Genomic DNA, 72089 nt, shown 5'->3' on the forward strand with positions numbered 1-72089 from the left:
ACCATTGCCATCAATGCAGCAGCCTCACCATTGCCATCAATGCAGCAGCCTCACCATTACCTTCAATGCAGCAGCCTCACCATTGCCATCAATGCAGCAGCCTCACCATTACCTTCAATGCAGCAGCCTCACCATTGCCATCAATGCAGCAGCCTCACCATTACCTTCAATGCAGCAACCTCACCATTGCCATCAATGCAGCAGCCTCACCATTGTCATCAATGCAGCAGCCTCACTATTACCTTCAATGCAGCATCCTCCCCATTGCCATCAATGCAGCAGCCTCACTATTACCTTCAATGCAGCAGCCTCGCCATTACCTTCAATGCAGCAGCCTCACCATTACCTTCAATGCAGCAGCCTCTCCATTGCCATCAATGCAGCAGCCTCACTATTACCTTCAATGCAGCAGCCTCACCATTGCCATCAATGCAGCAGCCTCACTATTACCTTCAAAGCAGCAGCCTCACCATTGCCATAAATGCAGCAGCCTCGCTATTACCTTCAATGCAGCAGCCTCACCATTACCTTCAATGCAGCAGCCTCACCATTGCCATCAATGCAGCAGCCTCACCATTACCTTCAATGCAGCAGCCTCACTATTACCTTCAATGCAGCAGCCTCATTATTGCCATCAATGCAGCAGTCTCACCATTACCTTCAATGCAGCAGCCTCACCATTGCCATAAATGCAGCAGCCTCACCATTACCTTCAATGCAGCAGCCTCACCATTGCCGTCAATGCAGCAGCCTCACCATTACCTTCAATGCAGCAGCCTCACTATTGCCATAAATGCAGCAGCCTCACCATTACCTTCAATGCAGCAGCCTCACCATTGCCATCAATGCAGCAGCCTCACCATTGCCATCAATGCAGCAGCCTCACCATTGCCATAAATGCAGCAGCCTCACCATTACCTTCAATGCAGCAGCCTCACCATTGCCATCAATGCAGCAGCCTCACCATTGCCATAAATGCAGCAGCCTCACCATTACCTTCAATGCAGCAGCCTCACCATTGCCATCAATGCAGCAGCCTCACTATTACCATCAATGCAGCAGCCTCACCATTACCATCAATGCAGCAGCCTCACCATTACCTTCAATGCAGCAGCCTCACCATTACCTTCAATGCAGCAGCCTCACCATTGCCATCACTGCAGCAGCCTCACCATTGCCATCAATGCAGCAGCCTCACCATTACCATCAATGCAGCAACCTCACCATTGCCATCAATGCAGCAGCCTCACCATTGCCATCAATGCAGCAGCCTCACCATTGCCATTAATGCAGCAGCCTCACCATTGCCATCAATGCAGCAGCCTCACTATTACCTTCAATGCAGCAGCCTCGCCATTGCCATCAATGCAGCAGCCTCACTATTACCTTCAATGCAGCAGCCTCGCTATTACCTTCAATGCAGCAGCCTCACCATTATCTTCAATGCAGCAGCCTCACCATTGCCATCAATGCAGCAGCCTCACTATTACCTTCAATGCAGCAGCCTCACCATTGCCATAAATGCAGCAGCCTCACCATTACCTTCAATGCAGCAGCCTCACCATTGCCATCAATGCAGCAGCCTCACCATTGCCTTCAATGCAGCAGCCTCACCATTACCATCAATGCAGCAGCCTCACCATTACCTTCAATGCAGCAGCCTCACCATTACCTTCAATGCAGCAACCCTTACCATTGCCATCAATGCAGCAGCCTCGCTATTACCTTCAATGCAGCAGCCTCACCATTACCTTCAATGCAGCAGCCTCACCATTGCCATCAATGCAGTAGCCTCACCATTACCTTCAATGCAGCAGCCTCACCATTGCCATCAATGCAGCAGCCTCACTATTACCTTCAATGCAGCAGCCTCACCATTGCCATCAATACAGCAGCCTCACCATTGCCATCAATGCAGCAGCCTCACCATTACCTTCAATACAGCAGCCTCACCATTGCCATCAATGCAGCAGCCTCACCATTGCCATCAATACAGCAGCCTCACCATTGCCATCAATGCAGCAGCCTCACCATTGCCATCAATACAGCAGCCTCACCATTGCCATCAATGCAGCAGCCTCACCATTACCTTCAATGCAGCAGCCTCACCATTGCCATGACTGCAGCAGCCTCACCATTGCCATCAATGCAGCAGCCTCACCATTGCCATCAATGCAGCAGCCTCACCATTACCTTCAATGCAGCAGCCTCACCATTGCCATCAATGCAGCAGCCTCACCATTACCTTCAATGCAGCAGCCTCACCATTGCCATCAATGCAGCAGCCTCACCATTACCTTCAATGCAGCAACCTCACCATTGCCATCAATGCAGCAGCCTCACCATTGCCATCAATGCAGCAGCCTCACTATTACCTTCAATGCAGCATCCTCCCCATTGCCATCAATGCAGCAGCCTCACTATTACCTTCAATGCAGCAGCCTCGCCATTACCTTCAATGCAGCAGCCTCACCATTACCTTCAATGCAGCAACCTCACCATTGCCATCAATGCAGCAGCCTCACCATTGCCATCAATGCAGCAGCCTCACTATTACCTTCAATACAGCAGCCTCACCATTGCCATCAATGCAGCAGCCTCACCATTACCTTCAATGCAGCAGCCTCACCATTGCCATGACTGCAGCAGCCTCACCATTGCCATCAATGCAGCAGCCTCACCATTGCCATCAATGCAGCAGCCTCACCATTACCTTCAATGCAGCAGCCTCACCATTGCCATCAATGCAGCAGCCTCACCATTACCTTCAATGCAGCAGCCTCACCATTGCCATCAATGCAGCAGCCTCACCATTACCTTCAATGCAGCAACCTCACCATTGCCATCAATGCAGCAGCCTCACCATTGCCATCAATGCAGCAGCCTCACTATTACCTTCAATGCAGCATCCTCCCCATTGCCATCAATGCAGCAGCCTCACTATTACCTTCAATGCAGCAGCCTCACCATTACCATCACTGCAGCAGCCTCACCATTGCCATCAATACAGCAGCCTCACCATTGCCATCAATGCAGCAGCCTCACCATTGCCATCAATACAGCAGCCTCACCATTGCCATCAATGCAGCAGCCTCACCATTGCCATCAATACAGCAGCCTCACCATTGCCATCAATGCAGCAGCCTCACCATTACCTTCAATGCAGCAGCCTCACCATTGCCATGACTGCAGCAGCCTCACCATTGCCATCAATGCAGCAGCCTCACCATTGCCATCAATGCAGCAGCCTCCCCATTACCTTCAATGCAGCAGCCTCACCATTGCCATCAATGCAGCAGCCTCACCATTACCTTCAATGCAGCAGCCTCACCATTGCCATCAATGCAGCAGCCTCACCATTACCTTCAATGCAGCAACCTCACCATTGCCATCAATGCAGCAGCCTCACCATTGTCATCAATGCAGCAGCCTCACTATTACCTTCAATGCAGCATCCTCCCCATTGCCATCAATGCAGCAGCCTCACTATTACCTTCAATGCAGCAGCCTCGCCATTACCTTCAATGCAGCAGCCTCACCATTACCTTCAATGCAGCAGCCTCTCCATTGCCATCAATGCAGCAGCCTCACTATTACCTTCAATGCAGCAGCCTCACCATTGCCATCAATGCAGCAGCCTCACTATTACCTTCAAAGCAGCAGCCTCACCATTGCCATAAATGCAGCAGCCTCGCTATTACCTTCAATGCAGCAGCCTCACCATTACCTTCAATGCAGCAGCCTCACCATTGCCATCAATGCAGCAGCCTCACCATTACCTTCAATGCAGCAGCCTCACTATTACCTTCAATGAAGCAGCCTCATTATTGCCATCAATGCAGCAGTCTCACCATTACCTTCAATGCAGCAGCCTCACCATTGCCATAAATGCAGCAGCCTCACCATTACCTTCAATGCAGCAGCCTCACCATTGCCGTCAATGCAGCAGCCTCACCATTACCTTCAATGCAGCAGCCTCACTATTGCCATAAATGCAGCAGCCTCACCATTACCTTCAATGCAGCAGCCTCACCATTGCCATCAATGCAGCAGCCTCACCATTGCCATAAATGCAGCAGCCTCACCATTACCTTCAATGCAGCAGCCTCACCATTGCCATCAATGCAGCAGCCTCACCATTGCCATAAATGCAGCAGCCTCACCATTACCTTCAATGCAGCAGCCTCACCATTGCCATCAATGCAGCAGCCTCACTATTACCATCAATGCAGCAGCCTCACCATTACCATCAATGCAGCAGCCTCACCATTACCTTCAATGCAGCAGCCTCACCATTACCTTCAATGCAGCAGCCTCACCATTGCCATCACTGCAGCAGCCTCACCATTGCCATCAATGCAGCAGCCTCACCATTACCATCAATGCAGCAACCTCACCATTGCCATCAATGCAGCAGCCTCACCATTGCCATCAATGCAGCAGCCTCACCATTGCCATTAATGCAGCAGCCTCACCATTGCCATCAATGCAGCAGCCTCACTATTACCTTCAATGCAGCAGCCTCGCCATTGCCATCAATGCAGCAGCCTCACTATTACCTTCAATGCAGCAGCCTCGCTATTACCTTCAATGCAGCAGCCTCACCATTATCTTCAATGCAGCAGCCTCACCATTGCCATCAATGCAGCAGCCTCACTATTACCTTCAATGCAGCAGCCTCACCATTGCCATAAATGCAGCAGCCTCACCATTACCTTCAATGCAGCAGCCTCACCATTGCCATCAATGCAGCAGCCTCACCATTGCCTTCAATGCAGCAGCCTCACCATTACCATCAATGCAGCAGCCTCACCATTACCTTCAATGCAGCAGCCTCACCATTACCTTCAATGCAGCAACCTCACCATTGCCATCAATGCAGCAGCCTCGCTATTACCTTCAATGCAGCAGCCTCACCATTACCTTCAATGCAGCAGCCTCACCATTGCCATCAATGCAGTAGCCTCACCATTACCTTCAATGCAGCAGCCTCACCATTGCCATCAATGCAGCAGCCTCACTATTACCTTCAATGCAGCAGCCTCACCATTGCCATAAATGCAGCAGCCTCACTATTACCTTCAATGCAGCAGCCTCACCATTACCTTCAATGCAGCAGCCTCACCATTGCCATCAATGCAGCAGCCTCACTATTACCTTCAATGGAGCAGCCTCACCATTGCCATAAATGCAGCAGCCTCACCATTACCTTCAATGCAGCAGACTCACCATTTCCATCAATGCAGCAGCCTCACCATTGCCATCAATGCAGCAGCCTCACCATTACCTTCAATGCAGCAGCCTCACCATTACCTTCAATGCAGCAACCTCACCATTGCCATCAATGCAGCAGCCTCACCATTACCATCAATGCAGCAGCCGCACCATTGCCATAAATGCAGCAGCCTCACCATTACCTTCAATGCAGCAGCCTCATCATTGCCATCAATGCAGCAGCCTCACCATTGCCTTCAATGCAGCAGCCTCACCATTACCTTCAATACAGCAGCTTTACCATTACCATAAATGCAGCAGCCTCACCATTACCTTCAATGTAGCAGCCTCACCATTGCCATCAATGCAGCAGCCTCACCATTACCTTCAATGCAGCAGCCTCACCATTGCCATCATGCAGCAGCCTCACTATTACCTTCAATGCAGCAGCCTCACCATTGCCATCATGCAGCAACCTCACCATTACCTTCAATGCAGCAGCCTCACCATTTCCATCAATGCAGCAGCCTCACCATTGCCGTCAATGCAGCAGCCTCACTATTACCTTCAATGCAGCAGCCTCACCATTGCCATCAATGCAGCAGCCTCACCATTACCTTCAATGCAGCAGCCTCACCATTGCCATCATGCAGCAGCCTCACCATTACCTTCAATGCAGCAGCCTCACCATTACCATCAATGCAGCAGCCTCACCATTGCCATCAATGCAGCAGCCTCACCATTGCCATCAATGCAGCAGCCTCACCATTGCCTTCAATGCAGCAGCCTCACCATTACCTTTAATGCAGCAGCCTCGCCATTGCCATCAATGCAGCAGCCTCACTATTACCTTCAATGCAGCAGCCTCGCCATTGCCATCAATGCAGCAGCCTCACCATTACCTTTAATGCAGCAGCCTCACCATTGCCATCAATGCAGCAGCCTCACTATTACCTTCAATGCAGCAGCCTCACTATTACCTTCAATGCAGCAGCCTCACCATTGCCATCAATGCAGCAGCCTCACCGTTACCTTCAATGCAGCAGCCTCACCATTACCTTCAATGCAGCAGCCTCACCATTGCCATCAATGCAGCAGCCTCACCATTGCCATCAATGCAGCAGCCTCACCATTACCTTCAATGCAGCAGCCTCACCATTACCTTCAATGCAGCAGCCTCACCATTACCTTCAATGCAACAGCCTCACCATTGCCCTCTATTGACTTCCTATCACAGAGGCCGCCAAGTAAACAGGAGATTCTCACTGTATGTAATCTGACGACGCTCATCCCGCCCCCTCCATGTTCCCGCCGAGGCAGCATGGCGTATAACACGCACACACTATTTGCACATGATTTTCATGGTGAAAAAGTGAGTTATACACCAATAAATACAGTATAAGCCAAATGTGGCATGTTATGCCCTGTACACACGGTCGGACTTTCCGACGGAAAATGTGCGATCGGATCGTGGTGCCAGAAAATCCGATCGTGTGCGGGGCTCCATCTGGCTTTTTCCGTCAGAATTTCCGACACACGAAGCTTGAGATCAGGATCTAAAATTTTCCGAAAAACAAAATCCGATCGTTTAAATTCCGATCGCGTGTACACAATTTCCGACAGACAAAGTGCCGCGCATGCTCAGAATAAATTACGAGATGAAAGCTATTGGCTATTGGCCCGTTTATAGTCGCGTTCTACGTCACCGCGTTCTGAACGATCAGATTTTCCGACAACTTGGTTGCGACCGCGTGTATGCAACACAAGTTTGGGGCAAAATCCGTCGGGAAAAACAATCAGACGGATTTTGACGTTGGAAAGTCCCACCGTGTGTACCGGGCAAGGGGGCGAGGAGCGCTTAAAGCGGAAGTTCCACTTTCGGGTGGAACTCCGCTTTAACTATTCAATCGGGTTCCCAGGTTTTTGTTTTTTTGTCCGAGTTCACACTACTGCGACCACAGACATCGGTGCCGATCGCATTCGATGTCTGTGAGATGGGAGTTCAGCTATACAGTTGTATACAGTCGTATGGCTGAACTCGCATTCGATTCGCAGGAAAAAAAGTACAGGGACTCCCCCCCCCCCCCACACTGAAATCGGATCGCATGGGTGTTCTCACCAATGCGATCAGATTCCTGTTTGAGTTCGGTTTGCACTGCGATCTGTGAACCGATCTAGGGGGGTGTTTCATTAACAATGTATTGACACCCGCAGCGGTTCGCAGAGGGCTGAAGTGAGCTGCCTGCGGGAGAGATGCAATGCGGGAAGCTAGGCTCGATGACCACTTCCTTTGCCAACTTCTCTGAAACCACCCCCAGATGCTGCAGAGCAGATCGCAAATTCCCCGCCGTAGGCGGGACATTCAACCGGGCACATGGGATCCAGTGGCGGTGCGTCTATAAAGGGCGCCGCCCCCCCCTCTCCTGTCACTCTCTAATCACCATAGATAGATTCATGCATTGTATGAATCTATGGTTGCTGTTGACACCCCCTATTCAGGTGCCCGGCCCCTTTTTCGCTCACCGGGCACCTGAATTACAGCGGCGGGGGTGTTTTTTTGGAATCACCTGATTAGAGCTCTGATAATTGAGACTTGGCGCCCCATCAGCCTTCTTAATGCTGATAGAAAGGTGCTGGCAAAAATATTTTTCTGGCGCCTATCGTCAGTATCAGCAATGTTCGGTCCAGGGTAGAAGCACATTCACAGCGGTTTTAGCTGTCCGGGAGGCCTTGGAGCGGTGCAGGGCTGCATGCTGGGGAAAGTATTTGCTGACGTTGGATCAGGCAAAGGTTTTTGATCGTGTTAACCATGAGTACCTGTGGTTGCTCCTTAGTAAGTACGGTCTTGTCGATTGGTTAAAAGTCTAAGTATAAGGGGGCAGAAAGCTTTCCTCTTGTTAATGGTTGGGTTGGGCAGTCCTTTGAGGTTGGCGCCGGGGTGCGCCAGGGTTGTCCTCTGAGTCCCCTGCTCTATGTGTTTGCAATCGACCCCTTCATCAGGAGGCTAGAGAGCGGCATGTTGTGTGGGGTGCCAGTGGGGCTCCCGGGTGAGCCACCTTTGAGGGTTGTTGCCTATGGGGACGATGTGTCGGTGATTGTCACTGGGGCAGATGAAGCAGAGGAGGTGGTCTCTCTGACATCACGGTATTCTGAAGCATCAGGCTCCAAGATCAATCAGGAAAAGAGTGAAGTTTTCTGGATGGGAAAGGAAGGTGAGGGGTTTGATCTCCCGGACACCTTTCCAGTGCCCCAGGAAAGAATTAAGATTCTAGGCATTGCATTTAGACCCGGCAATTGTGGCCTCAAAAACTGGGAAGGCAGACTGGAAATTGCCAATACTAAGGTGGTCAGCTGGAAGAGAAGGAAGTTATCTCTGAGGGAAAGGGTTGATCTGATTAAGACTTACCTGATTCCAATCTTCTTGTATGTCAGCTTTGTCTGCATCTTGCCAGTGTCTCTCTATGCTAGGGTCAGTAGTGTGTTCTTCCAGATGCTGTGGGGGAACAGACTGAATCCCATCAAGAGGAATGTCACCTATCTATCCAGGAGGGAGGGCAGCTTAGGCAGGGCTGGTGCAAGGATTTTTGACACCCTAGGCGACATCTTATTTTGACGCCCCCCCCTTCCACTTTGCCCCTGTAACACATGTGACTTTACACATACACTGACCTACCTGACACATATACTTACCTACCTGATCAGGGTCAGTGATAGCCTATTTTGTGCCCTAGGCAAGACCAGCTAATTGGGGGGAGGGGAGAGAGGGGGCAGGAGGCAGGGCTGAGAGAGAGGGAGGCTGTGAGAGAAGGGGGGTAGGAGGGAGGCTGTGAGAGAAGGGAGGCTGTGAGAGAAGGGGGGTAGGAGGGAGGCTGTGAGAGAAGGGAGGCTGTGAGAGAAGGGGGGTTGAGAGAGTGGGGGCTAAGAGAGGAAGAGCTGGCTAATGGAGGGAAGGCTAAAGAAGGGGGCTGAGAGTGATAAGTTGGCTGAGAGGGAGGGGAGTTAAGAGAGTGGGGGCTGAGAGAATATGGAGGTCTGAGAGAGAAGAGAGGGGGCTTGGAGAAAGGGGGGCTGAGAGAATAGGGTGGGCTGAGAGAGGGGGCTGAGAGAAAAGGGAGGGCTAGGAGAGAAGGAAGGGGGCTTAGAGAGAGGGGGCTGAGATGGGGGGTGGCTGAGAGAGAGAGGGGGGCTGAGAGTATAGGGATGGCTAAGAGAGGGGGGATGGCTGAGAGAGAAGGGGGGGTGATCGAGGGAGGAGGGCTGAGGGGGGGCTGAGAGAGAAGGGAGGGGGGCTTGGAGAGAGAGGGGTGGAGAGAGAAGAGGGGGAGGGCTGGGAGAGAGGAGGGGGAGGGCTGAGAGAGAAAGGGGCTGAGGGCTTGGAGAGAGGGGGAGCTGAGAGAGAAGGGAGGGGGATTGAGAGAGGGGGAGGGCTGAGAGAGAGGGGGCTTGGAGAGAGAAGGGAGGGGGCAAAGAGAGAAGGGAGGGGGCAAAGAGAGAAGGGAGGGGGCATGGAGAGAGAAGGGGGGGCTTGGAGAGAGAAGGAGGCTGAGAGAGAGAGAGGGGGGCTGAGAGAGAAGGGAGGGGAATTGAGAGAGAGGGGAGCTGGGAGAGAGGGGAGGGGGCTTGGAGAATGGGGGAGCTGAGAGAGAAGGGAGGGGGGCTGAGAGAGAGGGGGGAGGGCTGAGAGAGGGGGAGGGCTGAGAGAAGGGGGAGGGCTGAGAGAAGGGGAGGGCTGAGTGAAGGGGAGGGCTGAGTGAAGGGGGAGGGGGCTTAGAGAGAGGGGGGAGCTGAGAGAGAAGGGGGAGGGCTGAGAGAGAGGGGAGGGCGGAGAGAGAGAGGGGAGGAGGGCTGAGAGAAGGGGAGGGCTGAGTGAAGGGGAGGGCTGAGTGGAGGGGGAGGGGGCTTAGAGAGAGGGGGGAGCTGAGAGAGAAGGGGGAGGGCTGAGAGAGAGGGGAGGGCGGAGAGAGAGGGGAGGAGGGCTGAGAGAGAGGGGAGGAGGGCTGAGAGAGGGGGGAGGAGGGCTGAGAGAGGGGGGAGGGGGCTTAGAGAGAGGGGGAGCTGAGAGAGAAGGGGGGGGGCTGAGAGAGAGGGGGGAGGGCTGAGAGAGAGGGGGGAGGGCTGAGAGAGAAGGGGAGGGCTGAGAGAGAGAAGGGGGAGGGCTGAGAGAGGGGGGGGCTTGGAGAGAGGGGGAGCTGAGAGAAAGGGGGGGCTGAGAGAGGGGGGGAGGGCTGAGAGAGAGAAGGGGGAGGGCTGAGAGAGAGGGGGGCTTGGAGAGAGGGGGAGCTGAGAGAAAGGGGGTGGGGCTGAGAGAGGGGGGAGGGGGCTGAGAGAGAAGAGAGGGGGCTGAGAGAGAAGGGGGGCTGAAAGAGAAGGGGGGCTGAGAGAGAAGGGGGGGCTGAGAGAGAAGGGGGGCTGAGAGAGAAGGGGGGGCTGAGAGAGGGGGGGAGGGCTGAGAGAGAGAAGGGGAGGGCTGAGAGAGAGAAGGGGGAGGGCTGAGAGAGGGGGGGCTTGGAGAGAGGGGGGGCTTGGAGAGAGGGGGAGCTGAGAGAAAGGGGGGGGGCTGAGAGAGGGGGGAGGGGGCTGAGAGAGAAGGGAGGGGGCTGAGAGAGAAGGGGAGGGGGCTGAGAGAGAGGGGGGGCTGAAAGAGAAGGGGAGGCTGAGAGAGAAGGGGGGCTGAGAGAGAAGGGGGGGCTGAGAGAGGGGGGGGCTGGGAGAGGGGGGGGGCTGAGAGAAAAGGGGGGGCTGAGAGAAAAGGGGGGGGCTTAGAGAGAAGGGGGGGGGCTGAGAGAGAAGGGGGAGGGCTGAGAGAGAAGGGAGGGGGGCTGAGAGAGAAGGGGGGCTGAGAGAGAAGGGAGGGGGGCTGAGATAGTGAGGGGGTGTTGGGGCGAGATGAGGGACCCCTAGCCCTGTTCCTGCAGTCCCACCTCTGTCCCAGTCTCTGTCTGCAGGTGTGTATGAGGACAGTACCTTCCATACCATGATGCCAGTCTCCTGCTTTGATCCGTCCATTTCCAGCGGCTCCCACAGCAGCCTGCGCCTCCTGCCCGTCCTCTGTGACAGCTCTGTGCCCCCAGCGAGCGGCGAGCCTGTCCTCCAGATTCGTGCGTACGGCGTGCCTCACATCAGAGTGTAGAGAGGAACTTTGAGCAGTCCATGCTCTGGAAGCATAGGGTACGCTGCTCCTGGGGGAGGCGGGGTCAGGGGGCGAGGTCAAAGAGGAGGCGGTGCCACGGTGGAGCTCTTCTCCCGAGTCCCGGGCTTAACTGCCCTCGGCCAGCCCCTTGCTTTTCACTGGCATGAGCGATGGATGCCCGGCCGCCCACACCTCCCCAACTTCACATGTGACGTCAGAGAGCGCCCTGGGGGTTGCTGGACATATGACATGGCTCTGTGGAGGACAGTGCGGAAATAAAATAGCCAGCGGCCGGCGCCCTAGGCGGCAGTGCGCCCTAGGCGGTTGCCTAATCCGCCTAGTGGTAGCGCCGGCCGCTGGGCTTAGGTATGGTCAACCCAGTTCTTTTCTTTTCACTGCTATTTTTCAAATGTAACATTGGTAATATGCTTGCAGTGGAACCTCCTGGATGGGTAGGCATATTTAGATCTTGGTTTAGGCCTTTTCTGCGACTTTGGGAAGAAGGTGGCCAAGTGAAGAATCTCAGGGGTCATCGTGGTCAGCTACCAGTCTATGTTGCTCCCTGCCTGAAGTTACTGCGGCAGTGGCGATTGTCGGCTGAAGATCTCAGATCGGTTCCGAGGAAAGTCCTTATGAGTCGAGTCTTGAGTGAAGTCTTTCATGACCCACTGGCCTTAAGGGATTGCCCAGGCCCAGTTTTGAGGGTGGGGTTAAGATTGGTTGTGCTTCCATGGGAGGCTCTATGTTCGGGGCAATTTGAAATTCCGCAGTGGGGTGGATGGTAGCTGTCCTCGGGAGGAGTGTGCAGGTGAGGAGGAGACTATGGACCATTTTCTGCTTCATTGCCCCTTTAACATAGAGGTGTACAAACAGGTGGGGCGGGCCCTCGGTGTCCCTTTCCTCTCCAGGCTGGGTTATGCTGAGTGGGGGTACGGAGCATTCAATACTGGGGGGGTTTTTTGTTTGGATACACTTTTTCTAGTTAGCCTGGTAGTCCGTTATTTCACCTGGAACGCACGGTGTCAGGTCAACATTCGGCATAAAATCCTTCCTGTTGAGGTGGTGGTGTATGACATTCTGCATGAGGTGGAGAAGATTCGGGTGCTTGAGAGAGACAAGCGGAGTCGGGGGGCTTGAGAGGGACAAGCGGAGTCGGGGGGCTTGAGAGAGACAAGTGGAGTCGGGGGGCTGGAGAGAGACAAGCGGAGTCGGGGGGCTGGAGAGAGACAAGCGGAGTCGGGGGGCTTGAGAGGGACAAGCGGAGTCGGGGGGCTGGAGAGAGACAAGCGGAGTCGGGGGGCTTGAGAGGGACAAGCGGAGTCGGGGGGCTTGAGAAAGACAAGCGGAGTCGGGGGGCTTGAGAAAGACAAGCGGAGTCGGGGGGCTTGAGACAAGCGGAGCCGGGGGGCTTGAGAGAGACAAGCGGAGTCGGGGGGCTTGAGAGAGACAAGCGGAGTCGGGGGGCTTGAGAGAGACAAGCGGAGTCGGGGGGCTTGAGAGAGACAAGCGGAGTCGGGGGGCCTGAGAGAGACAAGCGGAGTCGGGGGGCCTGAGAGAGACAAGCGGAGTCGGGGGGCCTGAGAGAGACAAGCGGAGTCGGGGGGCTTGAGAGAGACAAGCGCAGTCGGGGGGCTGGAGAGAGACAAGCGGAGTCGGGGGGCTGGAGAGAGACAAGCGGAGTCGGGGGGCTTGAGAGAGACAAGCGGAGTCGGGGGGCCTGAGAGAGACAAGCGGAGTCGGGGGGCCTGAGAGAGACAAGCGGAGTCGGGGGGCTTGAGAGAGACAAGCGGAGTCGGGGGGCTGGAGAGAGACAAGCGGAGTCGGGGGGCTGGAGAGAGACAAGCGGAGTCGGGGGCTGGAGAGAGACAAGCGGAGTCGGGGGGCTTGAGAGAGACAAGCGGAGTCGGGGGGCTTGAGAGAGACAAGCGGAGTCGGGGGGCTTGGGTGAAGGTGTGGAGGGGTTTCAAGCCTCCCTGACTGCCAGGAGTCTCTTTCCCGGGTGTGGCCGTCTGTCTCTTATCACCTGAGATTTTATCACTTATCATTCATGTTTGATAAATGGCTGTGTACATAGGTGATGGGTTGTGCCTCTCAGGCCCTCTCTGCTGCTTTATGTAAATAGTTTTCATGTTTTGCTAATGGACTATGTATATATTGTATATATTCTGGACGTTGATGTGTATTCCTTTGTTTTCTGTTGACGTTTTATAATATGGTTTTGGTTTTTACTTTTGTATAAAATTGGTCGCTTGATTCTTTTTAATAAAAGATCAATAGTGCCCCATCATTGGTGTCAGTGGGAGGAATAGTGCCCCATCATTGGTATCAGTGGGAGGAATAGTGCCCCATCATTGGTGTCAGTGGGAGGAATAGTGTCCCATCATTGGTATCAGTGGGAGGAATAGTGCCCCATCATTGGTATCAGTGGGAGGAATAGTGCCCCATCATTGGTGTCAGTGGGAGGAATAGTGTCCCATCATTGGTGTCAGTGGGAGGAATAGTGCCCCATCATTGGTGTCAGTGGGAGGAATAGTGCCCCATCATTGGTGTCAGTGGGAGGAATAGTGCCCCATCATTGGTGTCATTGGGAAGAATAGTGCCCCATCATTGGTGTCAGTGGGAGGAATAGTGCCCCATCATTGGTGTCAGTGGGAGGAATAGTGCCCCATCATTGGTGTCAGTGGGAGGAATAGTGCCCCATCATTGGTGTCAGTGGGAGGAATAGCGCCCCATCATTGGTGTCAGTGGGAGGAATAGCGCCCCATCATTGGTGTCAGTGGGAGGAATAGTTCCCCATCATTGGTGTCAGTGGGAGGAATAGTTCCCCATCATTGGTGTCATTGAGAGAAATTATGCCCCAAGGGCCAAGTAAAATCAAGCGATTGTGCTTCATTATACCCCCCCCCCCCCTCCCTCCAGTCAGCCTGTAAATGCTTCCTCCAGCACAGACACTGACCACATTCCCCTACATTCAGAGGGGCACACAGACCACTGTAATGATTTTTCATTAACAATTTTTATTGAAGGTGAACAGAAATAAACGATATATATATAAAAAAAGAAAGAAGCAAATGGTGCAGCATGGACCTCTGGAGGTGAGGACCAAGACCTAGGAGGTTGAACACCACACCTCCCCAGACACTTCCACCTTCACAGGAACTTCTGACCGCTATGTCCGCCATCTTCATAATTTAGCCTTCATGATCTGCAAGAAAAAGTAATTGTTACAGCAATTAGCTGATCGCCCACTTGATGGCCCTCAACCGATCTCCACCATGAGATGAAAGATCTCCACCATGAGATGAAAGATCTCCACCATGAGATGAAAGATCTCCACCATGAGGTGAAAGATCTCCACCATGAGGTGAAAGATCTCCACCATGAGATCTCCACCATGAGATAAAAGATCTCCACCATGAGATGAAAGATCTCCACCATGAGATGAAAGATCTCCACCATGAGATGAAAGATCTCCACCATGAGGTGAAAGATCTCCACCATGAGATGAAAGATCTCCACCATGAGATGAAAGATCTCCACCATGAGATGAAAGATCTCCACCATGAGATGAAAGATCTCCACCATGAGATGAAAGATCTCCACCATGAGGTGAAAGATCTCCACCATGAGGTGAAAGATACACCTCATGGTGAAAGATCTCCACCATGAGATGAAAGATCTCCACCATAAGATGAAAGATCTCCACCATGAGGTGAAAGATCTCCACCATGAGATGAAAGATCTCCACCATGAGGTGAAAGATCTCCACCATGAGATGAAAGATCTCCACCATGAGGTGAAAGATCTCCACCATGAGATGAAAGATCTCCACCATGAGATGAAAGATCTCCACCATGAGATGAAAGATCTCCACCATGAGGTGAAAGATCTCCACCATGAGGTGAAAGATCTCCACCATGAGGTGAAAGATACACCTCATGGTGAAAGATCTCCACCATGAGATGAAAGATCTCCACCATGAGATGAAAGATCTCCACCATGAGATGAAAGATCTCCACCATGAGGTGAAAGATCTCCACCATGAGATGAAAGATCTCCACCATGAGGTGAAAGATCTCCACCATGAGATGAAAGATCTCCACCATGAGATGAAAGATCTCCACCATGAGATGAAAGATCTCCACCATGAGGTGAAAGATCTCCACCATGAGATGAAAGATCTCCACCATGAGGTGAAAGATCTCCACCATGAGATGAAAGATCTCCACCATGAGGTGAAAGATCTCCACCATGAGATGAAAGATCTCCACCATGAGATGAAAGATCTCCACCATGAGATGAAAGATCTCCACCATGAGATGAAAGATCTCCACCATGAGGTGAAAGATCTCCACCATGAGGTGAAAGATCTCCACCATGAGGTGAAAGATACACCTCATGGTGAAAGATCTCCACCATGAGATGAAAGATCTCCACCATGAGATGAAAGATCTCCACCATGAGGTGAAAGATCTCCACCATGAGATGAAAGATCTCCACCATGAGGTGAAAGATCTCCACCATGAGATGAAAGATCTCCACCATGAGGTGAAAGATCTCCACCATGAGGTGAAAGATCTCCACCATGAGATGAAAGATCTCCACCATGAAGTGAAAGATCTCCACCATGAGGTGAAAGATCTCCACCATGAGGTGAAAGATCTCCACCATGAGGTGAAAGATCTCCACCATGAGATGAAAGATCTCCACCATGAGATGAAAGATCTCCACCATGAGATGAAAGATCTCCACCATGAGGTGAAAGATCTCCACCATGAGGTGAAAGATCTCCACCATGAGGTGAAAGATCTCCACCATGAGGTGAAAGATCTCCACCATGAGGTGAAAGATCTCCACCATGAGGTGAAAGATACACCTCATGGTGAAAGATACACCTCATGGTGAAAGATCTCCACCATGAGGTGAAAGATCTCCACCATGAGGTGAAAGATCTCCACCATGAGGTGAAAGATCTCCACCATGAGGTGAAAGATCTCCACCATGAGGTGAAAGATCTCCACCATGAGGTGAAAGATCTCCACCATGAGATGAAAGATCTCCACCATGAGGTGAAAGATCTCCACCATGAGGTGAAAGATCTCCACCATGAGATGAAAGATCTCCACCATGAGATGAAAGATCTCCACCATGAGGTGAAAGATCTCCACCATGAGATGAAAGATCTCCACCATGAGGTGAAAGATCTCCACCATGAGGTGAAAGATCTCCACCATGAGGTGAAAGATCTCCACCATGAGGTGAAAGATCTCCACCATGAGATGAAAGATCTCCACCATGAGGTGAAAGATCTCCACCATGAGGTGAAAGATCTCCACCATGAGGTGAAAGATCTCCACCATGAGATGAAAGATCTCCACCATGAGATCTCCACCATGAGGTGAAAGATCTCCACCATGAGGTGAAAGATACACCTCATGGTGAAAGATCTCCACCATGAGATGAAAGATCTCCACCCGTGAGATGAAAGATCTCCACCATGAGATGAAACTCAAGTCTCCTACAGATGTGGAAACTGGTTTCCCTTGAAGCACTGTCCTACGAACCGGGATAAATATCTTAAGCTGAGCCCAGGACTTGAGATGAGTAGCTGAGGCTGAACCCCAGAACCAGGAGAAGTATCTGAGGCTGAGCCTGGGAACCAGGATGAATATCTGAAACCTGACCCAGGAACTGGGATCAGTATCTGAGGTCAAGCCCAGGAACCAGCATTAGTATCCCAGGCAGAACCTGGGAACCGGGATCATTATCCAAGGCTGGGCCCAGGAACAAGATCACTATATGAGTCTGGGCTCCGGTACTGGGACCAGCATCCAAGGTTGGGCTGAGGAACCAGGATCCGTATACAAGGTAGGTTCATGTTCAGTTGTGCACATGGAGTATTGTATACAAAATTAACAGGTCACATGACTTTATCTATTCTTGATTTCATTTCAATGTTTTATCGCAGTATCATTTCATCTTTTTTATTGTATTTGGTTTCTTGCTATTACTCAGAAACTGACCCCAGGTCCTTGGTCTGGACTTGGATACTGATTCTGCTTCCTAGACCCAGCCTCAGATACTGATCCCCCTTTCTGGGCCCGGTCTTGGATACTGATCCTGCTTCTGGACCTGGCCTTGAATACTGATTCTACTTCCTGGGCCCAGTCTTGGATACTGATCCCCTTTCTGGGCCCTGTCATAGATACTGATCCCCCTTTCTGGGCCCTGTCATAGATACTGATCCCCCTTTCTGGGCCCTGTCATAGATACTGATCCCCCCTTTCTGGGCCCTGTCATAGATACTGATCCCCTTTCTGGGCCCTGTCATAAATACTGATCCCCCTTTGTGGGCCCGGCCTCGGATACTGATCCCCCTTTGTGGGCCCGGCCTCGGATACTGATCCCCCTTTGTGGGCCCGGCCTCGGATACTGATCCCCCTTTGTGGGCCTGGCCTCGGATAATGATCCCCCTTTCTGGGCCCGGTCTCTCGGATACTGATCCCCCTTTCTGGGCCCGGTCTCGGGTACTGATCCCCCTTTCTGACCCGGTCTCGGATACTGATCCCCCTTTCTGGGCCGGCCTCGGATACTGATCCCCCTTTCTGGGCCCGGTCTCGGATACTGATCCCCCTTTCTGGGCCGGCCTCGGATACTGATCCCCCTTTCTGGGCCCGGTCTCGGATACTGATCCCCCTTTCTGGGCCCGGTCTCGGATACTGATCCCCCTTTCTGGGCCGGCCTCGGATACTGATCCCCCTTTCTGGGCCCGGCCTCGGATACTGATCCTGCTTCCTTGGGCCAGTCTCGGATACTGATCCTGCTTCCTGGACCTGGCCTTGAATACTGATTCTACTTCCTGGGCCCAGCCTTGGGTACTGATCCACCTTTCTGGGCCCTGTCATGGATACTGATTATCGTTTTTGGCCCTGGCCTCAGATACTGATCCTCCCTTTCTGGCCCCGGCCTTGGATACTGATCCCCTTTTGTATAGAGAGTTGTATACAAGGTCTCCAGGGTTTGGGTCTCATTTACTTGTGTCTTGTAGAACCATCTGCTCCGATGACCCAACTAGAAGATCCAAGGTGGAAACGACAGAGGAGATGGAGGAGAAACATGACAGGCAAAACAAGACAAAGACACTTCACATCCCCTCACCTTCACCTGGGTCCGTCCTCTCAGCCTCTGAACTTTCTGCTAAGACCGATGTTGCCTCAGGTATGTTTTCGGATGTTTCAACAAAAGGAGGAGCCTCTTCGGATAGAGTTTCTGACTGATTGGTCAAGGTGATGGACTCTGGGTGTGCCTCGGAATCCTCTGCCACAGCCGGCTCTCCAACCACTGCAAGAAGAAGAAACATACTGAGAGATACGGGTCATCTCTGAGGTCAGGTGACTCGGGACCCCCTCCCACAGCCGGCTCTCCAACCACTGCAAGGAGAAGAGACATAGTGAGAGATATGGGTCCATCTCTGAGGTCAGGTGACTCGGGACCCCCTCCCACAGCGGCTCTCCAACCACTGCAAGGGAGAAGAGACATACTGAGAGATACGGGTCCATCTCTGAGGTCAGGTGACTCGGGACCCCCTCCCACAGCCGGCTCTCCAACCATTGGAAGGAGAAGAGACATACTGAGAGATACGGGTCATCTCTGAGGTCAGGTGACTCGGGACCCCCTCCCACAGCCGGCTCTCCTACCACTGCAAGGAGAAGAGACATACTGAGAGATACGGGTCCATCTCTGAGGTCAGGTGACTCGGGACCCCCTCCCACAGCCGGCTCTCCAACCACTGCAAGGAGAAGAGACATACTGAGAGATACGGGTCATCTCTGAGGTCAGGTGACTCGGGACCCCCTCCCACAGCCGGCTCTCCAACCACTGCAAGGAGAAGAGACATACTGAGAGATACGGGTCCATCTCTGAGGTCAGGTGACTCGGGGACCCCCTCCCACAGCCGGCTCTCCAACCACAGCAAGGAGAAGAGACATACTGAGAGATACGGGTCCATCTCTGAGGTCAGGTGACTCGGGACCCCCTCCCACAGCCGGCTCTCCAACCACTGCAAGGAGAAGAGACATAGTGAGAGATACGGGTCCATCTCTGAGGTCAGGTGACTCGGGACCCTCAGCTAAAGCCGGCTCTCCAACCATTGCAAGGAGAAGAGACATACTGAGAGATACGGGTCCATCTCTGAGGTCAGGTGACTCGGACCCCCTCCCACAGACGGCTCTCCAAGCACAGCAAGAAGAAGAGACATACTGAGAGATACGGGTCCATCTCTGAGGTCAGGTGACTCGGGACCCCCTCCCACAGCCGGCTCTCCAACCACTGCAAGGAGAAGAGACATAGTGAGAGATACGGGTCCATCTCTGAGGTCAGGTGACTCGGGACCCCCTCCCACAGACGGCTCTCCAACCATTGCAAGAAGAAGAGACATACTGAGAGATACGGGTCCATCTCTGAGGTCAGGTGACTCGGGACCCCCTCCCACAGACGGCTCTCCAAGCACAGCAAGAAGAAGAGACATACTGAGAGATACGGGTCCATCTCTGAGGTCAGGTGACTCGGGACCCTCAGCTAAAGCCGGCTCTCCAACCATTGCAAGGAGAAGAGACATACTGAGAGATACGGGTCCATCTCTGAGGTCAGGTGACTCGGGACCCCCTCCCACAGCCGGCTCTCCAACCATTGGAAGGAGAAGAGACATAGTGAGAGATACGGGTCCATCTCTGAGGTCAGGTGACTCGGGACCCCCTCCCACAGATGGCTCTCCTACCATTGCAAGGAGAAGAGACATACTGAGAGATACGGGTCATCTCTGAGGTCAGGTGACTCGGGACCCCCTCCCACAGTCGGCTCTCCAAGCACAGCAAGAAGAAGAGACATACTGAGAGATACGGGTCCATCTCTGAGGTCAGGTGACTCGGGACCCTCAGCTAAAGCCGGCTCTCCAACCACTGCAAGGAGAAGAGACATACTGAGAGATACGGGTCATCTCTGAGGTCAGGTGACTCGGGACCCCCTCCCACAGACGGCTCTCCAAGCACAGCAAGAAGAAGAGACATACTGAGAGATACGGGTCCATCTCTGAGGTCAGGTGACTCGGGACCCCCTCCCACAGCCGGCTCTCCAACCACTGCAAGGAGAAGAGACATACTGAGAGATACGGGTCATCTCTGAGGTCAGGTGACTCGGGACCCCCTCCCACAGCCGGCTCTCCAACCACTGCAAGGAGAAGAGACATACTGAGAGATACGGGTCCATCTCTGAGGTCAGGTGACTCGGGACCCCCTCCCACAGCCGGCTCTCCAACCATTGGAAGGAGAAGAGACATACTGAGAGATACGGGTCCATCTCTGAGGTCAGGTGACTCGGGACCCCCTCCCACAGCCGGCTCTCCAACCACAGCAAGGAGAAGAGACATACTGAGAGATACGGGTCCATCTCTGAGGTCAGGTGACTCGGGACCCTCAGCTAAAGCCGGCTCTCCAACCATTGCAAGGAGAAGAGACATACTGAGAGATACGGGTCCATCTCTGAGGTCAGGTGACTCGGGACCCCCTCCCACAGCCGGCTCTCCAACCATTGGAAGGAGAAGAGACATACTGAGAGATACGGGTCCATCTCTGAGGTCAGGTGACTCGGGACCCCCTCCCACAGCCGGCTCTCCAACCACTGCAAGGAGAAGAGACATACTGAGAGATACGGGTCATCTCTGAGGTCAGGTGACTCGGGACCCCCTCCCACAGCCGGCTCTCCAACCACTGCAAGGAGAAGAGACATAGTGAGAGATACGGGTCCATCTCTGAGGTCAGGTGACTCGGGACCCCCTCCCACAGCCGGCTCTCCAACCACAGCAAGGAGAAGAGACATACTGAGAGATATGGGTCCATCTCTGAGGTCAGGTGACTCGGGACCCCCTCCCACAGCCGGCTCTCCAACCACTGCAAGGAGAAGAGACATAGTGAGAGATACGGGTCCATCTCTGAGGTCAGGTGACTCGGGACCCCCTCCCACAGACGGCTCTCCAACCATTGCAAGAAGAAGAGACATACTGAGAGATACGGGTCCATCTCTGAGGTCAGGTGACTCGGGACCCCCTCCCACAGACGGCTCTCCAAGCACAGCAAGAAGAAGAGACATACTGAGAGATACGGGTCCATCTCTGAGGTCAGGTGACTCGGGACCCTCAGCTAAAGCCGGCTCTCCAACCATTGCAAGGAGAAGAGACATACTGAGAGATACGGGTCCATCTCTGAGGTCAGGTGACTCGGGACCCCCTCCCACAGCCGGCTCTCCAACCATTGGAAGGAGAAGAGACATACTGAGAGATACGGGTCCATCTCTGAGGTCAGGTGACTCGGGACCCCCTCCCACAGCCGGCTCTCCAACCACTGCAAGGAGAAGAGACATACTGAGAGATACAGGTCCATCTCTGAGGTCAGGTGACTCGGGACCCCCTCCCACAGCCGGCTCTCCAACCATTGGAAGGAGAAGAGACATACTGAGAGATACGGGTCCATCTCTGAGGTCAGGTGACTCGGGACCCCCTCCCACAGCCGGCTCTCCAACCACAGCAAGGAGAAGAGACATACTGAGAGATACGGGTCCATCTCTGAGGTCAGGTGACTCGGGACCCTCAGCTAAAGCCGGCTCTCCAACCATTGCAAGGAGAAGAGACATACTGAGAGATACGGGTCCATCTCTGAGGTCAGGTGACTCGGGACCCCCTCCCACAGCCGGCTCTCCAACCACTGCAAGGAGAAGAGACATAGTGAGAGATACGGGTCCATCTCTGAGGTCAGGTGACTCGGGACCCCCTCCCACAGCCGGCTCTCCAACCACTGCAAGGAGAAGAGACATACTGAGAGATACGGGTCCATCTCTGAGGTCAGGTGACTCGGGACCCCCTCCCACAGCCGGCTCTCCAACCATTGGAAGGAGAAGAGACATACTGAGAGATACGGGTCATCTCAGGACTAAGAAGCCCCAGCCGGCTCTCCTACCACTGCAAGAAAAAGACATACCGCCAAGGCCAAAAGAGACCCCTGAGCCTCCTAGAGAAGAATGTAAGGATGCAACCATCGCTCAGCCAATGAAAGCAATTCTAGTTCTGGGGGCGGAGCGCACCTTGGTTAGTGTTGGCAATGCACTGTGCCCGCCCCAGAACAAAGCCCCGCCTCCAGGAGTCGGGAAGCAAAAGCCTCGGCTGTGGCAGATAACATTTGGAGATGTGGTGACATCATACCTGGAGCTGGGGGCGGTACCACCTCTGCGGGGGACCAGGTGGTCAGGCCGGTGATCCTCTCGGCGTTCCATTGTGTTGCCGTCACTGCCAGGGGCTCCTCCTCTTCCTCCTCCTCCTTTTCCTGGTGCAAGAGAAATGAGATTTGTATCACTGAGCTCACTGACCCCTCCCCCTATCCTATTATACCGCAAGTACCGTCCAGTGTTAGGTTGTACCTACAGGGGGTGCACTGAGCGCCAATGTCCCCGGGCCCATGAGAGCAGAGGGTCCTACAGAATGCACCACCTGTCCCTGGGACTTCTGTCAGCTCTTGTGTGATTGGCTCACTACCCCTCCTGTAAGTCTGCACAGAGCTGCAATACCAATAATAAGCATCCCCTGAATTGTGTTCAGATTCACCATCACTGGGGTTCCCGTATTTACACCTCACACTGACCTGCACCAATCTCCTGATGAAGGGGGGGGGGGGGTAGGGTGGCATCACAGTCCTGCTGCACCAATCTCTGGAGGACCATTGCGAATAGAGCCTGATACTGGGCGGGACATGCAGCCTACGGGAATGGTAGGGGGAGGGGTTCACTGATCATGTGATCAAACCATTACACTCCAGGCAGAAGTTATCAAGATGCAAAAACACCTCAATATCTACGGAGCAGAAGCAGGCAACAATATCCACATTTTGGTGGAATCAGGGTATTGGTGCAGCACTGGACCCTTGTCTCAGTGGTGGTGGGGGGGGGGGGGGGGGAAATGGTGATCTCCTGATGAAGGGGGGGGGGGTGGTGAGCTGATGAAGGGGGGAATGGTGAGCTCCTGATGAAGGGGGGGGGGGATGATGAGCTCCTGATAAAGGGGGGGTGGTGGTGAGCTCCTGATGAAGGGGGGAGTGGTGAGCTCCTGATGAAAGGTGAGGGGGGAGAATGGTGAGCTCCTGATGAAGGGCGGGGGGGGGAGAATGGTGAGCTCCTGGTGAAGGGGGGGGGGGGGGAGAATGGTGAGCTCCTGGTGAAGGGGGGGGGAGAATAGTGAGCTCCTGATGAAGGGGGGGAGGAATGGTGAGCTCCTGATGAAGGGGGGGGGAATGGTGATCTCCTGATGAAGGGGGGGGGAGAATGGTGAGCTCCTGATGAAGGGGGGGGGAGAATGGTGAGCTCCTGATGAAGGGGGGGGAGAGAATGGTGAGCTCCTGATGAAGGGGGGGGGGAATGGTGAGCTCCTGATGAAGGGGGGGGGGAATGGTGAGCTCCTGATGAAGGGGGGGGGGAATGGTGATCTCCTGATGAAGGGGGGGGGGGAGAATGGTGAGCTCCTGGTGAAGGGGGGGGGGGGGAATGGTGAGCTCCCGATGAAGGGGGGGGGAGAGAATGGTGAGCTCCTGATGAAGGGGGGGGGGAGAATGGTGAGCTCCTGATGAAGGGGGGGAGGGGAATGGTTAGCTCCTGATGGGGGGGGGGGGTGAGCTCCTGATGAAAGGGGGGGGAGAATGGTGAGCTCCTGGTGAAGGGGGGGGGGGAATAGTGAGCTCCTGATGAAGGGGGGGGGGGGAATGGTGAGCTCCTGATGAAGGGGTGGAATGGTGAGCTCCTGATGAAGGGGGGGGGGGGAGAATGGTGAGCTCCTGATGAAGGGGGGGGAGAATGGTGAGCTCCTGATGAAGGGGGGGGGAGAATGGTGAGCTCCTGATGAAGGGGGGGAGGGGAATGGTTAGCTCCTGATGGGGGGGGGGGGTGAGCTCCTGATGAAAGGGGGGGGGAGAATGGTGAGCTCCTGGTGAAGGGGGGTGGAATGGTGATCTTCTGATGAAGGGGGGGGAGAATGGTGAGCTCCTGATGAAGGGGGGGGGGGGGGGGAGAATGGTGAGCTCCTGATGAAGGGGGGGGGGGGAGAATGGTGAGCTCCTGATGAAGGGGGTGGGGGAGAATGGTGAGCTCCTGATAAAGGGGGGGGGAGAATGGTGAGCTCCTGATGAAGGGGGGGGGGGAGAATGGTGAGCTCCTGATGAAGGGGGGTGGGAGAATGGTGAGCTCCTGATGAAGGGGGGGGAATGGTGAGCTCCTGATGAAGGGGGGGGGATGGTGATCTCCTGATGAAGGGGGGGGGGAGAATGGTGAGCTCCTGATGAAGGGGGGGGGAGAATGGTGAGCTCCTGATGAAGGGGGGGGGAGAATGGTGAGCTCCTGATGAAGGGGGGGGGAGAATGGTGAGTTCCTGATGAAGGGGGGGGGGAATGGTGAGCTCCTGATGAAGGGGGGGGGAGAATGGTGATCTCCTGATGAAGGGGGGGGAGAATGGTGAGCTCCTAAAGAAAGGGGGGAGAATGGTGAGCTCCTAAAGAAAGGGGGGGAGAATGGGGAGCTCCTGATGAAGGGGGGGAGAATGGGGAGCTCCTGATGAAGGGGGGGGGCAATGGGGAGCTCCTGATGAAGGGGGGGGAGAATGGGGAGCTCCTGATGAAGGGGGGGGAGAATGGGGAGCTCCTGATGAAGGGGGGGGAGAATGGTGAGCTCCTGATGAAGTGGGGAGAATGGTGAGCTCCCGATGAAGGGGGGGGGGGAGAATGGTGAGCTCCTGATGAAAGGGGGGGAGGGAATGGTGAGCTCCTGATGAAAGGGGGGGGGAGAATGGTGAGCGCCTGATGAAGCTTCTCTGCATTTGGTTGCAGACTATCACTTCCTGTCCTGACAGGAAGTGAGGGTAAATATCCCCAGTGGGGGACATAGACAGCTACAAAACCCTGACAGAGGCTCTAACCCTTCACCACTCCATTCAAAGTTAAATAAAACATTTTGTTCGGAGTTTGGCATTCTTTGGCTGGTAGCCGTATCCACCTCTACAGATCAGGGACCCTCCCCCACCACAAACACGGCACAGCAATGCCCCCTCCATGTCATGCACCATCCCGGGAACACAGCACACCACTCCACCCACAACCGGTGTCACCGCGTCCTCCGCCATCACAGATACTTCCATGGGGTTCCTACCCCCGGAGCGGGCACTGGACCGACTGCTCCCCACTTTCCCGGGACGAGACGGCTAAACAAATCAACCAGATCAGGGGTTACCTTATCTAAAGGGTGACTCCACCCACAATTCGGGTCTCAGAGAGACAGAGAGAGAGAGGCGGGTCATTACATTAAAAAAAAAAAGAAATCAGCACAGGGGACATAAATGTGATGTGTGACTTGTGCTGGTGTCTGTTAGCTGAGGACGCCACATTCTTCCAGTGATAGATGGACAATGCCCGTCATTCACCCCTCCTCCACGCATTGAAGGGACACAGGATCTATGAATGGAGGGGGCGGAGCTATCCATCATCCACCCCTCCTCCACTCATAGAAGCTGTAGTACGGTGTCAGTAAATGGCATTGCTGGGAAGAAAGGGGCATCAGCTAACAGAAGAGACATCAGCACAAGGGACACATCACACTAATTCTATGTTATGTTCCTTGTGCTGATTATTTTTTTTTTTTTTGTTTTGTTTAGGATTAAATTTCTCAGACAGTGTCTTACCTCTAGTAGCCACAAGAGAGGAAATATGGAACAGCAAATATATAAAACACACTAGAGAAAAGTCTGAAGAGCCAACATGGCGGATTACCTGTTCCACCTGGACGTAGGTGCCGTGCTGCTCGCAGCCAACGTCAAAGATGTACTTCCCGGGACCGAGCATCTGAGGAGAGACACAGCGCTGTGATTGGACAGGATTTATACCTCGGGGGAGGGAGGGGGTAGAACGTCGCCCCTCTCTCTACAATCCTCAGTCCTGATTCAAGAAGTGGGAGGAGTTATGCAAATATCTTAATACTTTGATGAGTGGATGGATATCTGGAGGAGGGGGCGTTCCTAGGCAGGCTGTATTTGCATAGGTAACGCCCCCACATGTGATACTGAGCCTCCATTATTGAAAGAATTGACTGAAAGGGGCGGGGCCAGGGACAGTCAGGCTGGGGGGGGGAAGGAAAGGGCTGGATGATGCTGGACGTCCTCCAGCCAGGAAATGGGGCGGGCTCTATCTGACTTGCTACAGCTTCTAATGCACATTGTGAGACGCTCGCAGTGTGCAGTGATATCAGGGGAAGACGTTTCAGTCCAGGGGGAGGAGCCGGTGCAACTGAAGGGGAGGAGCCGGAGGGGGGATTAAAGATGAAAAATAAAACAAGAAAAATCTTTACAAAGGAAACTGTATAGAAGAATGCACTGTATGAGGAGCTGGGCCAGCACTGGTGGAGACCGTACTATAGGAAGGATCTATCTGGTGAATTGGCATCTCTGCTCTGCTCTGTCTGTGATGGATAATTTACTTTAAAAAAAAAATACAAATAAAACTGTGATGTCACCGGACTGGTCCAATGGGAGGAAGGGGAGGAGTTAAGCCCATGTAATATTTCAGGAAGGAGGCGGGGTTACTCACCGTGGTGTTGGAGAACTTCCCCTGGTAGCGGTGATTCAGGTGAACGAGTTCTCCGGCTCCGTCCTGCTTACCGTTCACCCAGGTGCCAACATACTTCGATCCCGTGTCCGTGTACGTGTACATGCCTTGTCCGTGTCTGCGGGGGAGGGGGACACAGGTTATAGGACAAGAGACCAGATATCCCTAGTATGTGAGCCGTGGTATATGTTATTACCTGCAGCCTTGTCTCCTCTACAGGAGAGGAGAAACAGCTCTCCTCCGATAGAAGAGAAGAGAGGAGACAGAGCGCTCCTCTGATAGAAGAGAAGAGAGGAGACAGAGCATTCCTCCGATAGAAGAGAGGAGAGGAGAAAGAGCTCTCCTCCGATAGAAGAGAGGAGAGGAGACAGAGCGTTCCTCCGATAGAAGAGAGGAGAAAGAGCTCTCCTCCGATAGAAGAGAAGAGAGGAGACAGAGCTCTCCTCTGATAGAAGAGAGGAGAGGAGACAGAGCTCTCCTCCGATAGAAGAGAGGAGAGGAGAAACAGCTCTCCTCCGATAGAAGAGAGGAGAGGAGACAGAGCTCTCCTCCGATAGAAGAGAGGAGAGGAGACAGAGCTCTCCTCCGATAGAAGAGAGGAGAGGAGAAAGAGCTCTCCTCCGATAGAAGAGAGGAGAGGAGACAGAGCTCTCCTCCGATAGAAGAGAGGAGAGGAGAAAGAGCTCTCCTCCGATAGAAGAGAGGAGAGGAGACAGAGCTCTCCTCCGATAGAAGAGAGGAGAGGAGAAAGAGCTCTCCTCCGATAGAAGAGAGGAGAGGAGACAGAGCTCTCCTCCGATAGAAGAGAGGAGAGGAGACAGAGCATTCCTCCGATAGAAGAGAGGAGTGGAGACAGAGCGCTCCTCTGAGAAGAGAGCAGCGGAGACAGAGCACTCCTCTGAGAAGAGAAGAGTGGAGACAGAGCACTCCTCTGAGAAGAGAAGAGAGTAGACAGAGCGATCCTCTGAGAAGAGAAGAGAGGAGACAGAGCGCTCTTATGAGAAGAGAGGAGACAGAGCGCTCCTCAGAGAAGAGAGGAGTGGAGACAGAGCGCTCCTTTGAGAAGAGAAGAGAGGAGACAGAGCGCTCCTCTGAGAAGAGAAGAGAGGAGACAGAGCACTCCTCTGAGAAGAGAAGAGAGGAGACAGAGCACTCCTTTGAGAAGAGAAGAGAGGAGACAGAGTGCTCCTCTGAGAAGAGAAGAGAGGAGACAGAGCGCTCCTCTGATAAGAGAAGAGAGGAGACAGAGCGCTCCTCTGAGAAGAGAAGAGAGGAGACAGAGCGCTCCTCTGAGAAGAGAGGAGACAGAGCGCTCCTCTGAGAAGAGAGAAGACAGAGCGCTCCTCTGAGAAGAGTGGAGACAGAGCGCTCCTCTGAGAAGAGTGGAGACAGAGCGCTCCTCTGAGAAGAGAGGAGACAGAGCGCTCCTCTGAGAAGAGAAGAGAGGAGACAGAGCACTCCTTTGAGAAGAGAAGAGAGGAGACAGAGCGCTCCTCTGAGAAGAGAAGAGAGGAGACAGAGCGCTCCTCTGAGAAGAGAAGAGAGGAGACAGAGCGCTCCTCTGAGAAGAGAAGAGATGAGACAGAGCGCTCCTCTGAGAAGAGAAGAGAGGAGACAGAGCACTCCTCTGAGAAGAGAAGAGTGGAGACAGAGCGCTCCTCTGAGAAGAGAAGAGAGGAGACAGAGCGCTCCTCTGAGAAGAGAAGAGTGGAGACAGAGCGCTCCTCTGAGAAGAGAAGAGAAGAGTGGAGACAGAGCGCTCCTCTGAGAAGAGAAGAGAGGAGACAGAGCGCTCCTCTGAGAAGAGAAGAGAGGAGACAGAGCGCTCCTCTGAGAAGAGAAGAGAGGAGACAGAGCGCTCCTCTGAGAAGAGAAGAGAGGAGACAGAGCGCTCCTCTGAGAAGAGAAGAGATGAGACAGAGCGCTCCTCTGAGAAGAGAAGAGAGGAGACAGAGCACTCCTCTGAGAAGAGAAGAGTGGAGACAGAGCGCTCCTCTGAGAAGAGAAGAGAAGAGTGGAGACAGAGCGCTCCTCTGAGAAGAGAAGAGAGGAGACAGAGCGCTCCTCTGAGAAGAGAGGAGACAGAGCGCTCCTCTGAGAAGAGAGGAGACAGAGCGCTCCTCTGAGAAGAGAGGAGACAGAGCGCACCTCTGAGAAGAGAGGAGACAGAGCGCTCCTCTGAGAAGAGTGGAGACAGAGCGCTCCTCTGAGAAGAGAGGAGACAGAGCGCTCCTCTGAGAAGAGATGAGACAGAGCGCACCTCTGAGAAGAGATGAGACAGAGCGCACCTCTGAGAAGAGAGGAGACAGAGCGCTCCTCTGAGAAGAGTGGAGACAGAGCGCTCCTCTGAGAGGAGAGGAGACAGAGCGCTCCTCTGAGAAGAGAAGAGGGGAGACAGAGCGCTCCTCTGAAAAGAGAGGAGTGGAAACAGAGCGCTCCTCAGAGAAGAGAAGAGAGGAGACAGAGCGCTCCTCTGAGAAGAGAAGAGATGAGACAGAGCACTCCTCAGAGAAGAGTGGAGACAGAGCGCTCCTCTGAGAGGAGAGGAGACAGAGCGCTCCTCTGAGAAGAGAGGAGAGGAGACAGAGCGCTCCTCAGAGAAGAGAAAAGAGGAGACAGAGCACTCCTCAGAGAAGAGTGGAGACAGAGCGCTCCTCTGAGAGGAGAGGAGACAGAGCGCTCCTCTGAGAAGAGAGGAGAGGAGACAGAGCGCTCCTCAGAGAAGAGAAAAGAGGAGACAGAGCACTCCTCAGAGAAGAGTGGAGACAGAGCGCTCCTCTGAGAGGAGAGGAGACAGAGCGCTCCTCTGAGAAGAGAGGAGAGGAGACAGAGCGCTCCTCAGAGAAGAGAAAAGAGGAGACAGAGCACTCCTCAGAGAAGAGTGGAGACAGAGCGCTCCTCTGAGAGGAGAGGAGACAGAGCGCTCCTCTGAGAAGAGAGGAGAGGAGACAGAGCGCTCCTCTGAGAGGAGAGGAGACAGAGCGCTCCTCTGAGAGGAGAGGAGACAGAGCGCTCCTCTGAATACACTGTATAGGAGGACAGGCATTGAAGGACATTACCTCTGATGGGAGAACCAGTCTCCGCTGTAGGTGTCTCCATTGGGGTAGGTGTAGACTCCTTGTCCCTGCCGCTGGTCATCCACCCAATCACCTGCAGGGAGAGGAAAGGAGGGCGTTTTTTATGGTAACCGGCTGAGGACGGAGATGATTTTAGAGAAATGGGCAGAGTTGGTCATGAACTCCAAGCTTTGATTGTAGAAGAAGACCAGGAAAGGGGCCCCCAATCTTCTCCAGTTACCTTCATACTTGGAGCCATCAGGATACATGAAGGTCCCCACACCGTGTTTCCGGTTCTGGTAATACTCTCCTATGTACCGCGAGCCGTTCTTGAATCGGTAAGTTCCCTGTCAATGGAAATATTGATTACTGTTCTACACATACACACCAGACCTCATCTACGGGGCCCCTTACCCCCCCCCCCCCACCCCCCCAGGGCTCTGCCACCTGTGTTGTGCCAGGCATGCCAGCAGTGAGTGAGGACAGGAGACCTCAGTTCCCCTCTACCGCCTTCCAGATATACAGTATGTGGGCCAGATGTGACACCGCGTTCCCCTGAGTAACTGGAAACCAATTGGGGTCCCCACCTTCCCGACGTCTGATCCACCACCAAGGGGTCCCCAATCTCCCATACCCCTGTTTCCACCAGTGATGGGTTCCCCAATATCTCCTACCTTAGATTCCACCACTGGAGGGGTCTTCTATCTCCCCCCCCCCCCAAGGTCTTGAATTGCCCATATTTAAAATCCCCCCATCATGAGGGACCCCGCCATGGGGTCCCCAATCTCTCCTGCCTCTGATTCTACGATGGTGGGGTCCCCTTTCTCTCCTACCTCTGAATCCACAACTGTTGAGTCTTCCAGGATCCCCAATCTTTTCTGCCTTCAATCCCGCCACCATGAGTGCACCCAATCTCTCTTACCTCCAATCCCACCGCCGTGGGATCCTTAATTTCCCCTCATTGTGATGCCACCATTGTGGGGTCTCCTACATTCCCCGCCTCTGATCCTACCACTGTGGGGTCACTAATCTCTTCTACTTCCGATCCTTCCATCATGTGATCCTCACTCTCTCATGTCTTTGATGCCACCATTGTGGGGTCTCCTACATTCTCCACCTCTAATCCCACCACTGTGGGGCCCCCATTCTCCTCTACCTCCAAACCTACCACCACGGGATCCCCAATCTCTCCTGGCTGTGATGCCACCACTGTGGGGTCACTAATCTCTTCTACTTCCGATCCTTCCATCATGTGATCCTCAATCTCTCATGTCTTTGATGCCACCATTGTGGGGTCTCCTACATTCTCCACCTCTAATCCCACCACTGTGGAGTCACTTGCCTTTATCACCTCTGATCCCACCTCTGATCCCACCTCTGATGTGTTCCCAATCTTTCTTAACTCTGATCCCATCACTATGTGATCTCCTACCTCCCCCACCTCCGATCCACCACTGCAGGGGTCAACAATCTCTCCTACCTCCCCCACCTCCGATCCCACCACTGCAGGGGTCAACAATCTCTCCTACCTGCCCCACCTCCGATCCACCACTGCAGGGGTCAACAATCTCTCCTACCTCCCCACCTCTGATACCACCACTGCAGGGGTCAACAATCTCTCCTACCTGCCCCACCTCCGATCCCACCACTGCAGGGGTCAACAATCTCTCCTACCTGCCCCACCTCCGATCCACCACTGCAGGGGTCAACAATCTCTCCTACCTCCCCCACCTCCGATCCCACCACTGCAGGGGTCAACAATCTCTCCTACCTGCCCCACCTCCGATCCACCACTGCAGGGGTCAACAATCTCTCCTACCTCCCCACCTCTGATACCACCACTGCAGGGGTCAACAATCTCTCCTACCTGCCCCACCTCCGATCCCACCACTGCAGGGGTCAACAATCTCTCCTACCTGCCCCACCTCCGATCCACCACTGCAGGGGTCAACAATCTCTCCTACCTCCCCACCTCTGATACCACCACTGCAGGGGTCAACAATCTCTCCTACCTCCCATCCCAACACTGCAGGGGTCAACAATCTCTCCTACCTCCCCCACCTCCGATCCACCACTGCAGGGGTCAACAATCTCTCCTACCTGCCCCACCTCCGATCCACCACTGCAGGGGTCAACAATCTCTCCTACCTCCCCACCTCTGATACCACCACTGCAGGGGTCAACAATCTCTCCTACCTCCCCCACCTCCGATCCCACCACTGCAGGGGTCAACAATCTCTCCTACCTCCCCCACCTCCGATCCACCACTGCAGGGGTCAACAATCTCTCCTACCTGCCCCACCTCCGATCCCACCACTGCAGGGGTCAACAATCTCTCCTACTTCCCCCACCTCCGATCCCACCACTGCAGGGGTCAACAATCTCTCCTACCTCCCATCCCAACACTGCAGGGGTCAGCAATCTCTCCTACCTCCCCCACCTCCGATCCACCACTGCAGGGGTCAACAATCTCTCCTACCTCCCATCCCAACACTGCAGGGGTCAACAATCTCTCCTACCTCCCCCACCTCCGATCCCACCACTGCAGGGGTCAACAATCTCTCCTACCTCCCCCACCTCCGATCCCACCACTGCAGGGGTCAACAATCTCTCCTACCTCCCCCACCTCCGATCCCACCACTGCAGGGGTCAACAATCTCTCCTACCTCCCATCCCAACACTGCAGGGGTCAGCAATCTCTCCTACCTCCCCCACCTCCGATCCACCACTGCAGGGGTCAACAATCTCTCCTACCTCCCCCACCTCCGATCCCACCACTGCAGGGGTCAACAATCTCTCCTACTTCCCCCACCTCCGATCCCACCACTGCAGGGGTCAACAATCTCTCCTACCTCCCCCACCTCCGATCCACCACTGCAGGGGTCAACAATCTCTCCTACCTGCCCCACCTCCGATCCCACCACTGCAGGGGTCAACAATCTCTCCTACTTCCCCCACCTCCGATCCCACCACTGCAGGGGTCAACAATCTCTCCTACCTCCCATCCCAACACTGCAGGGGTCAGCAATCTCTCCTACCTCCCCCACCTCCGATCCACCACTGCAGGGGTCAACAATCTCTCCTACCTCCCCCACCTCCGATCCACCACTGCAGGGGTCAACAATCTCTCCTACCTCCCCCACCTCCGATCCACCACTGCAGGGGTCAACAATCTCTCCTACCTCCCATCCCAACACTGCAGGGGTCAACAATCTCTCCTACCTCCCCCACCTCCGATCCCACCACTGCAGGGGTCAACAATCTCTCCTACCTCCCCCACCTCCGATCCCACCACTGCAGGGGTCAACAATCTCTCCTACCTCCCCCACCTCCGATCCCACCACTGCAGGGGTCAACAATCTCTCCTACCTCCCATCCCAACACTGCAGGGGTCAGCAATCTCTCCTACCTCCCCCACCTCCGATCCACCACTGCAGGGGTCAACAATCTCTCCTACCTCCCCCACCTCCGATCCCACCACTGCAGGGGTCAACAATCTCTCCTACTTCCCCCACCTCCGATCCCACCACTGCAGGGGTCAACAATCTCTCCTACCTCCCCCACCTCCGATCCACCACTGCAGGGGTCAACAATCTCTCCTACCTGCCCCACCTCCGATCCCACCACTGCAGGGGTCAACAATCTCTCCTACTTCCCCCACCTCCGATCCCACCACTGCAGGGGTCAACAATCTCTCCTACCTCCCATCCCAACACTGCAGGGGTCAGCAATCTCTCCTACCTCCCCCACCTCCGATCCACCACTGCAGGGGTCAACAATCTCTCCTACCTCCCCACCTCTGATACCACCACTGCAGGGGTCAACAATCTCTCCTACCTCCCCCACCTCCGATCCCACCACTGCAGGGGTAAACAATCTCTCCTACCTCCCCCACCTCCGATCCCACCACTGCAGGGGTCAACAATCTCTCCTACCTGCCCCACCTCCGATCCCAGCACTGCAGGGGTCAACAATCTCTCCTACCTCCCCCACCTCCGATCCACCACTGCAGGGGTCAACAATCTCTCCTACCTCCCCACCTCTGATACCACCACTGCAGGGGTCAACAATCTCTCCTACCTCCCCCACCTCCGATCCCACCACTGCAGGGGTCAACAATATCTCCTACCTCCCCCACCTCCGATCCACCACTGCAGGGGTCAACAATCTCTCCTACCTGCCCCACCTCCGATCCCACCACTGCAGGGGTCAACAATCTCTCCTACTTCCCCCACCTCCGATCCCACCACTGCAGGGGTCAACAATCTCTCCTACCTCCCATCCCAACACTGCAGGGGTCAGCAATCTCTCCTACCTCCCCCACCTCCGATCCCACCACTGCAGGGGTCAACAATCTCTCCTACCTCCCCCACCTCCGATCCACCACTGCAGGGGTCAACAATCTCTCCTACCTGCCCCACCTCCGATCCCACCACTGCAGGGGTCAACAATCTCTCCTACTTCCCCCACCTCCGATCACACCACTGCAGGGGTCAACAATCTCTCCTACCTCCCATCCCAACACTGCAGGGGTCAGCAATCTCTCCTACCTCCCCCACCTCCGATCCACCACTGCAGGGGTCAACAATCTCTCCTACCTCCCATCCCAACACTGCAGGGGTCAACAATCTCTCCTACCTCCCCCACCTCCGATCCACCACTGCAGGGGTCAACAATCTCTCCTACCTCCCCACCTCTGATACCACCACTGCAGGGGTCAACAATCTCTCCTACCTCCCCCACCTCCGATCCCACCACTGCAGGGGTAAACAATCTCTCCTACCTCCCCCACCTCCGATCCCACCACTGCAGGGGTCAACAATCTCTCCTACCTCCCCCACCTCCGATCCACCACTGCAGGGGTCAACAATCTCTCCTACCTCCCCCACCTCCGATCCACCACTGCAGGGGTCAACAATCTCTCCTACCTCCCCCACCTCCGATCCACCACTGCAGGGGTCAACAATCTCTCCTACCTCCCCACCTCTGATACCACCACTGCAGGGGTCAACAATCTCTCCTACCTCCCCCACCTCCGATCCCACCACTGCAGGGGTAAACAATCTCTCCTACCTCCCCCACCTCCGATCCCACCACTGCAGGGGTCAACAATCTCTCCTACCTCCCCCACCTCCGATCCACCACTGCAGGGGTCAACAATCTCTCCTACCTCCCCCACCTCCGATCCCACCACTGCAGGGGTCAACAATCTCTCCTACCTCCCCCACCTCCGATCCCACCACTGCAGGGGTCAACAATCTCTCCTACCTCCCCCACCTCCGATCCCACCACTGCAGGGGTCAACAATCTCTCTTACCTCCCCCACCTCCGATCCCACCACTGCAGGGGTCAACAATCTCTCCTACCTGCCCCACCTCCGATCCACCACTGCAGGGGTCAACAATCTCTCCTACCTGCCCCACCTCCGATCCCAGCACTGCAGGGGTCAACAATCTCTCCTACCTCCCCCACCTCCGATCCACCCCTGCAGGGGTCAACAATCTCTCCTACCTGCCCCACCTCCGATCCCACCACTGCAGGGGTCAACAATCTCTCCTACCTCCCCCACCTCCGATCCACCACTGCAGGGGTCAACAATCTCTCCTACCTCCCCCACCTCTGATCCCACCACTGCAGGGGTCAACAATCTCTCCTACCTCCCATCCCAACACTGCAGGGGTCAGCAATCTCTCCTACCTCCCCCACCTCCGATCCACCACTGCAGGGGTCAACAATCTCTCCTACCTCCCCCACCTCCGATCCACCACTGCAGGGGTCAACAATCTCTCCTACCTCCCCACCTCTGATACCACCACTGCAGGGGTCAACAATCTCTCCTACCTCCCCCACCTCCGATCCCACCACTGCAGGGGTAAACAATCTCTCCTACCTCCCCCACCTCCGATCCCACCACTGCAGGGGTCAACAATCTCTCCTACCTCCCCCACCTCCGATCCACCACTGCAGGGGTCAACAATCTCTCCTACCTCCCCCACCTCCGATCCACCACTGCAGGGGTCAACAATCTCTCCTACCTCCCCACCTCTGATACCACCACTGCAGGGGTCAACAATCTCTCCTACCTCCCCCACCTCCGATTCCACCACTGCAGGGGTCAACAATCTCTCCTACCTCCCCCACCTCCGATCCCACCACTGCAGGGGTCAACAATCTCTCCTACCTCCCCCACCTCCGATCCCACCACTGCAGGGGTCAACAATCTCTCCTACCTCCCATCCCAACACTGCAGGGATCTCTAATTTCTCGAACATCCCGTCCCCTTACCGTGGGGTACCTTCAATTCCACCACCATGAGGGTCTCCAAACTCCTCTACCTCCAATCCCACCAGTGTGGGATCCACAATCTTCCCCAACTCTGATCCAACCTCCATGGGGCCTTCAACTTCCTCCCCTTCCAATCCCACCACTGACGGGTATCAAATCTCTCCTTTTTCCCATCCCACCACCCTGGGTTCCCCAATTTCTTCTGTCTCTGTTGCCACCACTGTGCGGTTTCTTACCTCCTCCACCTCTGAGGGATCTGCAATCACCTCTGCTTCAGATACAACCACCATGTGTTCCCCAATCTTCCCTGCCTTCGATCCCACCACCATGAGGTTCCCAATCTCTCCTACCACCAATGAGGAGTCTCGTAGTTTCCCTACCACGGTTGCGTTGACAATATTTCTGAACTCTGATTCATATCACTAGGGGGATCTCCTATCTCCCCCACCTCCAATCCCACCACTGCAGGGTCAACAAGCTCTTCTACCACCACTATCTCCCATCCCAACACAAGAGGGGTCTCTAATTCACCAAATATCCCATCCCCCCACTGTTGGGTGAGGAGGCATGCGGGAGGAATGTGATGGCCCATAGAGGGCACTTCCCATCAGATGGTGTAAGAGGACTTCAGGATCACCCCTTGTATGGAGGGATTGCTGCATGAGAGTGGACGGAAGATGTATGGAGGAATGAGAACTCACCTGGCCGTGTCTCTTCCCTTTCTCATATAAACCTTCATAGGTGTCACCGTTCGGCAACCGTGCTTTACCCTGACCGTGTCTCTCCTCCACTTCATTCCGCTCCCCTTCATATTCCTGGAAGAGAAAGAGACATAGAGGTGAGACCCCGACACCTGGAGAGAGACATAGGGGTGAGACCCCGACACCTGGAGAGAGACATAGAGGTGTGACCCCGACACCTGGAGAGAGACAGAGGTGAGACCCCGACACCTGAAGAGACATAGGGGTGAGACCCAGACACCTGGAGAGAGACATAGAGGTGTGACCCCGACACCTGGAGAGAGACATAGAGGTGTGACCCCGACACCTGGAGAGAGACAGAGGTGAGACCCCGACACCTGGAGAGAGACAGAGGTGAGACCCCGACACCTGGAGAGAGACAGAGGTGAGACCCCGACACCTGGAGAGAGACAGAGGTGAGACCCCGACACCTGGAGAGAGACAGAGGTGAGACCCCGACACCTGGAGAGAGACATAGAGGTGAGACCCCGACACCTGGAGAGAGACATAGAGGTGAGACCCCGACACCTGGAGAGAGACATAGAGGTGAGACCCCGACACCTGGAGAGAGACATAGGGGTGAGACCCTGACACCTGAAGAGAGACATAGAGGTGAGACCCCGACACCTGGAGAGAGACAGAGGTGAGACCCCGACACCTGGAGAGAGACATAGAGGTGAGACCCCGACACCTGGAGAGAGACATAGAGGTGAGACCCCGACACCTGGAGAGAGACAGAGGTGGGACCCCGACACCTGGAGAGAGACAGAGGTGAGACCCCGACACCTGGAGAGAGACAGAGGTGAGACCCCGACACCTGGAGAGAGACATAGAGGTGAGACCCCGACACCTGAAGAGAGACATAGAGGTGAGACCCCCGACACCTGGAGAGAGACATAGAGGTGAGACCCCCGACACCTGAAGAGAGACATAGAGGTGAGACCCCCGACACCTGAAGAGAGACATAGAGGTGAGACCCCCGACACCTGGAGAGAGACATAGAGGTGAGACCCCGACACCTGAAGAGAGACATAGAGGTGAGACCCCCGACACCTGGAGAGAGACATAGAGGTGAGACCCCCGACACCTGGAGAGAGACATAGAGGTGAGACCCCCGACACCTGGAGAGAGACAGAGGTGAGACCCCGACACCTGAAGAGAGACATAGAGGTGAGACCCCGACACCTGGAGAGAGACATAGAGGTGAGACCCCGACACCTGGAGAGAGACATAGAGGTGAGACCCCGACACCTGGAGAGAGACATAGAGGTGAGACCCCGACACCTGAAGAGAGACATAGAGGTGAGACCCCCGACACCTGGAGAGAGACATAGAGGTGAGACCCCCGACACCTGGAGAGAGACATAGAGGTGAGACCCCCGACACCTGGAGAGAGACAGAGGTGAGACCCCGACACCTGAAGAGAGACATAGAGGTGAGACCCCGACACCTGAAGAGAGACATAGAGGTGAGACCCCGACACCTGGAGAGAGACATAGAGGTGAGACCCCGACACCTGGAGAGAGACATAGAGGTGAGACCCCGACACCTGGAGAGAGACATAGAGGTGAGACCCCGACACCTGGAGAGAGACAGAGGTGAGACCCTGACACCTGGAGAGAGACAGAGGTGAGACCCCCGACACCTGGAGAGAGACACAGGGGCGAGACCCCGACACCTGGAGAGAGACATAGAGGTGAGACCCCGATACCTGGAGAGAGACATAGAGGTGAGACCCCGACACCTGGAGAGAGACAGAGGTGAGACCCCGACACCTGGAGAGAGACAAATGGGTGACACCCCGACACCTGGAGAGAGACATAGGGGTGAGACCCCGACACCTGGAGAGAGACAGAGGTGAGACCCCGACACCTGGAGAGAGACACAGGGGCGAGACCCCGACACCTGGAGAGAGACATAGAGGTGAGACCCCGACACCTGGAGAGAGACAGAGGTGAGACCCCGACACCTGGAGAGAGACACAGGGGCGAGACCCCGACACCTGGAGAGAGACAGAGGTGAGACCCCGACACCTGGAGAGAGACAGAGGTGAGACCCCGACACCTGGAGAGAGACATAGAGGTGAGACCCCGACACCTGGAGAGAGACAGAGGTGAGACCCCGACACCTGGAGAGAGACATAGAGGTGAGACCCCGACACCTGGAGAGAGACAGAGGTGAGACCCCGACACCTGGAGAGAGACATAGAGGTGAGACCCCGACACCTGGAGAGAGACAGAGGTGAGACCCCGACACCTGGAGAGAGACAGAGGTGAGACCCCGACACCTGGAGAGAGACAGAGGTGAGACCCCGACACCTGAAGAGAGACAAATGGGTGACACCCCGACACCTGGAGAGAGACATAGAGGTGAGACCCCGACACCTGGAGAGAGACATAGAGGTGAGACCCCGACACCTGGAGAGAGACATAGAGGTGAGACCCCGACACCTGGAGAGAGACAGAGGTGAGACCCCGACACCTGGAGAGAGACAGAGGTGAGACCCCGACACCTGAAGAGAGACATAGAGGTGAGACCCCGACACCTGGAGAGAGACAAATGGGTGACACCCCGACACCTGGAGAGAGACATAGAGGTGAGACCCCCGACACCTGGAGAGAGACATAGAGGTGAGACCCCGACACCTGAAGAGAGACATAGAGGTGAGACCCCGACACCTGGAGAGAGACAGAGGTGAGACCCCGACACCTGGAGAGAGACATAGAGGTGAGACCCCGACACCTGGAGAGAGACATAGAGGTGAGACCCCGACACCTGGAGAGAGACATAGAGGTGAGACCCCGACACCTGGAGAGAGACAGAGGTGAGACCCCGAGACCTGGAGAGAGACATAGAGGTGAGACCCCGACACCTGGAGAGAGACAGAGGTGAGACCCCGACACCTGGAGAGAGACAGAGGTGAGACCCCGACACCTGGAGAGAGACAGAGGTGAGACCCCGACACCTGGAGAGAGACATAGGGGTGAGACCCCGACACCTGGAGAGAGACAAATGGGTGACACCCCGACACCTGGAGAGAGACATAGAGGTGAGACCCCGACACCTGGAGAGAGACATAGAGGTGAGACCCCGACACCTGGAGAGAGACAGAGGTGAGACCCCGACACCTGGAGAGAGACATAGAGGTGAGACCCCGACACCTGGAGAGAGACAGGAGGCGAGACCCCGACACCTGGAGAGAGACAGAGGTGAGACCCTGACACCTGGAGAGAGACATAGAGGTGAGACCCCGACACCTGAAGAGAGACATAGAGGTGAGACCCCGACACCTGGAGAGAGACAAATGGGTGACACCCCGACACCTGGAGAGAGACATAGAGGTGAGACCCCCGACACCTGGAGAGAGACATAGAGGTGAGACCCCGACACCTGAAGAGAGACATAGAGGTGAGACCCCGACACCTGGAGAGAGACAGAGGTGAGACCCCGACACCTGGAGAGAGACATAGAGGTGAGACCCCGACACCTGGAGAGAGACAGAGGTGAGACCCCGACACCTGGAGAGAGACATAGGGGTGAGACCCCGACACCTGGAGAGAGACATAGGGGCGAGACCCCGACACCTGGAAAGAGACAGAGGTGAGACCCCGACACCTGGAGAGAGACATAGAGGTGAGACCCCGACACCTGGAGAGAGACATAGAGTATATAGGATATTACCTCTGTATATGAGGATCTCACTGACGAAAGTCAGTACACCCCTAAGTGAAAATGTCCAAGTTGGGCCCAAAGTGTGAATATTTTGTGTGGCCGCCATTATTTTCCAGCACTGCCTTCACCCTCTTGGGCATGGAGGTCACCAGAGCTTCACAGGTCACCACTGGAGTCCTCTTCCCCTCCCCCATGATGACATCACGGAGCTGGTGGATGTTGGAGACCTTCCGCTCCTCCACCTTCCCTCTGAGGATCCCCCACAGATGACCAATAGGGTTTAGGTCTGGAGACATGCTTGGCCAGTCCATCACCTTTACCCTCAGCTTCTTTAGCAAGGCAGTGGTGGTGTTGGAGTGGTTATCATGTTGGAATACTGCCCTGCGGTCCAGTCTCTGAAGGGAGGGGATCATGCTCTGCTTCAGTATGTCACATTACATGTTGGCATTCATGGTCCCCTCAATGATCTGTAGCCCCCCCAGTGCCGGCAGCACTCATGTAGCCCCAGACCATGACACCCCCACCACCATGCCTGACTGTAGACAAGACACACTTGTCTTTGTCCTCCTCACCTGGTTGCCCCCACACACGCCTGACACCATCTGACACCAAATACCTTTATCTTGGTCTCATCAGACCACAGGACATGGTTCCAGTAATCCATCTCCTTAGTCTGCTTGTCTTCAGAAAACTGTTTGTGGTCTTTCTTGTGTATCATCTTTAGAAGAGACTTCCTTCTGGGATGACAGCCATGCAGACCAATTTGATGCAGTGTGCGGCGTATGGTCTGAACACTGACAGGCTGACCCCCCCACCCCTACAACCTCTGCAGCAATGCTGGCAGCGCTCATATGTCTATTTCCCAAAGACAACCTCTGGATAGGAGGATCTCACTGACATTTTATATATATATATATATATATATACACAGTATATAGGATATTATATGAGGACTATATATATATATATATATATATATATATATATATATATATATATATATAGACAGTATATATTGTATATGTCTCACCCCGAGGTCGGGCTCTTGCTCCTCCTCGAACTCCTCTGATCCCAGGTCAGACATCTCTTCTCTTCTCTCCCTTGTACTGTCTGTGTACTTCCGTTTCCATGGACACCGGACCCCGCCCACAAGCCGCTTCCCCTCACCATGGAGACGCGCACTTCCGGTGTTTAGCCACATTCCGAACCACCAGAAACTCCATCACGTCACTTCCGGTTTATTTAAACCCCCCCAAGTAATTGGAGATTTTTGACGAGTTCATGTTTGGACAACCGAATAGAGTCCGGTGCAGGAAGGCTGAGCTGTTTTGGCAGCACAGCTACTAAAATGTATAAAGTTGTCGCCGCCATCGGAGGCGGCCATTTTGTTGGTTAGTATCGGAGCGGAGTCTCCGTATCCTCGCTCATAACATCGCGCACCGGGCTGTATTCGGTTTTGGGTGTTGTGACCAACCGCCCTGTAGTCAAAAACTCCAATTTCTGCGAGAGAAGCGTGGCTGCAGGGTGGAGGCCGCGTGCTTCCGGTCATCGGTGGAGCTCCATCCTGCAGACGCGCCCCCTTGGGAGGAGGCGCGGCGGGAGGGAGCTGACTAATGGCGGGAAAAATGGGCAGGTCACGTGACTGTTACTTCATAGGCCAGCGTAGCCTTTGCTCAGTAGACAGGAGGCGGTATTGTAATTAATACTGGGCGCTGATAGGTTAAAGGCACGGGGAGGGGCGGGCTTCAACGCTTCTACTTCAAGTTTTCCCCGTTGCCATGTGCTCAATGATTGGTTGGAGGGGCGGGAGGTTCACAAATCCTACACATATGATTGGTCGAGCTCTTCAGAGCGGAGGTGTCACAGTATTACTATGGGATACGGTTCAGTGATTGGTTGGTGGGGCGGGAGGTTCACAAATCCTACACATATGATTGGTCGAGCTCGTTGTGGTATTCTGACCAATTTTTAATATAGAATATTATCTTATTAAATACAAAAAAGAAAAATAAATTACACTTAAAATGACCAGCCCCGCCCCTCCCATCACAGATATATATGTATGGAAATGCTGAATATGGCGCACACATATACTTTAGCGCACCCCCTACAGATCCACCAACCAACACAGAGGAAAAACAAAAGAACACACAAAATAAATATATATATAAAAACAAACAAACAATAAAACAATTTTTTTTAAAAAGTAAACGGAAAAGCAAAACCTGAAAACGAAAAAAGAAAAACAAGAAAAAATCCCCCTTCCCAAATAAAAATACAAAAAAAAGGAAAAGTTAAAAAAAGGGAAAACAAAAAAACGTAAAACTGTATCATACTTTCCGTAATTTTCCTTTCCTGGTGCCAATCCATGGCGGTACACCTGTGAAGGATGGACTTTGCTGGGGACACCTGATGCAAGGATGGACTCTGCTGGGGACACCTGATGCAAGGACGGACTTTGCTAGGAGCACCTGATACAAGGTTGGACTCTGCTGGGGGCACCTGATACAAGGACGACTCTGCTGGGGGCACCTGATGCAAGGTTGGACTCTGCTGGGGGCACCTGATGCAAGGATGGACTCTGTTGGGGACACCTGATGCAAGGATGGACTCTGCTGGGGACACCTGATGCAAGGATGGACTCTGCTGGGGGCATCTGATGCAAGGGGGGACTCTACTAGGGGCACCTGATGCAAGGATGGACTCTGCTGGGGGCACCTGATGCAAGGAGGGACTCTGCTAGGGGCACCTGATGCAAGGATGGACTCTGCTGGGGGCACCTGATGCAAGGATGGACTCTGCTGGGGGCACCTGATGCAAGGATGGACTCTGCTGGGGGCACCTGATGCAAGGATGGACTCTGCTGGGGGCACCTGATGCAAGGATGGACTCTGCTGGGGACACCTGATGCAAGGATGGACTCTGTTGGGGACACCTGATGCAAGGATGGACTCTGCTAGGAGCACCTGATACAAGGACGGACTCTGCTGGGGGCACCCGATGCAAGGATGGACTCTGCTGGGGGCACCTGATGCAAGGATGGACTCTGCTGGGGACACCTGATGCAAGGATGGACTCTGCTGGGGACACCTGATGCAAGGATGGACTCTGCTGGGGGCACCTGATGCAAGGATGGACTCTGCTGGGGGCACCTGATGCAAGGATGGGCTCTGCTGGGGACACCTGATGCAAGGATGGACTCTGCTGGGGACACCTGATGCAAGGATGGACTCTGCTGGGGACACCTGATGCAAGGATGGACTCTGCTGGGGACACCTGATGCAAGGATGGACTCTGCTGGGGGCACCTGATGCAAGGATGGACTCTGCTGGGGGCACCTGATGCAAGGATGGACTCTGCTGGGGACACCTGATGCAAGGATGGACTCTGCTGGGGGCATCTGATGCAAGGGGGGACTCTACTAGGGGCACCTGATGCAAGGATGGACTCTGCTGGGGGCACCTGATGCAAGGAGGGACTCTGCTAGGGGCACCTGATGCAAGGATGGACTCTGCTGGGGGCACCTGATGCAAGGATGGACTCTGCTGGGGGCACCTGATGCAAGGATGGACTCTGCTGGGGGCACCTGATGCAAGGATGGACTCTGCTGGGGGCACCTGATGCAAGGATGGACTCTGCTGGGGACACCTGATGCAAGGATGGACTCTGTTGGGGACACCTGATGCAAGGATGGACTCTGCTAGGAGCACCTGATACAAGGACGGACTCTGCTGGGGGCACCCGATGCAAGGATGGACTCTGCTGGGGGCACCTGATGCAAGGATGGACTCTGCTGGGGAAACCTGATGCAAGGATGGACTCTGCTGGGGACACCTGATGCAAGGATGGACTCTGCTGGGGGCACCTGATGCAAGGATGGACTCTGCTGGGGGCACCTGATGCAAGGATGGGCTCTGCTGGGGACACCTGATGCAAGGATGGACTCTGCTGGGGACACCTGATGCAAGGATGGACTCTGCTGGGGACACCTGATGCAAGGATGGACTCTGCTGGGGACACCTGATGCAAGGATGGACTCTGCTGGGGGCACCTGATGCAAGGATGGACTCTGCTGGGGGCACCTGATGCAAGGATGGACTCTGCTGGGGGCACCTGATGCAAGGATGGACTCTGCTGGGGACACCTGATGCAAGGATGGACTCTGTTGGGGACACCTGATGCAAGGATGGACTCTGCTGGGGGCACCTGATGCAAGGATGGGCTCTGCTGGGGACACCTGATGCAAGGATGGACTCTGCTGGGGGCACCTGATGCAAGGGGGGACTCTACTAGGGGCACCTGATGCAAGGATGGACTCTGCTGGGGGCACCTGATGCAAGGAGGGACTCTGCTAGGGGCACCTGATGCAAGGATGGACTCTGCTGGGGGCACCTGATGCAAGGATGGACTCTGCTGGGGGCACCTGATGCAAGGATGGACTCTGCTGGGGGCACCTGATGCAAGGATGGACTCTGCTGGGGGCACCTGATGCAAGGATGGACTCTGCTGGGGACACCTGATGCAAGGATGGACTCTGTTGGGGACACCTGATGCAAGGATGGACTCTGCTAGGAGCACCTGATACAAGGACGGACTCTGCTGGGGGCACCCGATGCAAGGATGGACTCTGCTGGGGGCACCTGATGCAAGGATGGACTCTGCTGGGGACACCTGATGCAAGGATGGACTCTGCTGGGGACACCTGATGCAAGGATGGACTCTGCTGGGGGCACCTGATGCAAGGATGGACTCTGCTGGGGGCACCTGATGCAAGGATGGGCTCTGCTGGGGACACCTGATGCAAGGATGGACTCTGCTGGGGACACCTGATGCAAGGATGGACTCTGCTGGGGGCACCTGATGCAAGGAGGGACTCTGCTAGGGGCACCTGATGCAAGGATGGACTCTGCTGGGGGCACCTGATGCAAGGATGGACTCTGCTGGGGGCACCTGATGCAAGGATGGACTCTGCTGGGGGCACCTGATGCAAGGATGGACTCTGCTGGGGGCACCTGATGCAAGGATGGACTCTGCTGGGGACACCTGATGCAAGGATGGACTCTGTTGGGGACACCTGATGCAAGGATGGACTCTGCTAGGAGCACCTGATACAAGGACGGACTCTGCTGGGGGCACCCGATGCAAGGATGGACTCTGCTGGGGGCACCTGATGCAAGGATGGACTCTGCTGGGGACACCTGATGCAAGGATGGACTCTGCTGGGGACACCTGATGCAAGGATGGACTCTGCTGGGGGCACCTGATGCAAGGATGGACTCTGCTGGGGGCACCTGATGCAAGGATGGGCTCTGCTGGGGACACCTGATGCAAGGATGGACTCTGCTGGGGACACCTGATGCAAGGATGGACTCTGCTGGGGACACCTGATGCAAGGATGGACTCTGCTGGGGACACCTGATGCAAGGATGGACTCTGCTGGGGGCACCTGATGCAAGGATGGACTCTGCTGGGGGCACCTGATGCAAGGATGGACTCTGCTGGGGGCACCTGATGCAAGGATGGACTCTGCTGGGGACACCTGATGCAAGGATGGACTCTGTTGGGGACACCTGATGCAAGGATGGACTCTGCTGGGGGCACCTGATGCAAGGATGGGCTCTGCTGGGGACACCTGATGCAAGGATGGACTCTGCTGGGGGCACCTGATGCAAGGAGGGACTCTGCTAGGGGCACCTGATGCAAGGATGGACTCTGCTGGGGGCACCTGATGCAAGGATGGACTCTGCTGGGGACACTTGATGCAAGGACGGACTCTGCTTAGGGTTGCCACCTGTCCCGGTTTCACCCGGACAGTTCGGGTTTGGAATCATGCGTCCGGGTTTCAGACTGCCTGAAACCCGGACACATTATTTAGACTGGACTATAGTTTCCCAGCAGGGTTGCTGGTTGCTGTTGTCTAAGCTGAAAGTGTCTGTTAAACTCTTTCACACTGCCCAAAGCCAGCACTAACAATCCCCCCCCCCCCTGAAACACTCACACACAGACGGGAGAGGAGAGAGGGCTCGATCAGCACCTCTTCCCCCCCCTACCCCTCTGTGTCTGCCTCAGAAAAGTGGGGGCCGGAAATTTGAATTCAGTAGCCTTGGATACATCTGGATGAGAGGTGCTGACTGCCAAGGGGTGAGTGAGCTCACCATCCATCCCTGTCTGTGACTGAAACCTCCCCCCTCCTCTCTCCTGCCTCTGAGTGAGTACACTAATGTAAATCGGGGTTCTCAGAGCACCCCTTATATCACAGTTCCCCTTTACACCAGAAGCCACAGTGTTCCCCCTTACATTAGAGTCCTCTCCGTACATCAGAGCTCTCAGTGTTTCCCCTTAAATCAGGGTTCCCAGAGCATCCCTTATGTTAAAGGCTCCAGAGTTCTCCCTTACATCAGAGTCTGCAGAGTCTCCCTTACAGTAAAAGGGAACTCTGTGGTTTCAGGTGTAAAAGGGGAACTCTGTGGACTCTGATGTAAAGGGGAACTCTTGTTATTAACGCCATATGATTAGAAATGTTATTTAATAGCAAAATATATGTATAGTTTTTTACTATAAAAAAAAAATTGGCATGCTCCGCTGAAGTGTTCGGGTTTGATTTGAACAAAAGGTGGCAACCCTAACTCTGCTGGGGGCACCTGATGCAAGGACTGACTCTGCTGGGGGCACCTGATGCAAGGACGGACTCTGCTGGTGGCACCTGATGCAAAGACAGACTCTGCTGGGGACACCTGATGCAAGGACGGACTCTGCTGGGGACACCTGATGCAAGGACGGACTCTGCTGGGGACACCTGATGCAAGGACGGACTCTGCTGGGGACACCTAATGCAAGGACGGACTCTGCTGGTGGCACCTGATGCAAAGACAGACTCTGCTGGGGACACCTGATGCAAGGACGGACTCTGCTGGGGACACCTGATGCAAGGACAGACTCTGCTGGAGACACCTGATGCAAGGACGGACTCTGCTGGGGCACCTGATGCAAGGACAGACTCTGCTGGAGACACCTGATGCAAGGACAGACTCTGCTGGAGACACCTGATGCAGGCACAGACTCTGCTGGGGGCACCTGATGCAAGGACAGACTCTGCTGGAGACACCTGATGCAAGGACAGACTCTGCTGGGGACACCTGATGCAAGGACGGACTCTGCTGGGGACACCTGATGCAAGGATGAACTCTGCTGGGGGCACCTGATGCAAGGACAGACTCTGCTGGAGACACCTGATGCAGGGACAGACTCTGCTGGGGGCACCTGATGCAAGGATGAACTCTGCTGGGGGCACCTGATGCAAGGACGGACTCTGCTGCTTGCAACTGATGCAAGGACGGACTCTGCTTGGGGCACCTGATGCAAGGATGGACTCTGCTGGTGGCACCTGATGCAAAGACAGACTCTGCTGGGGGCACCTGATGCAAGGACGGACTCTGCTGGTGGCACCTGATGCAAAGACAGACTCTGCTGGGGACACCTGATGCAAGGACGGACTCTGCTGGGGACACCTGATGCAAGGACAGACTCTGCTGGAGACACCTGATGCAGGGACAGACTCTACTGGGGGCACCTGATGCAAGGACAGACTCTGCTGGAGACACCTGATGCAAGGACAGACTCTGCTGGGGACACCTGATGCAAGGACGGACTCTGCTGGGGACACCTGATACAAGGACGGACTCTGCTGGGGACACCTGATGCAAGGATGAACTCTGCTGGGGGCACCTGATGCAAGGACAGACTCTGCTGGAGACACCTGATGCAGGGACAGACTCTGCTGGGGGCACCTGATGCAAGGATGAACTCTGCTGGGGGCACCTGATGCAAGGACGGACTCTGCTGGTGGCACCTGATGCAAAGACAGACTCTGCTGGGGACACCTGATGCAAGGACGGACTCTGCTGGGGACACCTGATGCAAGGACAGACTCTGCTGGAGACACCTGATGCAAGGACGGACTCTGCTGGGGGCACCTGATGCAAGGACAGACTCTGCTGGAGACACCTGATGCAAGGACAGACTCTGCTGGAGACACCTGATGCAGGCACAGACTCTGCTGGGGGCACCTGATGCAAGGACAGACTCTGCTGGAGACACCTGATGCAAGGACAGACTCTGCTGGGGACACCTGATGCAAGGACGGACTCTGCTGGGGACACCTGATGCAAGGATGAACTCTGCTGGGGGCACCTGATGCAAGGACAGACTCTGCTGGAGACACCTGATGCAGGGACAGACTCTGCTGGGGGCACCTGATGCAAGGATGAACTCTGCTGGGGGCACCTGATGCAAGGACAGACTCTGCTGGAGACACCTGATGCAGGGACAGACTCTGCTGGGGGCACCTGATGCAAGGATGAACTCTGCTGGGGGCACCTGATGCAAGGACGGACTCTGCTGCTTGCAACTGATGCAAGGACGGACTCTGCTTGGGGCACCTGATGCAAGGATGGACTTTGCTGGGGGCACCTGATGCAAGGACGGACTGTGCTGGTGGCAGGCGACGTGGCAAGTGACGCGCTCAGGGATCCCACTGATTCCGCATTATGATGAGTTGAATGATTTCATTTTCTATTACAATGTAATAATAGCAATAATGCGCTTCAATGATCCTGACACCATAACAATCATGGCGCCGGGATGATTGAAGCGCCAACACCAGGTGTTTGGAGTATCTTTATCTGCTGACTGTCAAACTTACTAGAATACGCATATTTCTATTGTGGGGTAGGATCTGGGCCTGCTGTCCCTCCATCCCTCTCTCCCCCTTTCCCTCTCCATCCCTTATTCATCTCAGACTCTAACCACACCCCCTTCGAGCCATGCCCATTTAAGCCACGCCTACTATTTCACGCTGTTTTCCAATTTTACTGTGACACACCTACAAATACGGCTCCGCCTACAACCAAAAAAGTGTCCCGGGTTTTTTTTTTTTGCAATGTTGGCAACTATGCTCCCCCAACATTCTTCGTAATATAGAATAGCGAGGGTGGGGGCGCGTGCCGCCATGCATTGGCACCAGGAAAGGAAAATTACGGTAAGTAGGATACAATTTTGCGTTTTCCTGGCGCCTCCATGGCAGGACACCTGTGGTAAATAACTCGCTCACACGGGTGGGTTTAATGCTTTAACGGAAAATGTTTTTTTAATCAGATACAGACATGGCGGCACGAAGTTCTCTTCTCCCGAACTCTACGGCCGTAGGAGAGCTCCGGGATCAACGCGATAATGTTTAACCGCTTCGCGCCCGCCCTATAGCCGAAAGACGGCTGCAGAGCGGACGCTAACTGCGCATCGGGGAAGTTCTGTGCTGGTCGTGTACCTCGGACACAGCCAGTCACAGATCGCTGTAAACGGCCAATCACAGCGGCCGTTTACAGCGCGATCGGCCTATCCAATGAGAGATGATCTCATAGGTAAACATATGAGATCATCTCTCAGCGTCGCTCTCCCTCCTCACACAGACAGCGTGTTAGAGGGGAGAGATGAACAGCTGGAGCGGCCGTAAGTAAAAAAAAAAAAAAGTAAAAAAAGTGCCATCCTCCCCCAGTGTCATCCTGCCCCCAGTGCCATCTGCCCCCAGTGCCACCTGTTAGTGCTATCTGTCCCCAGTGCCACCTGTTGTCAGTGCCATTTGTCCCCAGTGCCATCTGTCATCAGTGCCACGTATAAGTGCCATCTTTCATCAGTGCCACGTGTCATCAGTGGCACATAGTGCTATCTGTCATCAGTGCCACATATTAGTGCCATCTGTCATCAGTGCCACCTATCAGTGCCATTTGTCATCAGTGCCCCTGTCAGTGTCACGTGCCATCTATTGTCAGTGTCACTTGTCATCAATGCCACTTATCAATGCCATCTGTCATCAGTGTCACGCGTCATCGGTGCCACGTATTAGTGCTATCTGTCATTGGTGCCAAGTATTAGTGCCACGTATTAGTGCCATCTGTCATCAGTGCCACGTATTAGTGCTATCTGTCATCAGTGCCACGTATAAGTGCCATCTGTCATCAGTGCCATGTATAATTGCCATCTGTCATCAGTGCCACATATTAGTGCCATCTGTCAACAGTCCCATGTGTCATCAGTGCCACGTGTCATCAGTGCCACGTATAAGTGTCATCAGTGCCATGTATCAGTGCCATCTGTCATCAGTGCCACGTATTAGTGCCATCTGTCATCAGTGCCACGTATTAGTGCCATCTGTCATCAGTGCCACATGTCATCAGTGCCACGTATAAGTGTCATCAGTGCCACGTATCAGTGCCATCTGTCATCAGTGCCACGTATTAGTGCCATCTGTCATCAGTGCCACATGTCATCAGTGCCACGTATAAGTGTCATCAGTATAAGTATAAGTGCCATCTGTCATCAGTGCCACATATTAGTGCCATCTGTCATCAGTGCCACATGTCATCAGTGCCACATATGATAAGTGTCATCAGTGCCACGTATCAGTGCCATCTGTCATCAGTGTCACGTGTCATTGTCCTGGTGCTCCAGGGCCTTCAAAAGTGTAATAGGTAGTCAACAAGTTAGATGTGTAATTTATGTTCCTAGAACACATGATGGCGCTCCCTGCATGTTGGGCCTCTCTATGTGGCCAGGCTGTGAAAAAGTCCCACACATGTGGTATTGTAATACTCAGGAGGAGTAGCAGAATTTTTTGGGGGGTGTCATTTGTGGTACACACATGCCACGTGAGAGAAATAACCTATTACAATGACAATTTTGTGGAAAAAAATAAAAAAAATAAAAAAAATCGTAATTTTGCAAAAAATTGTGGGAAAAAAATGACAGCATCAAAAACCTCCCCATGCCTCTTACTAAATACCTTGGAATGTCTACTTTCCAAAAAGGGGTCATTTGGGGGGTATTTGTACTTTCCTGACTTGTTCGGGTCACAAGAAGCGAGATCGGCCACCAGTACATCAGATGTGATCAATTTTGTGCGATTCGCACCACACCTTGTAGACTCTTTAACTTTCACAAAGACCAAATAATATCCACTAATTTGGGTTATTTTTACCAAAGATATGTAGCAGTATAAATTGTGGCCAAAATTTATGAAGAAAAATTAATAATTTGCATAATTCTGTCACAGAAACAAAGAAATATGCGTTTTTTTTCAAAATTTTCGGTATTTTTTCATTTATAGTGCAAAAAATAAAAACCCCAGAGGTGATCAAATACCACCAAAAGAAAGCTCTATTTGTGGGGAAAAAAGGACAAAAAAATTCATTTGGGTACAGTGTTGCATGACTGAGTAATTGTCATTCAAAGTGTGAGAGCACCAAAAGCTGAAAATTGGTCTGGGCAGGAAGGGTGTTTAAGTGCCCAGTAGGCAAGTGGTTAAAGTGGCTGTAAACCCTTACAAACCATTTTGACCTACAAGTAAGCCTAGATTAAGGCCTAGATTAAGGCTTACCTGTAGGTCCAATAAATATCTCCCAAACCTATACGGTTTAGGAGATATTTGCCCGAAGACAGGCACCGCTGTCTACAGCGCATGCACCGTAGACAGCGGCGCGCAGGCGCACTGAGCGTGGCATTGTCGATGACGAAGATGCCACGCAATGCCGCGTATCTCGGCTCCCGTGCGCATGCGCGGGAGTGACGTCATCGCGGCTTCGTCGAATGACAGCGGCGGAGCTGCGAGACCCCACCAACAAGATGGATGCGCCGGACTACAGGGGACAGCAGTGACTTCGCTGGCTCCTGTGTCAGGTAAGTGACACATAATGGGCTACTATGCGATGCGATGCGATGCGATGAGATGCATAGTAGTCCATTATGCTTTGCCTTTGCAGGGAATGAAAGAGGAAGTAACACTCATCAGGGTTTACTTCCTCTTTAACCACTTGCTTACTGGGCACTTAAACCCCCCTCAGTCCCAGACCAATTTTCAGCTTTCAGCACTGATGCACTTTGAGTGACAATTACGCGGTCATACAACACTGTACCCAAATGAAATTTCTATCATTTTTTTCCCACAAATAGAGCTTTCTTTTGGTGGTATTTAATCACAGCTCGGAGTTTTATTTTTTGCTAAACAAACAAAAAAAGATGCAAAAAAATAAATAAAAAAATCATGTTTTAATAGTTTGTTATAAAATTTTGCAAACGGGTCATTTTTCTCCTTCATTGAAGTGCGCTGATGAGGCGGCACTGATGGGCTGCATTGGTGGGCACTGATGGGCTGCATTGGTGGGCACTGATAGGCTGCATTGGTGGGCACTGATAGGCTGCACTGGTGGGCACTGATAGGCATAGTTAAGGCGGCACTAATAGGCACAGATAAGGCGGCACCGATGGGCACAGATAAGGCGGCACTGATGGGCAAAGATGGGCACAGATAAGATGGCACGGATGGGTGGCACGGATAAGTGGCACAGATGGGTGGCACGGATGGGCACTGATAGGTACCACAGATAGATGGGACCGATGGGCACTGATAGGTGGCACTGATAGGTGGCTCTGATAGGTGGCACTGCTGGGCACTGATGGGCGGCACTGCTGGGCACTGATGGGCGGCACTGCTGGGCACTGATGGGCGGCACTGGGGTGCAGCACCTTTGAAGCAGATTGTGGGCACTGTGGGTGGCACTGTGGGTGGCACTGTGGGGTGGCACTGTGGGTGGCACTGTGGGTGGCACTGTGGGCACTATGGGCACTGACGGGGGGCACTTACTTTTACTTTTACTTTTACTTCAGGATGGCACTGCGGGAGGCAGGTGGGCACTGGCAGGTGGCAGGTGGTCCCTTGTATTGATGGCCGTGATCGGGACTGATGTCCCGATCACGGCAACCGGTGATCGGCTTTTTTTTTTTCTCCTCGCGCTGTCAGCGCAAGGAGGAATAATAGCCGATTACCGGCTCCGTTCTATCACATGATCAGCTGTCATTGGCTGACAGCTGATCACGTGATAAGGGGTCGGGATCGACCCCTTGCACGGATCGGTGATCAGGCGAGTCTCATGGACTCGCCGATCACAGAGCGCACCGCTCGTACACGGGACGACGTCAATAGACGTAGTCCCGGAAATGTAGGTCCGCGCTAATGCCGTCATTTGGCAATAGCGCGGATCCCAAGTGGTTAAGGAACGTGTGTCGAGAAGACCAAGTGGCGGCCCTACATACTGTTAACAAAGAAACGTTAGCCCTCGCTGCCCAAGAAGCTTACACCGCTCTTTTCGAATGAACATTCACCTGAGCCGGAGGTTCCAACTTCTTCACCCTCTATGTCTTCTGAATTATTTTGACAACCCAGGATGCCAAGGTTCTGGTAGAAGCTTCCTTCCCTCTATTTTTGCCCCATGGGATGATGAGTAATCTTTCAGAATTCCTGAAACTTGCTGTGGCTTCCAAGAAGGCCCTGAGGACTTTGGATATGTCCAACTTGTGACAGGAGTTGGATTCTGAGTCCATGCAAACTGGTAATGCCCATGGTTCTGACAGGTTGGCGGTTGAGGTGACCTTAGGTGTAAGACCCTCTGAGAGGACGAAGTTCTACCCTATCTGGGAAAAAGGATATATGTTCATTCCCGATGCCCAGGTAGTAGAGTTCCGAAATCCTCCTGCCAGATGTAATGGCCAACAGAAAAGTTGTTTTTAAAGTTAAGTTCCAAATTGAGACTTCTTCAACTGGTACAAACGGATGCGTGGATAGGACAGTATTAGAGGAAGATCTCACTTTGGGAAGGAACGTTTGGATGGAGGACGCATCTTCAATACTCCCCTGAGGGACGTAACCACTAGAGGGTCTTCTGCCCACTTGGTGTTGGTTGCTGCAGAAATTGCGGACACACCTGTACCTTGAGGGAACTCTGGCTGAGCCCCAAATCGAGACCAGTTTGCAGAAAACTTAGAACATCAGCAGTGGAAGGAGAGATAGGATCAAATCCTTTCCCTGTGGCATAGGATAAGAACTTGTCCCAAATTCTTGCATATATTGTGTTGGTTGTAGGCTTTCTGGCTTTCAACAGGGTTGATATGACCTCTTGGGAACAGCCTAATGATTCAAACCTCCTCCTTTCAACTTCCATACATGAAGATCCAGCTTCTGTGGGTCTTGATGGGCCAGCTTGCCCTGGATCAACAACTGTGGGAAGGGAAGAATTCTGATCGGAGGATCCACACTGAGGTGCATGGCTATTGGAAACCAAGTGAGTGGGCGAGGAGGAAAGGCGTAAGCTGTCTTGAAGGTCCAAGGACAAGATATCGCATCTACTCCCTCCGTTTGTGGATGTGGAAAGCGAGAGAAGAATCTCCTGAGTTTGCAATTCTCCTGCGTAGAAAAGAGATCCATCTGTGGGGTCTGCCATAGATTGGAGATGTGGTTGAACACATGGGGATGGAGAGACCACTCGTTGTCCCCAAACCTCTTCAATAAGACATCTGCCTCCATGTACATATTGTCTGAGAGATACATTGCCCTGAGGTCTACCAGGTTCCTCTCTGCCCAGAGCATTACAGGTTCCAGTCAGAAGTGTCTTGCTGTGGGTGCCCCCTTGTTTCTGAAGGTACGAGACTGCCGCCTTGTTGTCCAAACGTAGAAGTACTCTCTGTCCCTTGACCTGAGATGCAAAAGAGGTTAAGGCTAGAAATGCTGCCCTCATTTCTAGGATGTTGGACACTATCCATCTGGTGGGAAAGGACCATATTCCCTGAATCTGGAATTCTCTGCAATGGGCACCCCACTCCTGGCCATGAGTGGGAACCCAAATGGTGGGACCAGGAGAGATTCACTGGATTCGTCCACCAGTGTAGACTCCTGCTCATTAGCTACTGGCCTGTCCTGCATCCAACGTTCTTTCGGAACGCACCTTCAGTGCTGCTGGAGGCTTTGTAACTGATCACAGGGTGCGCCTGTCCACCGACTCGGTTGATCGACTGACCTTCATAAAGAGGAATCAGTCTTGGATCACCACCAGCTACCAAGCACCTGAAGCTGATGTAACCAAATCATTTTTTTTTTAAATATCACATCCCTTCAAGACTGCCTATGCTGATGCTGAGTGACTGTCCTGTTATGTTGACTGTCTATCCTCTTCCTTGTCTGAGAAAGATGTTGCCGTCTCCCATCTGGAAGTGTCTCGGATGCCAGTGAGACCATGGGACTAGAGGTATGCACGAGGACATCATGCCAATAAGACTCGGACACTGTGAGGCTGATAGATGGGACCTCTGTATGATCTTGGATACCTTCTGAATGATGCCCTCCATCTTCATTTGGGGTAAAGAGACTGTGCCTAGGAGCGTATCGAACATTGCTCCTAAGTAAACCATCTGCTGTGTTGGAATTAATTGGCTCTTCTGATGGTTCACCAGCCACCCGAACTCTCCCTGTGGACTATAAGCTGGCTCGGGTTGTCTGACAGCAAGAGAATATCATCCAGGTAGTGATAAATTCTTAATTCCTTCTCTCTCAGAGGGGCCAAGGCAGATATCAACACTTTTGTGAACACTCGAGGGGAGGTGCACAGCCCGAAGGGCAGAGCTTGAAATTGCAGGTGGACATGACCCTCTGTGGACCTTAAGTACTTTTGGAAGGATAGTAGAATAGGGATGTGGAGGTAAGCATCCTGCAGGTCTATCGATATTAGCCAATCTCCCGGTTGTATGGTTTGGATGATCATTTGGAGCGATTCCATCTTGAAGCTTTCGAGATGGATGTATTGATTTAGCTTTTTCAGATCTATTACAGGTCTCCAGTCGCCTGTTTTTTTTTCTGCACCAGGAAAAGGGTGGAATAAAAACCTGTAAATCGCTCCAATGGGGGGGGCAGGTATTGCTGCCCCTTGACGCTGCAGGGACTCCAAAAATTGGTTTAAGGCCAGTGCTTTCTGTGGAGAGGCTGGTAACTGTGTCTCTTTGAAGGACGTGTGAGGAGGCTGCTGAGAGAAAGTCCAGAAGTGACCGTACTGGATCGTTGATAGGACCCATGGGTCTTGACACTTGGAGGCCCAGATGGGGAAAACGTTTTTTAAACCGGACTCCTACTGGGGGCGTCTCCACCCCTTTGATGTCAAAAAGACTCCTATGGAGCGGTGAGAGACTTGTTCTTTCTGGCCCCCCAAAAAAAGAAGTCTGGGTGCCTCTCCATGATTTCTTGTTGTCCCTAAAGGGGCGAGACTGCCTGAAGTCTCTAGAATTTGATTGCCGGAATCGGGATAAATAGGCATTTGTTCTCCGGACCTTCCTGTCCTGAGGAAGTAAGCCAGATTTGTTCCATGTTACTCGTTGCTTTTGATTGTCGAGTTTCTCACCAAACAAAGATTTTCCATCAAATGGGAATCTTGCACCAATTCTGCTTTGATGCTAGATGGGCTATCCAAGACTTTAGCCATAAGGCCCGCTTTGCCATAACAGAGTGCAGCATCGAATTGGCTGAACACCGGATTGTGTCAATTGCAGCTTCTCCTACGAAATCCACCGCCAACTTAAGCTCCTCCAGAGCTTTGATTATGCCATCTTTAGGAACGTCTTGGTGCAGGGCTGTCTCAACATTTTCCGTCCAAGACCTGATGACATTGGAAACAGATGCCAGCTCAATGGCTGGTCTGCAAGCCGCCCCTGCCCCTAGATAGCTCCTCTTGAGGTCTAGGTCAATACGTCTATCTAGGGGATCCTTGAAGGATGTTGAATCCTCCATTGGCAGTGTTACATTTTTTGCCAGACGCACTACGGCTGCATCAACCACCGGCATTGAGCTCAAGGACCGAGTATCCGAGTCTGCCAGAGGATACAGTTTGGTTGGCTAGAGAGAAAACTTCTTGTCGGTTTTGTGCCACTCATCCTCTATGATCTCCCCGATCTCCCCCATTAATGGGAAGAAGATCTGCTTTCTCTTGAGGAATGGGAAATAGGTTTTTGATTTTCGATTTTTGAGGAGGTTCTTCCGGGTCTTCCCAGGCAATGGCGCTCCTCACTGCTTGCACAAAAGGGTTGAACCAGGGAGAGATTGAAACCAGGTGGTTCAGTATCATCTGATGACTCCTCGGGTGAATCTACCGGTGTAGTTTGTTTAGCTGTTTTCCCTGATGGAGGCAAAAGAGGTCCTAACAGCTGATAGACCCGGTATGTCGGGGGGTCTACATCCAATACTTGTGCAGCTTCTGAAACCGGGTGAGCGGGAATCATGGCCGTCAATTTAGAAAGAGAGTCTCTCATGCTTTGCTTAAGTAGGTCAACCACCTGTTGGCCTTCTATTTCCCGGTTAGCTGCGTAAATCCCTGAGACAGTCTCTGCAGACAAGTTTATCAGGCAGTGGAACCGTGCCACGGGGGCCCACATTTTTTCCTTGACGCCCGCGGTGGAGGCGAATGACGATGTCTATAAGATCCTGATCTTCTGGAAGATTTATGGTGAGAAGAACGTGACCTCCGCTCAGGACTACCGTCATCGCCTTGAGGATGTTCAGGACCGCTTTGAAGGAACAGTTTGTTTGCCAGTGGCACACTCTTTTTTTTTTTTTTTTTTAAATACTCACGTACAGGTGGTCCACATACCTATTGGATACAAGAGGATCTTGACTACGAGACGAATGGCTCATGGTGAATTATGGGCAGGAGGATCAGCTGTAGGAGGCGAAGTAAGAAACAAAAGAAATATATAGTCTATTTGCAAAAATAAATTAAATATTTTGAAATCTTAATTAGACTCGCCTACCCTATTACTGGCAAAAAGATATAGAATTTTAATATTTTTTCCCTATTCCAAGATGGCCGCCGAGGCTTCACCAACACCAACGCACGCACGCACGCACACCAGAACCAGGGATAAAGGCTCTAGAATACACAGTCCGCTCAGGGCTCTTGGATCGCGCCATAGCTGAAGGATGGCGGCGCACTCCGCTCTTCCTACCGCTTGTACATCGCTAATAGCGGCCCAAGAACAGGGACTGCGCACAGGAGAGGCTGAACCCGGCGGACGCTGCCGACTGCAGAGGTATGGACGTACTGCTACTCTTCACCAGCACAAGAGGTATGAGGAAAAAAAAGGAGAATGTTGGGGGAGGGACAATGCCTTTTAATTTATGCTATTCGCTAGTCCTGAAGGCGGAGTAGAGGCGGAGCTCTGTCACAGGTATGCTGCCTTGGAGGCACCAGGAAATAATAATAATAATAAAAAATAAAATTAGTAAAAATTGAACACTACTCCAAAAAAAAAAAGGAAATGGGTAACAAAAAAAAGGGGGTGGGAGGATAAAAACACACACACAAAAAAATAAAAAAATAAAAAAAAGAACCTCCAAAAAGAAATAAAAAACGGAAAAAAAAAATGAAAACACACAAAAATAAATGTAATAAATAAAGAACCCCCCCCCCCCAAAAAAAAGCAAACAGGAAAAAAATGTAAATAATAATAAAAAAAAAAAACCGAAAACAAAATGTAAATAATTAAGATTGCACTTCAAATTACGAGCCCCACCTCATCCGCCATATAAAGCTCTACACACATCATAGATATATATGTATGGAAATGCTAAATATGACACACACTGTAGCTCACCCCCTTTACAGAGCCACCAGCCAATACAGAGAAAAAAAAAAAGAACACAAATAAATAAATAGAAAAAAAAAAAGAAACCAAAAAAAGAAAAAACAAATAATAAAACAGAAAAAAAAAACAAAAAAAAAAATTACACCCGCCACCCCCCCTCCAAAAAAAAGTCAACAAACAAAACAAAACCCGTAAACAATAAAAAAAAAGAAATACTCCCTCTACCAAATAAAAATAGAAAAAAAAAAAAAAGGAAACGTTAAAAAAAGGAAAACAAAAACTGAAAAGAAAAATAATCATAAAACAAAGGAAAATTAATAAAAAATGAACACCACTTAAAATAAAAAAAAAAAAGGAAATGGGGAAAAAAGGAAAAAAATAAAATAAAATACAAAAAAAAAGGAACCTCCCAAAAATAAATAAATAAAAACAAAAAAAATGTTAAGATAAGAAATACCCCTCCCCCAAAAAATTGAAAAGAAAAACTAAAAAAGAAGCAGAAAAAAAATTATTAAAATGCACAAAAAAATACCAACAAATAAATAAATTAATAAAGAACTCTTGCACCCCCCAAAAAATGGAAAAGAAAAAAGCAAGGTCCATAAAGACACGGATGAGCAAGTTTGGGGTAGAGGAACTTGACTGGCCTGCACAGAGTCCTGACCTCAACTCGATAGAATACCTTTGGGATGAATTAGAGCGGAGACTGCGAGCTAGGCCTTCTCGTCCAACATCAGTGCCCGACCTCACAAATGCTCTTCTGGAAGAATGGTGAAACATTCCCACACTCCTAAACCTTGTGGACGGCCTTCCCAGAAGAGGTGAAGCTGTTATATCTGCAAAGGGCCAACTCAATATTGAACCCTCCGGACTAAGACTGGGGGGTCATTAAAGGTCATGTGCGTGTAAAGGCAGACGTCCCAATACTTTTGGGAATATAGTGTATGTGGGGATTGTGTCTAAAAAGATCATTGTTGTCAGGCTGCTGACTTTGGTAAGTGGCGTTGGTCCTGGGACTATGGAGACACCATAAGATGGGAGGTCATCAGCCACAGCTCAAGGAGCCCCTAGCAACCTCTGGAGGAACCTTAGGGTATTACAGCACCCTGGGTGAGAATATATCTGATATATACCATTGTTGGGGGTATGACCTGTGTGCTGAGTGCCCCCTTTAAACATCCACCTATACCAGAACATAGCAGACCAAGCCTGGTCACTGCTCTTTTCTATGGTCAGCCATCACATGGGTTGGTGAGTACCAGTCCCATGGGGAAGACGGCTGACTAGTGGAAGAATCTTGCAGTGAGAAGAGTTAGGCAGGACCTCTATGCTGGTATGGTGTACAAATAGATCGTTGGAGTCAGGCTGCTACCTTTGGTAAGTGGTGTTGGTCCAGGAACTATGGAGTCACCATAACATGGGAGGTCATCAGCCACAGCTCAAGGAACCTCAGGCAGCTTCTGGAGGAACCCTAGGGATCCACAGCCTCCTGGTTGAAAATGGCTGATGTAGATGGCTGTTGGGCTCAGAAATGCATCCTGAGTGCCTCCTTTAAACATCCACCTATACCAGAACATAGGAGGCTGAGCCCGGTCACCACTCCTTTCTGTGGTCAGCCATTACATGGGTTGGTGAGTACCAATACTTTGGGGCAAAGGCTGAATAGTGAAAGAATCTGTCAGTGAGAAGAGTTAGGCAGGACATCTATGTGGGGATTGTGTCCAAAAAAGATCATTGTTGTCAGGCTTCTGACTTTGGTAAGTGGCGATGGTCCTGGAACTATGGAGGTACCATACGATGGAAGGTCATCAGCCACAGCTCAAGGAACCCCTAGCAAATTTTGGAGGAACCCTAGAGATTCACAGCCTTCTGGTTGAGAATGGCTGATGTAAACGGTTGTTGGGGGTCCAACCTGTGTTCTGAGTGGCCCCCTTTATAAGTCCTCCTATACCAGAACTAGAACATCACTCTTTTCTATGGTTAGCTACCACATGGGTTGGGGAGTACCAATATCATGGGGAGAAGGCTGACCGGTGGAAGAATCTGGCAGTGTGAGGAGTTAGTCAGGACATCTATGTGGGAATTGTGTCCAAAAAAGATCATTGTTGTCAGGCTTCTGACTTTGGTAAGTGGTGATGGTCCTGGAACTATGCAGGCACCATAAGATGAGTTGGTGAGTACCAGTACCATGGGGAGAAGGATGACCGGTGGAAGAATCTGGCAGTGTGAGGAGTTAGTCGGGACCTCTATGTGAGGGTGGTGTCATAAAGATCATTGTTGTCAGGCTGCTGGCTTTTGTAAGTGGTGTTAGTTCTGGAACTATGGAGGCACCATAAGATGGAAGGTCATCAGCCAAGGCTCAAGGAACCCTTAGAAAATTCTGGAGGAACCCCAGGGATCCACAACCTTCTGGTTGAGAATGGCTGATATAGACGGTTGTTGGGGGTCCAACCTGTGTTCTGAGTGGCCCCCTTTATACTTCCTCCTATACCAGAACCAGAAGGCCACTCTTTTCCATGGTTAGCCACCACATGGGTTGGGGAGTACCAATATCATGGGGAGAAGAATCTGGCAACGAGACGAGTTAGTCAGGACATCTATGTGGGGATGGTGTCCAAAAAAGATCATTGTTGTCAGGCTGCTGGCTTTGGTAAGTGGAGTTGGTTCTGGATCTGGAACTATGCAGGCACCATAAGATGAATAGGTGAGTACCAGTAATAATGGGGAGAGGGATGACTGGGGGAGGAATCTGGTAGTGAGAAGAGTTTAGGCATGATATCTATGTGGGGATGGTGTTGCTGGTCTGGAGTTTTGTAATATTTCCTGCAAAGTAAAAAGAAAGAAGTAATATCTAAAATATGCAAAGAGGCCTTCGTCCTTGGGGATATGCCAGATATAGTCTTGTGGCAGCTGCAGAGTCGTTCTGTTCTACGCATCGTTCACAGAGGAGAAACACCCAATTGAGGAGAGAGAAGATAAGGTAGAACATTCCATAACACTGATGGTATATTGATGACTAATTCATGAAAGGAATAATCGTCTATATACCTATATTAGATATGGAGGACATTCAGGTCAGCCAATGGATTTACCTTGGTGATTTTGGTGGTTGTGGGAGATTTGGAGTGGACCTTCGGCATAGGTTTCTTCGGCATAGGTAAGTGGGTGGTAGTAGAAGGTCTGTAGCGGTATACAGGGGGTTAAACACTGGCTACACCTTGTTCCCCACTTGGGGTATTTGCCTTTTCCCCGGGGGGGTAATCAGTGTTGTTGGGGATGGGATGTATGGGGTGTGATGGGACATATCTGATCCAGGGTGGTCTCACTACTAGTCCAGAGGCTAAATAACATTCTATTGGATTTTGGATTCTGGTTATTACCCCTGCGAGTGTTGGGAGTGCGGTCGGGCAGATGTTGGCGCCAAGTTGTACAGTCCCTCCCACCTCCCTGCCTGTAAGCAGGTGTCTCCAAAATGGTTCTGAAAATTGGAATTTTTTTTTTTTTCTCTCTGTTTCGGTTCTCAAGCCAAACATCTTGTCCAAGTGCAAATTGTTACAATGTCTCGATGTTGCACTGTTGATGCGTCCCTTAGCTGAGGGTAACCGAGCAGGAATGGGCAACATTTTCCCGCTCTTTTTAGCAAGGTCACCGCCCCCTGCAGATCATACCATATGAATAGGGCTCACTAAGTGCCCCAGGTGTTGATTGGGGGAAATACTGTCAAAATGGAGCTATTACTCTGCCATAGTAATTACCCCCAAGGGGGAAGGAGGGGGGGTGATGGGACCCCAGTCGGGGTTTTGGTGGGGAGGGGTGTGGAGCTTGTAGACCCTCATGAATTTTATTGCCTTTGTGAATTATCTCCAGATCATGGACTACTCGCAGCCTTGTGGATTTACTGCCTATTAGACTTTTGCCTTGAAAGGATTTTTCATGAACTTGCCACATTTAGAAGTTTCTGTCCCAAACCCCTGAAGCACGTGCCCCACGCTACAGGACCTACAGAAGAAGGTCAGGGGTAGACAAGGTGATTCCAGCTTTCTCACTTAGACTCTGTCCTGACCCCCGGGGCACGTGCCCCACACTACAGGACCTACAGAAGAAGGTCAGGGGTAGACAAGGTGATTCCAGCTTTCTCACTTAGACTCTGTCCTGACCCCCGGGGCACGTGCCCCACACTACAGGACCTACAGAAGAAGGTCAGGGGTAGACAAGGTGATTCCAGCTTTCTCACTTAGACTCTGTCCTGACCCCCGGGGCACGTGCCCCACGCTACAGGACCTACAGAAGAAGGTCAGGGGTATACAAAGGGGATTCCAGCTATTCTTCTCACTTAGACTCTGTCCTGACCCCCGGGGCACGTGCCCCACGCTACAGGACCTACAGAAGAAGGTCAGGGGTATACAAAGGGGATTCCAGCTAGTCTTCTCACTTAGACTCTGTCCTGACCACCGGGGCACATGCCCCACACGAAAGGACCTACAGAAGAAGGTCAGGGGTATACAAAGGGGATTCCAGCTAGTCTTCTCACTTAGACTCTGTCCTGACCCCCGGGGCACATGCCCCACATTACGGGACCTACAGAAGAAGGTCAGGGGTATACAAAGGGGATTCCAGCTAGTCTTCTCACTTAGACTCTGTCCTGACCCCCGGGGCACATGCCCCACATTACGGGACCTGCAGAAGAAGGTCAGGGGTAGACAAGGGGACTCTAGCCAGAAATTACAGCAACTCGCGGTGCTCTACTATAGAGGAGCCACCGGGAATCCAAATTCAAGGAGTACTCGATGGTTTTGGTTATGTTTTATGTGAAGCTTTTGTGTGTTTTGTATGTTTTTAGATATGTATACATGTGAAATGTGGTAGTAGAAGGTCTGTAGTGGTATACAGGGCGTTAAGCACTGGCTATACCTTGTTCCCCACTTGGGGTATTTGCCTTTTCCCCTGGGGGTAATCAGTGTTGTTGGGGATGGGATGTATGGGGTGTGATGGGACATATCTGCAGGGGTGAGCTGATCCAGGGTGGTCTCACTACTAGTCCGGAGGCTAAATAACATTCTGTTGGATTTTGGATTAGTCCGTCAGGTGTGGGTGCGTGTGGGCAGGTCCGCCTGTTCGGAAAGTCCGGCGGGTTGCCCGCCGGATAGTCTGATCGTGTGTACGCAGCATAAGTGATACAATGTATAGACGTGGTTGTTTTTCTGAGTGGAATGTCTTTATTACGATCATCAAAGGTTAATCGTATCAATATCAGGTTAATTAGGCACCCGCTCCTTCCGTGGATTCACAGCTGAGCACAACCACCTTCCAATACATTGCTGTAAAGTCTTTGCATATAAATATATCTCTCATACACGCTGTGCTTATCCCATGAATGGCAGTTTATAAAGTTCATACTCTTCAATCACGCTAAGTGATGCAATATTTAAACGTAGCAGTTTTTATATATATTTTTTGTTTTTATGCGTTTATGCGTTTTTATGCGCCTCAGTAATTGGTTGTGAGGTGTATCATGGTTTTTATGCGTTTATGTGTTTTTATGCGTCTCAGTAATTGGTTGTGAGGTTTATCATGGTTCTTCTCATCGGTGTTGGTACAGTATGTTAGACTCTGATACACACAAGAATTGGTTTTAATCATTTGGCTAAGTAATTTTTGTAATATTGTGGCTTTTTGATACATAATAAAATATACAGCCATAGTAGCCGTCTTTTCTTTTCAGGGCGGATTTTTTTCTTTGTCTCCCTGAAAGGATATTTTTTTGTATGCTCTTCGGCCCCCCCCATGTGCCCCTTCCCATTGGCTTTCCGGGCCCCCCATTTGCTCCTTCCTCCCACAGCACTTCCGGCTTCTCCTCCTCCCCTCTCCCGCCAGTTGCTGCTGCAGGCACACAGGGCAGTGTTTCAGGATTGAGAGAGAAGGGGGAAGGAGTTGGTGAATATGTCATTTCCTGGCCCCTTCCTTCCTGAATGAAGACAGTGAGTGATCAGCACCAATCACTCCTGTGTCTATTCATCACTGAAGCATAGGAAACTGTGTTTTTATCGGCATGCATGCACACGGGTGGCCAAAGGTGGGTGGGTGCTTTTATGTTTTATTATTATTTATTATGTATTTATTAAAGTTTATTGTATTTTTTAAAATGTTTTTTATTTAACTGTATTGCTATCACAAGGTACTAACAAGCCCCACCCATGTGATAACATTGGGCAGGTGACAGATTCTCTTTATGAAGACAGGTCAGGCTAGGGGTCAATGTGGGAGGTTGGGCTAGGGGTCGGTGCAGGAGGTCAGGCTAGGGGTCAGTGTGGGAGTTCAGGCTCGGGGTCGGTGCGGGAGGTCAGCCTAGGGGTCAGTGTGGGAGGTCAGGCTGGGGGCCAGTGTGGCAGGTCAGGCTGGGGGCCAGTGTGGGAGGTCAGGCTGGGGGTCAGTGCGGGAGGTCAGGCTGGGGGTCAGTGCGGGAGGTCAGGCTGGGGGTCAGTGCAGGAGGTCAGGCTAGGGGTCAGTGCAGGAGATCAGGTTGGGGGTCAGTGCAGGAGGTCATGTTGGGGGTCAGTGCAGGAGGTCAGGCTAGGGGTCAGTGCAGGAGATCAGGTTGGGGGTCAGTGCAGGAGGTCATGTTGGGGGTCAGTGCGGGAGGTCAGGCTGGGGATCAGTGCGGGAGGTCAGGCTGGGGGTCAGTGTGGGAGGTCGTGCAGGAGGTCAGGTTGGGGGTCAGTGCAGGAGGTCAGGCTGCGGGTCAGTGCGGGAGGTCAGGCTGGGGTCAGTGCGGGAGGTCAGGCTGGGGGTCAGTGTGGGAGGTCGTGCAGGAGGTCAGGTTGGGGGTCAGTGCAGGAGGCCAGGCTGGGGGTCAGTGCGGGAGGTCATGCTGGGGGTCAATGCGAGAGGTCATGCTGGGGGTCAGTGCGAGAGGTCAGGCCGGGGGTCAGTGCAGGAGGTCAGGCTGCGGGTCAGTGCGGGAGGTCAGGCTGGGATCAGTGTGGGAGGTCAGGCTGGGGGTCAGTGTGGGAGGTCAGGCTGGGGGTCAGTGTGAGAGGTCATGCTGGGGGTCAGTGCAGGAGGTTAGGCTGGGGGTCAGTGCGGGAGGTCAGGCTGGGGGTCAGTGCGGGAGGTCAGGCTTGGGGTCAGTGCAGGAGGTCATGCTGGGGGTCAGTGTGGGAGGTCAGGCTAGGGGTCAGTGTGGGAGGTCCGGTTGGGGGTCAGTGCGGAAGGTCAGGATTAGAGGTCAGTGTGGGAGGTCAGGTTAGGGGTCAGTGCGGGAGGTCAGGCTGGGGGTCAGTGTGGGAGATCAGGCTAGGGTCAGTGCGGGAGGTCAGGCTGGGGGTCAGTGCGGGAGGTCAGGATTAGGGGTCAGTGTGGGAGATCAGGCTGGGGGTCAGTGTGGGAGGTCAGGATTAGGGGTCAGTGCTTGGAGGTCAGGCTATGGGTCAGTGCAGGAGGTCAGGCTGAGGATCAGTGTGGGAAGTCAGGCTGGGGGTCAGTGCTGGAGGTCAGGCTGAGGGTCAGTGCGGGAGGTCAGGCTGGGGGTCAGTGCGGGAGGTCAGGCTGGGGGTCAGTGTGGGAGGTCAGGCTGGGGGTCAGTGAGGGAGGTCAGGCTGAGGATCAGTGTGGGAAGTCAGGCTGGGGGTCAGTGCTGGAGGTCAGGCTGAGGGTCAGTGTGGGAGGTCAGGCTAGGGGTCATTGTGGGAGGTGAGGCTAGGGGTCAGTGTGGGAGGTCAGGCTGAGGATCAGTGTGGGAAGTCAGGTTGGGGGTCAGTGCGGGAGGTCAGGCTGGGGGTCAGTGCGGGAGGTCAGGCTAGGGGTCTCTGTGGAGGGGTGGATTGCTCCAACAGCTTCCACTGCTGATTTGTTTACTGATGAGAAGTTTGAATACAGCTGACCTGTGTTTCTATTGTGATTGGACAGTTTACCCCTCTCTGAATCCAAGGGTGGGGGGTTAGGAGTGTCTCTGAGTTGTATATCTGTGGTAACATGTGCTTGAATAGAGAGAGTCTGCTGTTTTTCACCCTACATTGAGTTACGACTGATGACTGGGTGGGCTAAAGTGTCTTGTATAGCGCTGGTTCTGGACAAAGGAAGCATTTACGGCGGACTTAGTCCTGTTCAGGACAAGGGTTCCTCACAACTGATCGGCAGCGGTGGGATCGTGCTTCCTGGCTATGAAGACGTCCAAACCTCCACTGGGATCCAAGATCAGGTTAGCAGACTTAGGTCACCCCAGCGGAGATCTGGACCTGGCATCAGAGTTCCCGGGGCTGCTGCGGATCGTCCTTTCAGCATACACCAGGACTGTGTCTGAGGATGAATACCTGGAGCTCAGGCAGCAGATTCGGGTGGAGCTCTGGATCGGAGCCCTCCAGCTCGCTGGTATAAAACAGGGCAAGTTCTTTCCAACCCAAGAGCAACGGGCCAGTGACCAACGGGCATTGCGGATGGCATTCCTGGGAGAGCGGCCCCGGGAGCAATGGGTGACTGAGTTGGACAGGCTGGTCCAGCAGGAGATAGAGCTGGACAATCATTGTCGGGCTCTGCAATGGCACGCAGAGCAGGGATATGTAGGGGAGACAACAGAATGCTCTCCGGAGGGATATGACTTTGGAGGCCCTGGATTGCTGTGGGAGAGCCTTGCAGAGCGTTTTGTGTTTGGCGATGAAGGGGAACCTACCCTTGAGGACCTGCGAGAATATAGAGAGGCTATGCTCGGTCTTGCAGGGGTCTCAGAGCTTAAATCTGATCTGGACCATTTGTTAAGGAAGGAACAGCATTTGGAAAGGGCATACAGGAAACTTCTAGAACACGCTCAGCAGCATGCCAGAGAATCGGCAGCGGAGACTCCGGAGATTGTCGCCTCCAAAGCTGAAGTTCTGACAACAGGGCAGAGCTCTGCTAACCTCTGCCCAGCACCAACAGTGGCTTCGGCCTTCTTGGGAGAAGAGGCAGTCGGCCTTTCTCCCACAACACTGACAGAGACTTGGGATTTTCTGCCAGCAACATCTGTGGAGTTACAACAATCTACTGCAGCCGAAGCGCTGACAATTGGACAGAGGGTCCAAGACCTCTGCCCCACACCTGCGGCGGTTCCAGAGGCCCAGGGTGAGAAGGAGATGGTCACTTCCCAGCAGCAGATTAAGATCCAGGGGGAGAAGGGAGAGGAGGTGTTCGTCCTCCCTTCCCAACAGTTGGCCAGGGTGGAGGAAGCCATCTTTCCTCCCCAGCAAAGATCCATGCACCTTGGAGACAGTACCAGAGACATGTCATCCCAGCAGCCAGATGAGAGTAAGGGAGATGGAGCAGCCAGAGGAGAGTAAGGGAGATGGAGCAGCCAGATGAGAGTAAGGGAGATGGAGCAGCCAGAGGAGAGTAAGGGCGATGGAGCAGCCAGAGGAGAGTAAGGGAGATGGAGCAGCCAGATGAGAGTAAGGGAGATGGAGCAGCCAGAGGAGAGTAAGGGAGATGGAGCAGCCAGATGAGAGTAAGGGAGATGGAGCAGCCAGAGGAGAGTAAGGGAGATGGAGCAGCCAGATGAGAGTAAGGGAGATGGAGCAGCCAGAGGAGAGTAAGGGAGATGGAGCAGCCAGATGAGAGTAAGGGAGATGGAGCAGCCAGAGGAGAGTAAGGGAGATGGAGCAGCCAGATGAGAGTAAGGGAGATGGAGCAGCCAGAGGAGAGTAAGGGAGATGGAGCAGCCAGATGAGAGTAAGGGAGAGGGAGCAGCCAGATGAGAGTAAGGGAGATGGAGCAGCCAGAGGAGAGTAAGGGAGATGGAGCAGCCAGATGAGGGTATGGGAGATGGAGCAACCAGATGAGAGTAAGGGAGATGGAGCAGCCAGATGAGAGTAAGGGAGATGGAGCAGCCAGATGAGAGTAAGGGAGATGGAGCAGCCAGATGAGAGTATGGGAGATGGAGCAGCCAGATGAGAGTAAGGGAGATGGAGCAGCCAGATGAGAGTAAGGGAGATGGAGCAGCCAGATGAGAGTAAGGGAGATGGAGCAGCCAGATGAGAGTAAGGGAGAGGGAGCAGCCGGCTCCCCTTCCCAGTGTCAGGGATGAGATTGGAGACTGAGTTGATGAGGTCGGCCTCTCTTATATCTCTTGTCCTGGCTCTGCTGAAGGTGAAGCAGAGGAAGCCGAAGGACAAGACTTACACCAGTGCCTGAAGAGGATGGTTCTGAATGGACTGCTTCCCAGGATTCAGCAGTCCGGAGTAAGCTGCAGTGTACAGAGCAGGAACAAAAGGCAGCCAGGCAGGTAACCGGGGGATTAACTAAAGCCAGGGACATAGACAGGAGCTGGGTCTCAGGAATAGCCAGGTTTGTCAGCAGGCGGGCTGCGAGGTACCAAAACATAGACAGAGCCAAAGTCAGGAGCGGAGCCGGGTCAGGAATGGGTAGCAGTACAGGAATGGAACACAGAGCCAAGGTCAAGAGCAAGCCGGGTCATAAACTGGCAGAGCACACAGGATCAGAACAGGATACAGGGACACAGCTGAAGATCAGTCAGCAAGGCATAAGAGACAAGACTCCCTTTAAATAGGCCATCTGGCATCAAGGGGAATTCAGGCCCATGTGCGCGCCTGTGAACGTGGGCATGCGCGTGACTGTTCACCGTTCTATGGCAAAGACTAGGTGCTTGCGCACGTTTATGCGCAAAATGTCTCACAGGAATTCCCTGACACCCAGCAGCAGATGGCACCCCAGAGGGATGCCACCAACCCAGCAGGAGAGCTGGCATCAGGGCCAGACATAACTAAGCTCTGCCCAGCACCAGTAACCTCTTCTTTGTTCTACGGACAGGAGATGGTGAATCTTCTTTCCCCAGACACCAGTTATAGAGATTGAGGATTTCATAGACTGTTCTGCTGAGCAACAGCGACTTGGTGAGCCTCCAGCAGAAGAGCTGGTACCAGGGCCAAACTTCACTGAGTTCTACCCAGCACCAACAGTAGTATCTGTGGAGTTACAAGAGACTTCTCCAGCTGAAGTGCTGACCACCGGACAGAGGGTCCAAGACCTCTGCCCCCCACCTGCGGCTGTTCCGGGGGCCCATGGTGAGAAGGTGACGGTCACTCCCCAACAGTTAGCCGGATTGGATGATTTGGGGTCCTGAAGTGCTAACGGGGTAGAATGCTGCTGGCCTCTACACACAACTGCAGCTTGAGCTGATATAGATGGATGGGACTGTGGTCTCCACTCACAGCAAACGGGTAGAATGCTGCTGTCCTCTGCCCTCAACTAACAGAAGAGGGAGTTCCTGTGGTAGTGGATGGGACTTCAGTCTCCACTGACACAACCCCAAAAATGTGTGTGGCACTGAGACAGGAGGATGTCAGCCATGCTTTGCATGCACTGGGGGATTTTCACCTACCAAAAGTGGATGGGACTTCCGCCTCCACTTGCATACCCCAGGGATGGTGGGCAGTCGGCCCAGATCCTCAACAGCATGATAAAGTGAGCCGAGTCACCCTGTCTTCTCTCCAGCGGTCGAAAGGACTCCCAGGAGAAGGGCCAGTCCACACCTCTCCCCAGTAGCGGGTAGAGGTTGGTTGGGTGAGTAATGTTATGTTTGGGACAATTTATTTGGGGTACTGTGTGGATACTGGCATTGGGGGACAGGAACTACTGACTAACTCTGGATTCAACCTGTCTGAGGTCTCCTCCTGTGTTAGTCTCCTGCCGAAAGAGGAGATGTGTGACAGGAGTCACTTTGGGTGGGGGGATTGAGGAACTCAGCTTACCTTAGAGAGCTCTGGAGACTCCGTGTCCAGCTCCCCCGGCCCCTCCTATGTGTAAATCACCCTGTGTCTATTAGGGGCACAGGGTGACTGAGAACCCCACTATGATCTGTGCTAGTCGGACTCACTGTAGAGCCACACTGGAATGTTGTATATATGTATATATTGTGTGTTGTCTCATGCTGTTGGACTCTTTGCTGGGATCGTTTGGGGTGTGGTTGTATTCCATTGTTTTATTGTGTCTGTCTACCTCAGAAGAAAAGTATTATAGGATGTGTATCTCTGTGGAGTGGGGGGGGGGGGGATTCCTCCAACAGCTCCCCCTGCGGGCAAGGGTTCGTCACACTGCACATGGCCAATCATCAGAAGTCCTTCATTAGGGTTGAGTGAATGTCACAAGCATTGAATTTTGCCCATATTTTTTGCTTATGTTGACTTCCTATGATTGTCAGTTCCATCTAGTGGTCATAATATACATATTTTCCTCAAATATCTCAATCAGGCAAATACTACATTATGGCCATTAGATGGAGCGGATGATCATAGGAAATCAACATAAGCAAAATATGTTCAGAATTTGAGGGGGCTGGGTGAACTCTTGTGACATTCATCCAGCAAATTTTTTTTATACACAGACCTCTAATGAAGGACCTTTGATGATTGGCTATGTGCAGTAATCAGAATGTTCCTCTGTCAATGTTTGCTGCAAATTGGAAGAAAAAAGAAACAACTTTCCACCATCAACAACCCTAAAATGACCACTTCACGTGTTTCTCCTTATAGATCATCACCAACCAGGATGAGTAGTCTCTGGATAATTCTAACCATCTTCTGCCTGTTCATCCTGAAGGTGAAGGCGGAGGTATGTATTATGGGATGTCTCCATTACCTGGGGTATTTATTATTCTCACCTTCTTAAAGGGATTGTGCTCTCTGAGTCTCTCCAATCTTTTAGACTTGGCATAGCATTGGTATGGACATGATTGTCCTCATAAAAAAACGGTGTGTGGTTTGCTTGGGCACAGTCGTTACACCAACCCCAGATCTCAAATCAACCCCAGACCTTTGTCTAATCCTTT

General features: G+C 52.9%; 2 protein-coding genes across 2 annotated transcripts in view; one reads left to right on the top strand and one right to left on the bottom strand.

Moving 5' to 3' along the window:
- Positions 1–14341: 14341 nt before the first annotated feature.
- On the bottom strand, positions 14342–41970 carry LOC143958902 (radial spoke head 1 homolog). Its single transcript, XM_077467886.1, has 9 exons — positions 41805–41970; positions 37064–37177; positions 30319–30424; positions 30081–30171; positions 27004–27139; positions 26191–26262; positions 22593–22713; positions 18503–18685; positions 14342–14549 (listed from the first exon to the last, which is right to left on the bottom strand). Exons 1-9 carry the CDS (start codon positions 41856–41858, stop codon positions 14536–14538), a joined length of 891 nt encoding a protein of 296 aa, XP_077324012.1. The 5' UTR covers positions 41859–41970; the 3' UTR covers positions 14342–14535.
- A 20247-nt stretch (positions 41971–62217) lies between these two features.
- LOC143958905 (T-cell ecto-ADP-ribosyltransferase 1-like) overlaps positions 62218–72089 on the top strand; it is a 13953-nt gene continuing 4081 nt past the window's right edge. Inside the window, exons 1-2 of the mRNA XM_077467888.1 lie at positions 62218–62258; positions 71794–71872. Of these exons, the coding sequence (XP_077324014.1) occupies positions 71810–71872 (63 nt within the window). The 5' untranslated portion in view covers positions 62218–62258; positions 71794–71809. The remainder of the gene's footprint in view (positions 62259–71793; positions 71873–72089) is intronic.

This window comes from Lithobates pipiens, unplaced genomic scaffold (genome assembly GCF_037356315.1).
Source record: "Lithobates pipiens isolate NorthernLeopardFrog02 unplaced genomic scaffold, aLitPip1_a1.2 Scaffold_63, whole genome shotgun sequence".
NCBI lineage: Eukaryota > Metazoa > Chordata > Amphibia > Anura > Ranidae > Lithobates > Lithobates pipiens.

What these genes read in the sequence shown, in the direction of transcription:
- LOC143958902 (XM_077467886.1), bottom strand. Translation starts at nt 41,858, where the DNA reads ATGTCTGACCTGGGATCAGAGGAGTTCGAGGAGGAGCAAGAGCCCGAC. An exon ending in GGAAGTTCTCCAACACCACG is followed by an intron (nt 26,263 to 27,003) that starts GTGAGTAACCCC and finishes GTCTCTCCTCAG; the next exon opens with ATGCTCGGTCCCGGGAAGTA. An exon ending in GGTACCGCCCCCAGCTCCAG is followed by an intron (nt 18,686 to 22,592) that starts GTATGATGTCAC and finishes TTCTTCTTGCAG; the next exon opens with TGGTTGGAGAGCCGGCTGTG.